The sequence below is a fragment of the Pogonomyrmex barbatus genome, unplaced genomic scaffold, assembly GCF_055798465.1.
Source record: "Pogonomyrmex barbatus isolate J1 unplaced genomic scaffold, ASM5579846v1 scaffold7, whole genome shotgun sequence".
Classification (NCBI taxonomy): domain Eukaryota; kingdom Metazoa; phylum Arthropoda; class Insecta; order Hymenoptera; family Formicidae; genus Pogonomyrmex; species Pogonomyrmex barbatus.
The window spans coordinates 1,689,783-1,761,871 of NW_028297171.1; the positions used below are offsets into that span (position 1 = coordinate 1,689,783).

Below are 72,089 nucleotides of genomic sequence, written 5' to 3' on the forward strand. Positions count from 1 at the left end.
GGGTGCTCGGTCTGGAAAAGTCGATAGCCACATAGGTTGAATTCCGTCGTTTTTGTCAAGGCGAACGTTGTATCTCCGGTGGTCACTGTATATACCACTGGGGCAGTTTGTTTGGGCTTCGGCGACAGTTTTATGGCCATACCCTCGTAAAGTATATCGTACTGGTTGAAGTGGCAGCTGTCGTCGGACGGTGTTTTCCAGAAGGTTTCCGTACCGTCGAAATCGGCGCAGCTCCCCAGTTGCACGGGGCAGCGCGTTCCAGATGGCAGATTTAATGAGTTCGCTGACCGTTTGAATGGTGCTTCAAACGTCCTCAATACCACCTTTAAGGATGCTTGTACTACCACGCTCTCCCATGCTCCGAATCCGTCCGTGTACTGCGTTCCGGAACAACGGCCGTCAGCGTGCGTTTGTCCAGCCATAGTGACGCTCCTATGATTCGTGGCGTTTACAATCAATCTATCCACGAAGGCGGTTCCCAGCGCGAGAGTTCCAGTCTCGTGGATTTTCTGGCAGGTTTGCCAGCCGATTTCTTTGATGTACACCTTTCGACCGTCGGATACAATTGATATGTGTGAGTGCATGCCGCAGTAGTATATGGTCCGGTCGATTTCAATTCGGCATTGAATTATTGGCAAGCTCTCGAAATCGGAACTCTGCATGAGTTGTACGTACGTCTCCGTGCTCGCTGGCTCCATATCCTCGACATTACAGGCGCCGACGTCCAGCAGCGACAAGGTTGTGATATTGAGTCCGCTGCCTCCGCAGTCATAGCCCGTCAAGCCAAAGCTGAGCGTCGGGAACAGTAAAAGCGTTAAGATTCGTTGTGGCTCCATGTTTCTTCAAGGGGTGACGTGTGTCGACTGCCGCTTGGTTGCTCGCTCGCCCCCGGCTCTGGTTGTGGTGGGGCACGGCGTGTGGTGGGGCTCCGATTCCCCGCCTTCTTCAGTTTGTCCATATGGATAGTACGCAATTTACCTGGCCTTATCTCTAATTTAACATTATTATTACTTAGCACGTCCGCTATTTTGTAGGGACCGGTGTATTGTGGACTTAGTTTATTTCTCACAGGTTCTTTAAGCATGTACACCTGGTCTCCCGCTTCAAAGTTGCATGCCTTAACCCTTTTATCATAGTATCGCTTTGATCTAACCTTCGCAGCATTCAGGTTACGACGCGCGGCTCTCTGGGATTCGCTTATTTTCGCATTTAGTTCGAGTAAGTAGCCAGCGTAGCTTTCGTCGCGCTCGTCCTCGGGGAAGGGATCGCTTTCGGGAGTACGCGCGACGCTCCCGTAGACCAATTCGTGAGGGGTGAACTTCGTTCCCTCATGTACGCTCGTGTTGTAAGAAAAACTAGCTAATTTTAGATATTCGTCCCAATCGTGGTGGTCATTGACAAATTGTTTCAAGTACTCCCAAAGTACATGGTGCGAGCGCTCCACGGAGCCATTGGACTGAGGGTGGTACGCAGTGGTCTTACACTGTTTAATTCTGAATTTGCGAGCTATGTTGCGCATTAAAGAATTTAGAAAATGAGACCCTTGGTCCGTTAGTACCGCTCGCGGGGCACCATGCACGCAAATGAATTCGTTTACGAAAGCGTCGGCCACGTCGATAGCCGAGATCCCCTTGAGGGGGATAGCTAGTGAATACTTCGTCAAGAGATCTTGTATAGTAAATATGTACGAGTGGTCCTTGCGAGTGGTGGGGAGCGGCCCCATGATATCCATAGATATCTTATCAAACGCTTTGTCGGGTGTATCCGTTAGAATCATGGGCTGTCGGGTCTTTACTCTAACCAATTTTTTTAACTGGCAGCCTTCGCAATTATTTATGAACCGCGTTACTTCTTCCTTCAGTCTAGGCCAATTGTACCGCGATTTGAGGCGCGCGCATGTTTTGTTTATGCCTTTATGGCCTCCTATTGCGGACGCGTGATATTCCTCGATCAAGCGGATTCTATCTTCGGGGGGTGGAACAGTGATTTTATTACCGCATATCGATATTTCTATATCTTGGTTCCAAAATGCGTCGCGAATAACCTTTTCTATTTTCCTCCACGGTACTCCACTCGCATCCCCCTTGCAGACAGATATGGACCGTATGTCGAGTTCGTTCGTGACGTCGAGTAGTGACACCACGGCCTCTCTAATACTTTCTAGCGTGGTTATCGCGGAGACATTTACTTCAATCGGCAATGCAATAATTCGCCGTTTGCCGCTTTGCGTGACGTTTGCCCTGTTCAGCATGACGTCCCGCAATTTAGGCAGTAGTCCCTGTTGGCTGAGCATCCGAGCCCCTAAATCGCAAGGTTCACCTTGGACGCTCACGAATACCACCAGGTTGTCGCTTCTACTCGTAAAGTTATCTACGATTTCCTTCACTTTCGCGTGATGGAATTGAAATGGAGCGTTATTCGCGTTAAATAGAGATTCTTCGCTGGTGTCGCTGTCGAGGTCCTCGTCGGAAGTGACGACGTGGGGGCGGATTTCGGTATCGTCGTCGGTTGACGAATCTTCCTCGGGCTCGCTATCGTTCCGTCTCGCGATATTCGATGTGCTCTCGAGGGGAAGGACGGGAAAAGCGGGGTTTCGTGACAGCGCGTCTGCGTTTACATTAGTTTTGCCGGCTCGATACATAACTTCGTATTCGTATTCGGCTAATTTTAATCGCCATCTGACTAATCGTGACGTGGGGTCCTTAACCGAATGCAACCATGTCAAGGGTTTGTGGTCGGTGACGAGCTGGAATCTTCTTCCGTATAAATATGGTCTAAAGTAATTTACGCAATAAACTATAGCGAGCAATTCCTTTTCGATCGTGGAGTAGTTCTGTTCCGGCGGGTTTAGTAATCGGGACGCGTATGCGATAGGGAGATCCTTGCCAAGCGGTCCCTGACTGAGGATTCCGCCGATCGCGAACTTGGAGGCGTCTGTAGTTACGACGAATTGTTGAGAAAAGTCGGGATATTGGAGAAGGGGTTCCGTGCATAGGGCGTCTTTAAGCTGCGCGAACGCGTTTTCCTGTGGATCGCCCCATCCGAACGGTACCTCCTTTTTTAATAAGTCCGTCAGAGGTTTAGCTGTTTTCGAGAAGTTCGGTATGAATCTCCGATAGTAACCCGCGAGTCCGAGAAATTGTTTAATGTTTTTCGCGGTATGGGGGCGCGGAAAATTTTCAACGGCGTGAATTTTTTTCGGGTCAGGCTTCACCCCGTCTTCTCCGATTACGTGGCCCAGATATGTGACCTCTTTCCGCAGAAATTCGCATTTGTCAGGCTGGAGGCGGAGCTTCGCGCCTCTCAATCTTTCGGCCAGCTTATTAAATTTTATTTCATGCTCTCGCAGTGAGCTAGCATATACCACAATATCGTCGAGGTACACGAATACCTCGGTTCCTTGGAGGCCGCTCAACACCTGATCCATAAGTCGCTGAAAGGTCGCCGGGGCGTTTTTTAACCCGAACGGCATGCGTTTAAATTCATAGTGCCCGAAAGGCGTGGAGAAAGCCGTTTTCGGCGCGTCCGACTTATGCATCGGTATTTGATGGAAACCCGACGCTAGATCGAAAATGCTAAAATATTTCGCGCTTCCCAGTTGATCTAGGATTTCGGTTATGTTGGGGAGGGGGTACGCGTCGCCTATTGTTTTCTCGTTGAGCGCTCTGTAATCTATGACCATGCGCCATCGTTTATTACCTTTCGAATCCGGTTTCTTAGGAACAATCCACAGAGGGGAATTGTACGGGGAATTGGAGGGACAGATTACGTCGTTTTTTAGTAGCTCGTTTACTTGCTTAGTAATTTCCTCTTTGTGTATAGGCGGGAATCGATACTGCTTTGTATTGACGGGTTGGTTATCCGTCGTCGTAATCGCGTGAGCAGTAGCGTCTGTGTACCCGAGGTGATCGGAAGGGAGCTGGAAAAGATCTGGGTTTTTTTCGATGAGCCTACCGACATGCTCTGTCTCCACCTGACTGAGGTGCTCTAAACGAAGGAGCGTTCGAATCGCTGAGATTCTTTCTGAATTCGATTCTACTTCCTGGATTCTACTTCCTATAACCCCGCAATTAAGAGAGGACTCTTCCCTAGGGAGGTCCCGTGAGATTGATTCGATCTCCTTGAGTTGGATAGTAGGAATGGCGATTTCTTTATCGGATTCGGTCGAGTTGATTATTTGCGAATATGCCCTTCCGTTGCGATTAGTCACGACCGCTTCGCCGAGGTATACCCCATCGCAGACTCTAAGTCGCGGGATATAACCGACTGCTATTTCTGGGTTCGCGACGTTCATACAAAACGTGGCGCGGCAGCGACCTGGTATTACGATAGTTTCCCGTCGGGCAAAAGGCAGGCGTATTCCTTGCCACTCTATCTGTTTTCGCCCGAAATCGATTTTGGCGTTATCGCGCAGGAATTCTGATCCTAGGATTCCTTCCTGGACGATGGGGAAATGGTCAGGTACCACGTGTAGGGTTATCTTGTGGCCCATAAATTCTATACGAGCCGACCCGAGAGTTTCCAGCCTGCCTTCGGTGATTCCAGTCAGGTATATTGTATCGCGCTTGAATACCGGAGTCTCGGGATGTAAGCAGCGCTCTTTTATTAGATTCGGTGCCGCTCCTGTGTCGACCATGAAATTAGTTTCCTTGATTAAGCCACGCGCGGACAATGTTATAGTGGGGGCGTGTGAATACTCTTGCGGATTTAAGATTGCGATCCTGACGCTTCTTCGGTCGTCTCCACGACGTTCACCGGACGCGTACTCCTTGGAGGATCCGCGCGCGCTGCGTCCGACCCACGGGGCGGATCCCGACCGTTTCCCGGTTCGTTGAGGCGACTGTTATTATATTGTCGTTTCCGACATTCCTCGATTTCATGGCCGCGATTTTTGCAATATCTGCACCATTTATCGTTAAGCTGCGATCCGTAATCGCGCGGCCCTCTGTCGCCTCCCCCCGATCTAGGCGATTCGCGTTTCTCGTAAAGCGGCGCAGTTCGTCTTACTTCGTCGCGGCGCTCAACCCACTCGGAGGGGTAGCGCGGTGCATAGTTCCGATCGCGATCTCTGTATGCGTCGAGTCGCGGCGGCGAGCGTCGTCGTTCCGGCGGTGCGGGCTGCCTGTAGCGCAGGCTAGGCCCCGCACCTGTTTCGGGGAAACGACGGTTTGCGCTGAGGGTTTGTTTGTTTGGGCTCAGCCCTTGACGGGGCAGCATTCCGTAACGCTGCCGTTCTATCTCATCACGCTTGGCTATAATCTTCGCGGCGGCAAATGCCTCGAACGGCTGGTAAAAATGTTCCGGTTTGAGTTGTAAACGTAGTGGGGTGGGCAGACCCTCACAGAAACATGAAGCGGTGAGTTCGTCTATCTCCCGGTTCGTCGCGGAATCTATCGTACCGTGGGCCCGACGTTCTCCGTCCCTTATGGAGGCTCGGAGTTCCTTGACGCGGTCGATATAATCTAGCATATGCTCTCCCGATTTGAGGTGCACAGCGGTCAATTCCCCGCGGTATTGCGCAACACTTTTTATCGAGCCGAAGGCACTATTTAATAAATCTGACAGTTGTGTCACTGTGTCGCACGGTTCGTCGGCGACGGCTGAGTGAGCGTGGCCGCGCAATTTCGCTACCAGTAAACGCGTGAGGGGTCTCTCGAAATGAGGCGGCAGGATGTCGCGCGCTTGCCTGCACGCTCCGAGGAATTTCGACAAAGGGATGTTATAACCATCAAAAATTGGAACGAACTCGGTCGCCTCGCGATAAGTTATCTTCGGCGCGGGAGGGAGTTCCGTGCCCGACTCATTCAGCTCGCCAAAAGGGGCGGGCGTTTCCGTGAACCGTTGCCCAGCGGGAAGGCTAGGGCTTCGCGGTGGTAGGTCGCGTCGTGTCTCGATTTCGTGGCGAATGTTATTCAATTCAGCGCGCATTGCAGCAAGCATATTATTCATCTCGCGCACGGCGGTTCGACTCTGTTCCGCTTCAGCGCGGTCTCTTCGAAGCGCTGCGCTCTCCGCCCGAATTTCTTCTCTTTCCCGTTGTAATGCGTCGGCGTCGGCTTGTAATTGTGCGGCGCGCTTGGCCATGTTGGCTTGCATGACATCGAATTCGCTGTCGGTATACTTAGTTTTAGGGGCACCCGGCCTGTCTACGGAGGTCATCTCTGCGTCGTCGCTCGCGAGCTTTCCCTTTTGAGCGCGCGTGGTCATGTCCGTTTCTTTCTCGCCCTTTACCGGTGTACGAAGCATAAGAAACAGCTACAGCGCGAATATGACGCGGGTCGGTAGGATGTGTCGAAATTTTTCGATTCCTCCGATTAACGTATCCCACCGCTGTCACCAGAAATATGTTACGTCGCAGGCGGTGGCGAGATTGCCAAAGCAAATCGCCACGTGGCACTGGACCAAGGCGGGAATACGCTCGTCTCTCGGCGACGCTGCCAGCGATCGAGCGGCAAATCGCCAACAGCGGTTCGGAAGAATTAAGGAATTAAGGAATTAAGGAGTACGAAACCCTGATTATACTGCTCAAATCCGCGGGAACCCCTCCGATAATGTCAGCGGCGAATTATTAAGTCCTCAGGAAATTTCAGTGAATTACACGGCTAACGTTGCGTTTAACCAGACGTTGGGCGATTATTAGACTGTAAGCGGATCAGTGCAACAGAGAAGTTGGTTAGCCGGCGCGATAGGATGCCGTCGGGAGCGGGATTGGTCGAGGTAGTATCGCCCGCAGATGTTCTCTATAGCGTTGCCTAATTCCCTGAGCACTTCTAGAGACACAGTAAAAACTTCGGTGCAGTCAGGGCAGAGCTCAATGTCGCGGACTATTACAAGACTAGCGCGGCAGCAATCGCAATGATCCCGGGCGGAAGTATACCCGAACTGGAACGCGTGGGCCAATTCAAGACGATACGTAAGAGTTCCCTCTGGTATTTCCTCCTTACATCGAAAGCAAAGATATTCGGCACTATTAGGGAGTAACTCGGCGATAGCGTCGTCCACGCGTCGATATCCGAACGTGGTAAGGCAACGCACCGTGCTCCTACGGTATCTGTATACGGCGGCCGGGTGAGTGCGCGAATCTCGTGGCTCGAGAAAGCAAGGCGGGCACATTACGTCAAATAACGGGAATTAATATTACGCGGCGAATATTCAATATTAAAATGATATTACGAAACTGGAATATTTCCGTGCGTAGCGATAAACCGGCTCAAAACCCTACATGCCTTAGGAGAAAGTGGCAAGGGCGGCAAAAAAGGGTCGGTCGTAAAACCCTTCCGGTCGGGCGATGCAACTATGCGACGGTCGGTCGACGCGAACAAAACGAGTGACGCAACCCGAAAGAATCTTGAACGCGAGTACTCTTATATTCATTCACGTCTAATTCCTTTATACTCTATATTTTACTGAAACGTATGCAAGATGGGAACGCGAAAGCAACCGGGAATAAAACTTGGTGTATGATTTTCACCTACCTTTCGGTGTCCGCTCTGCGCAGATACTCCTCGAGGGAGATGCGTGGTCCGAAACTGCTTCCCTGGTAAGCTGCTACGGGGGTGGACGGGGCCGGTAAGGCGCTCCAGAGGCGGTCGTGCACGAGAAGTTCGTACTCGCCGTCGTAACTCACTTCCTCGCCGATGATCGCGTTATGATCGTAAATCGCGGCCACGTGGAGGTCGTATTCAAGCCGCCGAAGTGCGTTGTTACGACCCGCGCGATTCCTCCGTGCTTTAGGCATTCGGCAGAGGCTCCAGGCGTATATTGTATTTAATTAAAAGATTAGAATTACCGCGTGCTCGAAGTCCAATGTTTCCTTCGTGGTAAGTGCGGATAACGCACAACACCTTGCCCCCGGAAACGATTGGAATTCTCGCTTTAACTGCTAATTATTCGGTAAAATAAGGTTTGAGTTGTTAATGCCCGTTGCCTCTTTAGCCTCGCGAACACTTCCGATTTCTCGCGGCGATAGGAAGGATGATGCAATGAATGACACGTGGCGAATACACTGTACTTACTATATTCAAATATTCATGAATCGAATTACACTCGCGTAACACTTGGTTAAATTTAGAGCAATACAAAATTTAGAATACAAATGATCACTTAATTAACTTAACTAGATTGAGACGAAATAGAATTGACTTAAAATTAGAATTGGAATTGGGATTGGATTTGGATTGACACTCGCACGATGTGTACTACTCGACGGCGCGTACAAGAGTGAACGAGCATGGCCGCGCGTTGTAACGCGTGCCTGCGGCGGCGCTGTTGCGCAACGTGGCGGTAGCGTGGGTACGCCAACGCACGTGGCGCAAGATGGCGGATGGCGTGGGCACGCCAAAGCACGCGGCGCAAGATGGCGGATGGCGTGGGTACGCCAAAGCACGTGGCGCTCGCGACGGTCATAGCCTATAAAGCTAGACCAGACGCACATATCTATAATGGTCGTTGGTCGGCCAATCAGCGCGCGGCTGACTGGAGATGATGCGCAACAGCAACGCGAGCCTTATTGTAGTATTAATAATTTTACAATTATTTAGGTTCATTGTTAGCGTGATTTATTTATTATTATTATTTAATTTTATTACTTATATTTATTACAGTGTATATTCACTGGCGGTAAGGCGCAACGCGCGATATGTCAACGGCAGGAGAGCCGGTTGTTGCCAACTTTGGCTTGAATAGTGGCGCTTCTGCGCAGGTGGGAAAAGGGGAAGGAAAAGAAATTTTTACGTTGGCTCTCCTGATGTTACAAGTGAAAGAGCGAAAAAACTTGTCGATAGTATAATAGATGTAACGGCGTCGAAAAAATAATTTAGATCACAGATATTCGAAATTTGTAAGATATTCGAATATCTGTCAGATATTCGAAATTTGTAAAAGTATCTCCTGGTTGTTATTGATCTCCATCGAATCTTTCTTCTTCAAAAGACAAGAATTAAATACAAAAAAATGTTGGTTTTTAGTCATAAATAGAATTGACAATAAAATACAACACTTAATAAAAGTGTCAGAGAGAATAAGATCAAGTAAAATTAACGATGTAACTAGTTCGCAAAAAAGTCAAGTGCTAACGTCAATTCCTCTTCTCCCTCTGATCCCTACTCTACAAATTTCCTCTAAACTTTTTTCCCTTCTTCTTCTAATAGTTCACAAAATATTAATATGTTCTAGAAATTTCAACTTCTGGTTTCAATAAAACTCATAACAAGTAGTTTTTCAATTTTAGTAATACACAGATTCCAGACGATGTCTCTTTACTTTTACAACTAGGACACGGTTTTAATCTACCTGTTACTGATGCAGAAAAAAAAGAAACCACGATTGAGTTCATTAAAAACATTGAAAAGAACATATACAATCTACCTGATGAAATGTACAGTGCCCATGGCTACAGTCCTTCCAGAGACAAGATCCAAGCTTGATCCTTGACTTGCCCAAACCTCGCCAAAACCACAATTTCCGATTTTCGGCGGTTCTTAGGCATGCTCAATTATTACCGCCTATATTACTGCATTCCTCGAGTCGCTTGTCTGCAGATCCCTCTCTGCGTCTTCCTGCAAAATGCAAAGAAAAAAAATAAGTGAGAAGTTCGCCGGAAGCGAAAGAGGCCTTCTCCGCTTGCAAAGAAACCCTTTCGCAGGCTACAAGGTTAATCTACCTCTTAGTCGACGCTTCTCTCTCCCTCTCCACTGACGCATCGAATTCGGCAATCGGCGCTTCACTTGACCAGCTGATCGATAATATCTGAAGACTTCTCGGGTTCTTTTTCCAAAAACTCAAGCCTGCGGAAACAAAATATAGTGTTTACGACCGAGAACTTCTAGCGGTGTTTGCAGCCTTAAAGTTCTTTAAGCATATCTTTGAGGGTCGTGAGTTTGTTATTCGCACTGACTACAAGCCACTTATTTTTACTTTTTCGCGGAAGGCAAACAAGGCATCGGCTCGTCAGGAGAGACAACTCTACTTCATCTCTCAATTCAATGCTTCGATCATTCATCTCAGTGGAGAGGAAAATGTGGTAGCCAACACTCTATCGCGTGTCAATGCAGTAAATACCATCACCATGTCGGCTGTCTTGGATGCTGTCTCCATCTGTGAAGCGCGGGAACAGGATGACGAGCTCGACCGGCTGTCTTCGTCCTCGCTCTCCTTGCAGCGCTTGGTCATTGACGGACATCGCATCCTGTGCAATCTCCTGCGGCTGCATCAGGCTCTACATCCCTGCAACTCTTTGCAGATAGGCTTTCGAAGTGGTATATGGCCTCTCCCATCCAAGCGGTCGCGCCATGTCGAAATTGCTCTGCCGAAAATACATCTGGCCTGGCATCCGCAGGGACGCACTTAAGTGGGCAAGAGAATGCAATGCCAGCGGCCAAAATCTCCAGGCATATTCAGTCGGCGCCCAAGGCTATCGACGTCCCAGATAGTCGCTTCAATTATATCCACTTGGATATCATCGTCCTGCCCCGGGCAAATAACTCCATTATCGTTATTGCCTAACAATGATAGACCGTTTCTCTAGGTGGCCGGTTACAGTTCCTCTTACGGATATACAGGCAGATACCATAGCAGCCCTGTTCGACAATTGGATTGCTCAATTTGGCACATCGTTAACAATCACAACTGATAGGGGGACTCACTTCGAGTCTGCCTTATTCGCCTCCTTGTCTAACCTCATCGGTGCCAATAGGATTAGGACAACGCCTTACCATTGGCGCAATTGGGCTCGTCGAGAGATGTTATCGCACCTTGAAGGCCGCCCTTGTGTGCAAGCCACACATTCTATGGCCGACCCTCCTTTCATCAGTTTTATTTAGTCTCCGAACAGCATTCAGAGAGGATCTGAGTGCTTCCTCCGCAGAACTTCTCTTTGACACTACCCTTCGGTTGCCTGGGCAGTTTTTCACGTCGAGTGATGTCTCCCCTGATTCACACTCCTTGGAAAATCCATAACCACTTCCGTCTCCTGCAACCAATGCCTACGTCCAACCATTCGAAACCTCGAATATTTGTTTACAAGGATAATTCGTGTACTCCCGTTTTCAGAAGACTTGATCAGACGACCACTGGAACCCCCTTACTCGGAACCGCACGAAATGATAAGACGTCTCTCTGACAGAGTCTTCGTGATTAATGTCCACGGAGAACACAAGATTAATCAACTTAAATCAGCATTCCTGGCGGAAGACAATTTGTCGCAGAGTTCTCCGCAGCATTCAATCACCGAGCACGACAACGCGACTCAGTTAATGGCTCTACAGTCTCTAAATACATATGTCGTCGACGGCACCTTCAGTAGCTTTACTGCCTTCGATCACGCAACGAGTAAGGAGAATCAAGCTCCTTCTCGCTCCCTTCGCCCACGGTCATTGGGAAGGGAGTCCCTGTAGCGGCGCTGCCTATCCCGCCTTCACGACAGCACAAGCAGCAAATAGTTCCGAGGCTGGACCCGGACAAGGTCGCCTCGATCGCGCCTGCATGCCGATGCATTGCGGAACGCTCTCTCTCCGTTCAGAGCCGGCGACTAGAAAGGACCTTCTTCCGACAAGTTTCTCTTTTTCTCTGTGATATTTTAATAAGGTTAAAAGAGTGGTATTCATTAATAGTAGTGTGAGTAACTGTGTTGTGATTTCTCCAGCGATTTTTCTTGCCCGAATTCCCCGTTACTCCACACACTATTTTCACCAAAAAAATTCACCAAAAAATTCATCAAAAATAATCCTAATGTATTTGTCACGAGAGCTAACAAGGGAAATGTTACAATTATACTCGAAATGAATATATAGGAAAAGTAAAAGAAATGCTCTCTGACACGAACACTTATCAAAAAATTAATACTAATCCGATTAAAAAATTGAATAATGAGATTCGGACTTTGTTAATACATTGGATCAGGAAGGAGTATGTGAACGTCGACACATACAGGAGATTACTTGCAACAGATGGGATTTTGCCCAGAGCTTACCACCGAAGATTCACAAACGGGGATATCTATTCAGGATAATTGTATCCTGTATAAACAACCCTCTGTATCCTTTAACTGCATTTTTACATGGTGCCATTGAGAGTGCTATTCCAAAAAATTTTAATTATATTGGCAACAGCTTCCATTTAGTCAACAACAAGCTTGATGGAGTGTTACTGAATGCTGAGCACAAAGTGATTTCATTGTGGTTTCTTTCTTTATGAACGTCCCCACAGACTTATCGTTAAGGAGCATCATTAAACGATGGAGCCACATCTCAAACAACATCTTAATTCTACAAGATGAATTTCTGAACAATAAAATTAGTTTTAAATTCAACATACTTTACTTCCAATGGCAAAGTTTATAAGCAGATCTTTGAAACATCTATGGGATCACTGTTATCATAATAGCAGATATTGTTTTGCAAGATATCAAGGAGACTGCCGTCGATCCGAATATTCTGCTGTTTTCCCCTTTTACTTTAGATATGTGGATGACATTCTTTTGGCAACTTTTGGCAGCTAGGATGTTAAATGATATCTTAGTAACCTTCAATTCGTTTCATGAAAGATTGAAATTCACTATGGAGGCGTGGACAATCGGATTGGCTTTCTGGATATTACACTAACTAATGATCGGGGATGCGTTATGTTTGATCTTTACAAAAAACTCACTTTTTCAGGCAGATATCTGAATTTCTATTCGAACTATCCTTTGCAGCACAAAAAAAGCGTTATTTTGGACATTATTGATAGGATTTTATTTCTGTCTAACAGTCATGAAAAAAATATAAATGATGCTATTAATATATTATTAAATAATAACTATCCATTAGAATTTAATCTATCGACCATAAAAAACCGTATTAAAAATATATCTCATAGTGCTGTCAGAAATGAATCGGATGAAAGTTTAGATTCACAACACTTATTAGGTGTACAAAAAAGTTCTGAGCTTTAGATTTCATATAATCGAAATAACAATTTAAATTTTATATACCTTCCCGCCCTTTTGCGGTTTTAAAGCGTTGACATTTGGCCTTCTAAAATGCTATACGGTTTGGCGTTTGATGCACATAACCTCAAAAATCAGTAGTATTCACGATGGCAATAACAAAAGAGCATATTCGATTTTCCATCCACTTCGCGTTTCATCTGAAGAAAAATGCCGCTGAAGCCACTGCAATGATTTGTGCTGCATATGGAGAGAATGCTGTAAGTTATACTACATGTAAAAGATAGTATCAAAAATTTCGCCAAAGAGATTTCAGTTTTGAAGATAAACCGCGTGCTGGACGCCCTCAAAAGATTGAAACGGACGAATTGCAAGCACTGCTGAATATAAACTTTGCGCAAACTGAAAAGGAGCTTGCAGAACAGCTTGGCGTTACGCAGCAAACCATTTCCGTACGTTTACATACAATGGGACAGGTTCAGAAGGAAGGCAGATGAGTTGTCCGAAGACAACAAAAATCGTCGGCGTGACACCACTCACTTTGCTTTCAAAGTTCCGGAAAAAAGATTTTCTGCACAAAATCATTACAGGCGATGAAAGTGGATTCTTTATGATAATCCTAAACAAAAATCATGGATTGACCCTAGTCAACCTTCGACATCGACGCCAAAGCCCAATATCCACGCCAAGAAGGTTTTGCTCTGTATTTGGTGGGATTGGCAAGGTGTGTTGTATTACGAGTTGTTACAACCGGGTGAAAGAATCACGACAGACCGCTATCAACAACAATTGACCAATTTGAGCGATGCATTAGAAGAAAAGAGGCCATTTACTGGCCAAGGACGTCGTAAAGTGATCTTGCTTCATGACAATGCTCGACCACATGTTGCGAAAGCGACTCAGGACCATATCTTTGCGTTAGGCTGGGAACTTCTCCCGCACGCGGCGTATAGCCCAGACATCGCGCCTTCCGATTACTACCTATTCCGGTCGCTGCAGCATTATTTGGCTGATACACATTTTGTGAGATTTGAAGAGATACGAAAATGCATTGATGACTTTATCGCTTCGAAGCCGGTGAGTTTCTATCGTCAAGAAAGTCGCAAGTTATACGAAAGATGGCAAAAGGTGTTACGTCGCAGGCGGTGGCGAGATTGCCAAAGCAAATCGCCACGTGGCACTGGACCAAGGCGGGAATACGCTCGCCTCTCGGCGACGCTGCCAGCGATCGAGCGGCAAATCGCCAACAGCGGTTCGGAAGAATTAAGGAATTAAGGAATTAAGGAGTGCGAAACCCTGATTATACTGCTCAAATCCGCGGGAACCCCTCCGATAATGTCAGCGGCGAATTATTAAGTTCTCAGGAAATTTCAGTGAATTACACGGCTAACGTTGCGTTTAACCAGACGTTGGGCGATTATTAGACTGTAAGCGGATCAGTGCAACAGAGAAGTTGGTTAGCCGGCGCGATAGGATGCCGTCGGGAGCGGGATTGGTCTCGTCGAGGTAGTATCGCCCGCAGATGTTCTCTATAGCGTTGCCTAATTCCCTGAGCACTTCTAGAGACACAGTAAAAACTTCGGTGCAGTCAGGGCAGAGCTCAATGTCGCGGACTATTACAAGACTAGCGCGGCAGCAATCGCAATGATCCCGGGCGGAAGTATACCCGAACTGGAACGCGTGGGCCAATTCAAGACGATACGTAAGAGTTCCCTCTGGTATTTCCTCCTTACATCGAAAGCAAAGATATTCGGCACTATTAGGGAGTAACTCGGCGATAGCGTCGTCCACGCGTCGATATCCGAACGTGGTAAGGCAACGCACCGTGCTCCTACGGTATCTGTATACGGCGGCCGGGTGAGTGCGCGAATCTCGTGGCTCGAGAAAGCAAGGCGGGCACATTACGTCAAATAACGGGAATTAATATTACGCGGCGAATATTCAATATTAAAATGATATTACGAAACTGGAATATTTCCGTGCGTAGCGATAAACCGGCTCAAAACCCTACATGCCTTAGGAGAAAGTGGCAAGGGCGGCAAAAAAGGGTCGGTCGTAAAACCCTTCCGGTCGGGCGATGCAACTATGCGACGGTCGGTCGACGCGAACAAAACGAGTGACGCAACCCGAAAGAATCTTGAACGCGAGTACTCTTATATTCATTCACGTCTAATTCCTTTATACTCTATATTTTACTGAAACGTATGCAAGATGGGAACGCGAAAGCAACCGGGAATAAAACTTGATGTATGATTTTCACCTACCTTTCGGTGTCCGCTCTGCGCAGATACTCCTCGAGGGAGATGCGTGGTCCGAAACTGCTTCCCTGGTAAGCTGCTACGGGGATGGACGGGGCCGGTAAGGCGCTCCAGAGGCGGTCGTGCACGAGAAGTTCGTACTCGCCGTCGTAACTCACTTCCTCGCCGATGATCGCGTTATGATCGTAAATCGCGGCCACGTGGAGGTCGTATTCAAGCCGCCGAAGTGCGTTGTTACGACCCGCGCGATTCCTCCGTGCTTTAGGCATTCGGCAGAGGCTCCAGGCGTATATTGTATTTAATTAAAAGATTAGAATTACCGCGTGCTCGAAGTCCAATGTTTCCTTCGTGGTAAGTGCGGATAACGCACAACACCTTGCCCCCGGAAACGATTGGAATTCTCGCTTTAACTGCTAATTATTCGGTAAAATAAGGTTTGAGTTGTTAATGCCCGTTGCCTCTTTAGCCTCGCGAACACTTCCGATTTCTTGCGGCGATAGGAAGGATGATGCAATGAATGACACGTGGCGAATACACTGTACTTACTATATTCAAATATTCATGAATCGAATTACACTCGCGTAACACTTGGTTAAATTTAGAGCAATACAAAATTTAGAATACAAATGATCACTTAATTAACTTAACTAGATTGAGACGAAATAGAATTGACTTAAAATTAGAATTGGAATTGGGATTGGATTTGGATTGACACTCGCACGATGTGTACTACTCGACGGCGCGTACAAGAGTGAACGAGCATGGCCGCGCGTTGTAACGCGTGCCTGCGGCGGCGCTGTTGCGCAACGTGGCGGTAGCGTGGGTACGCCAACGCACGTGGCGCAAGATGGCGGATGGAGTGGGCACGCCAAAGCACGCGGCGCAAGATGGCGGATGGCGTGGGTACGCCAAAGCACGTGGCGCAAGATGGCGGATGGCGTGGGTACGCCAAAGCACGTGGCGCTCGCGACGGTCATAGCCTATAAAGCTAGACCAGACGCACATATCTATAATGGTCGTTGGTCGGCCAATCAGCGCGCGGCTGACTGGAGATGATGCGCAACAGCAACGCGAGCCTTATTGTAGTATTAATAATTTTACAATTATTTAGGTTCATTGTTAGCGTGATTTATTTATTATTATTATTTAATTTTATTACTTATATTTATTACAGTGTATATTCACTGGCGGTAAGGCGCAACGCGCGATATGTCAACGGCAGGAGAGCCGGTTGTTGCCAACTTTGGCTTGAATAGTGGCGCTTCTGCGCAGGTGGGAAAAGGGGAAGAAAAGAAATTTTTACGTTGGCTCTCCTGACGTTACACCTCCCCCCCTAAGAAGAAATGCAGGGCCAGGTGCCGTGCATTTCCCCTGCTCTACTAGAGGTTGAGTTGCAGAAGGTTTGAGCTACAATTATTTTACTTATGTTTATTCGTCTTATATTCTAACGCTTGTAATTAGTTATCGCACTTATTTGTCTCTATACTACGTCCTCGCGTAAGTATTTTTGGAGTTCACTGTATGACCGCACATGCTCACTAAACTTTTCCTTTTCAGCACTAGGGGCGATTTCGGGCGCCGTCGGTGTGTCTTCTGTCGAGCTCTGAGCTATTGGCATGAGGCGTTCCCTGCTAGGCGAGTCGGTTTTTGTTGCTGGGTTACCCATATGCAGCAAAAGGTTAGTGACCGAGGACCATACTGCTCCCAATATATGAAGGCTCCATCCGTATATTCTGTGCAACGCGTATCCGTGGATGATTGTATCGATCACCAACTTGATAAGTCTGGCTATCACGAATAACGCCAAGACTCCTGCGCTGGCCGAGCCAAACGTAATAAATCCTTGCCATAATCGCTTCCCTGTGCTTTCAGCGATCCGATCTAAAGACTTTTCGTCGAGAAGATTCATCAAGGAAATACTCCCGCTCGGGACGTCCTGTCCTAAGGCCCCTCGCGCTATTGTATTCAGCATAGACGGCTTTTCGACTGGGAACATTATGTGGTCTCGCAGTCGGTTCAGATCGTCCGCGGAGTAGATTCCACTGGTGGCGAGTGCGTCCGGACTGACGTATTTCCACGTGGGGGTAGAAAGCGGCTGGATCGTCGGCGGAGGAAGCGACTCGATCGGCTTCAGGCCTACTCGGTACCAACTGCCGTGTAGTTTGTACATGCCAGGAAGCAACTCGTTGCAGTCTTTGTGTGTTCCTGTCCTGGTCAGAATTCTGGTGCGTGGCAATAAAAAGTGTGACGAATTGCGGTAGGTAACTGGCAACTCGTTGTAACACTCTTCGGTATGTCGCAGCTTGCATTCTACTGGGACGCATTGGACAATATGGATGACTTCTCCGGCTGTGACCGCCGTGTATCCAGGGGCTTTCATTATCCGGAAGGCCATTTCGTCTGGGGCTATAGTTGCCAATGAGAGCGCATTCTGGAGGATCTGACGCTCTAATGCACATTTCTGCTCCATAATGTCGTGGTAAAGCCTGGTAAGTTGCGTTTTCACGTGTTTCTCCACGTAAACGAATTTCGAATTCACATAGGAGAATATATCTAAGTTGTTAACTGAGATCTGTGACTTAGATTTGAACGTGCGTCCTCGCTGTGTTTCCAATATAACAAGCTTTGGGTGCTCGGTCTGGAAAAGTCGATAGCCACATAGGTTGAATTCCGTCGTTTTTGTCAAGGCGAACGTTGTATCTCCGGTGGTCACTGTATATACCACTGGGGCAGTTTGTTTGGGCTTCGGCGACAGTTTTATGGCCATACCCTCGTAAAGTATATCGTACTGGTTGAAGTGGCAGCTGTCGTCGGACGGTGTTTTCCAGAAGGTTTCCGTACCGTCGAAATCGGCGCAGCTCCCCAGTTGCACGGGGCAGCGCGTTCCAGATGGCAGATTTAATGAGTTCGCTGACCGTTTGAATGGTGCTTCAAACGTCCTCAATACCACCTTTAAGGATGCTTGTACTACCACGCTCTCCCATGTTCCGAATCCGTCCGTGTACTGCGTTCCGGAACAACGGCCGTCAGCGTGCGTTTGTCCAGCCATAGTGACGCTCCTATGATTCGTGGCGTTTACAATCAATCTATCCACGAAGGCGGTACCCAGCGCGAGAGTTCCAGTCTCGTGGATTTTCTGGCAGGTTTGCCAGCCGATCTCTTTGATGTACACCTTTCGACCGTCGGATACAATTGATATGTGTGAGTGCATGCCGCAGTAGTATATGGTCCGGTCGATTTCAATTCGGCATTGAATTATTGGCAAGCTCTCGAAATCGGAACTCTGCATGAGTTGTACGTACGTCTCCGTGCTCGCTGGCTCCATATCCTCGACATTACAGGCGCCGACGTCCAGCAGCGACAAGGTTGTGATATTGAGTCCGCTGCCTCCGCAGTCATAGCCCGTCAAGCCAAAGCTGAGCGTCGGGAACAGTAAAAGCGTTAAGATTCGTTGTGGCTCCATGTTTCTTCAAGGGGTGACGTGTGTCGACTGCCGCTTGGTTGCTCGCTCGCCCCCGGCTCTGGTTGTGGTGGGGCACGGCGTGTGGTGGGGCTCCGATTCCCCGCCTTCTTCAGTTTGTCCATATGGATAGTACGCAATTTACCTGGCCTTATCTCTAATTTAACATTATTATTACTTAGCACGTCCGCTATTTTGTAGGGACCGGTGTATTGTGGACTTAGTTTATTTCTCACAGGTTCTTTAAGCATGTACACCTGGTCTCCCGCTTCAAAGTTGCATGCCTTAACCCTTTTATCATAGTATCGCTTTGATCTAACCTTCGCAGCATTCAGGTTACGACGCGCGGCTCTCTGGGATTCGCTTATTTTCGCATTTAGTTCGAGTAAGTAGCCAGCGTAGCTTTCGTCGCGCTCGTCCTCGGGGAAGGGATCGCTTTCGGGAGTACGCGCGACGCTCCCGTAGACCAATTCGTGAGGGGTGAACTTCGTTCCCTCATGTACGCTCGTGTTGTAAGAAAAACTAGCTAATTTTAGATATTCGTCCCAATCGTGGTGGTCATTGACAAATTGTTTCAAGTACTCCCAAAGTACATGGTGCGAGCGCTCCACGGAGCCATTGGACTGAGGGTGGTACGCAGTGGTCTTACACTGTTTAATTCTGAATTTGCGAGCTATGTTGCGCATTAAAGAATTTAGAAAATGAGACCCTTGGTCCGTTAGTACCGCTCGCGGGGCACCATGCACGCAAATGAATTCGTTTACGAAAGCGTCGGCCACGTCGATAGCCGAGATCCCCTTGAGGGGGATAGCTAGTGAATACTTCGTCAAGAGATCTTGTATAGTAAATATGTACGAGTGGTCCTTGCGAGTGGTGGGGAGCGGCCCCATGATATCCATAGATATCTTATCAAACGCTTTGTCGGGTGTATCCGTTAGAATCATGGGCTGTCGGGTCTTTACTCTAACCAATTTTTTTAACTGGCAGCCTTCGCAATTATTTATGAACCGCGTTACTTCTTCCTTCAGTCTAGGCCAATTGTACCGCGATTTGAGGCGCGCGCATGTTTTGTTTATGCCTTTATGGCCTCCTATTGCGGACGCGTGATATTCCTCGATCAAGCGGATTCTATCTTCGGGGGGTGGAACAGTGATTTTATTACCGCATATCGATATTTCTATATCTTGGTTCCAAAATGCGTCGCGAATAACCTTTTCTATTTTCCTCCACGGTACTCCACTCGCATCCCCCTTGCAGACAGATATGGACCGTATGTCGAGTTCGTTCGTGACGTCGAGTAGTGACACCACGGCCTCTCTAATACTTTCTAGCGTGGTTATCGCGGAGACATTTACTTCAATCGGCAATGCAATAATTCGCCGTTTGCCGCTTTGCGTGACGTTTGCCCTGTTCAGCATGACGTCCCGCAATTTAGGCAGTAGTCCCTGTTGGCTGAGCATCCGAGCCCCTAAATCGCAAGGTTCACCTTGGACGCTCACGAATACCACCAGGTTGTCGCTTCTACTCGTAAAGTTATCTACGATTTCCTTCACTTTCGCGTGATGGAATTGAAACGGAGCGTTATTCGCGTTAAATAGAGATTCTTCGCTGGTGTCACTGTCGAGGTCCTCGTCGGAAGTGACGACGTGGGGGCGGATTTCGGTATCGTCGTCGGTTGACGAATCTTCCTCGGGCTCGCTATCGTTCCGTCTCGCGATATTCGATGTGCTCTCGAGGGGAAGGACGGGAAAAGCGGGGTTTCGTGACAGCGCGTCTGCGTTTACATTAGTTTTGCCGGCTCGATACATAACTTCGTATTCGTATTCGGCTAATTTTAATCGCCATCTGACTAATCGTGACGTGGGGTCCTTAACCGAATGCAACCATGTCAAGGGTTTGTGGTCGGTGACGAGCTGGAATCTTCTTCCGTATAAATATGGTCTAAAGTAATTTACGCAATAAACTATAGCGAGCAATTCCTTTTCGATCGTGGAGTAGTTCTGTTCCGGCGGGTTTAGTAATCGGGACGCGTATGCGATAGGGAGATCCTTGCCAAGCGGTCCCTGACTGAGGATTCCGCCGATCGCGAACTTGGAGGCGTCTGTAGTTACGACGAATTGTTGAGAAAAGTCGGGATATTGGAGAAGGGGTTCCGTGCATAGGGCGTCTTTAAGCTGCGCGAACGCGTTTTCCTGTGGATCGCCCCATCCGAACGGTACCTCCTTTTTTAATAAGTCCGTCAGAGGTTTAGCTGTTTTCGAGAAGTTCGGTATGAATCTCCGATAGTAACCCGCGAGTCCGAGAAATTGTTTAATGTTTTTCGCGGTATGGGGGCGCGGAAAATTTTCAACGGCGTGAATTTTTTTCGGGTCAGGCTTCACCCCGTCTTCTCCGATTACGTGGCCCAGATATGTGACCTCTTTCCGCAGAAATTCGCATTTGTCAGGCTGGAGGCGGAGCTTCGCGCCTCTCAATCTTTCGGCCAGCTTATTAAATTTTATTTCATGCTCTCGCAGTGAGCTAGCATATACCACAATATCGTCGAGGTACACGAATACCTCGGTTCCTTGGAGGCCGCTCAACACCTGATCCATAAGTCGCTGAAAGGTCGCCGGGGCGTTTTTTAACCCGAACGGCATGCGTTTAAATTCATAGTGCCCGAAAGGCGTGGAGAAAGCCGTTTTCGGCGCGTCCGACTTATGCATCGGTATTTGATGGAAACCCGACGCTAGATCGAAAATGCTAAAATATTTCGCGCTTCCCAGTTGATCTAGGATTTCGGTTATGTTGGGGAGGGGGTACGCGTCGCCTATTGTTTTCTCGTTGAGCGCTCTGTAATCTATGACCATGCGCCATCGTTTATTACCTTTCGAATCCGGTTTCTTAGGAACAATCCACAGAGGGGAATTGTACGGGGAATTGGAGGGACAGATTACGTCGTTTTTTAGTAGCTCGTTTACTTGCTTAGTAATTTCCTCTTTGTGTATAGGCGGGAATCGATACTGCTTTGTATTGACGGGTTGGTTATCCGTCGTCGTAATCGCGTGAGCAGTAGCGTCTGTGTACCCGAGGTGATCGGAAGGGAGCTGGAAAAGATCTGGGTTTTTTTCGATGAGCCTACCGACATGCTCTGTCTCCACCTGACTGAGGTGCTCTAAACGAAGGAGCGTTCGAATCGCTGAGATTCTTTCTGAATTCGATTCTACTTCCTGGATTCTACTTCCTATAACCCCGCAATTAAGAGAGGACTCTTCCCTAGGGAGGTCCCGTGAGATTGATTCGATCTCCTTGAGTTGGATAGTAGGAATGGCGATTTCTTTATCGGATTCGGTCGAGTTGATTATTTGCGAATATGCCCTTCCGTTGCGATTAGTCACGACCGCTTCGCCGAGGTATACCCCATCGCAGACTCTAAGTCGCGGGATATAACCGACTGCTATTTCTGGGTTCGCGACGTTCATACAAAACGTGGCGCGGCAGCGACCTGGTATTACGATAGTTTCCCGTCGGGCAAAAGGCAGGCGTATTCCTTGCCACTCTATCTGTTTTCGCCCGAAATCGATTTTGGCGTTATCGCGCAGGAATTCTGATCCTAGGATTCCTTCCTGGACGATGGGGAAATGGTCAGGTACCACGTGTAGGGTTATCTTGTGGCCCATAAATTCTATACGAGCCGACCCGAGAGTTTCCAGCCTGCCTTCGGTGATTCCAGTCAGGTATATTGTATCGCGCTTGAATACCGGAGTCTCGGGATGTAAGCAGCGCTCTTTTATTAGATTCGGTGCCGCTCCTGTGTCGACCATGAAATTAGTTTCCTTGATTAAGCCACGCGCGGACAATGTTATAGTGGGGGCGTGTGAATACTCTTGCGGATTTAAGATTGCGATCCTGACGCTTCTTCGGTCGTCTCCACGACGTTCACCGGACGCGTACTCCTTGGAGGATCCGCGCGCGCTGCGTCCGACCCACGGGGCGGATCCCGACCGTTTCCCGGTTCGTTGAGGCGACTGTTATTATATTGTCGTTTCCGACATTCCTCGATTTCATGGCCGCGATTTTTGCAATATCTGCACCATTTATCGTTAAGCTGCGATCCGTAATCGCGCGGCTCTCTGTCGCCTCCCCCCGATCTAGGCGATTCGCGTTTCTCGTAAAGCGGCGCAGTTCGTCTTACTTCGTCGCGGCGCTCAACCCACTCGGAGGGGTAGCGCGGTGCATAGTTCCGATCGCGATCTCTGTATGCGTCGAGTCGCGGCGGCGAGCGTCGTCGTTCCGGCGGTGCGGGCTGCCTGTAGCGCAGGCTAGGCCCCGCACCTGTTTCGGGGAAACGACGGTTTGCGCTGAGGGTTTGTTTGTTTGGGCTCAGCCCTTGACGGGGCGGCATTCCGTAACGCTGCCGTTCTATCTCATCACGCTTGGCTATAATCTTCGCGGCGGCAAATGCCTCGAACGGCTGGTAAAAATGTTCCGGTTTGAGTTGTAAACGTAGTGGGGTGGGCAGACCCTCACAGAAACATGAAGCGGTGAGTTCGTCTATCTCCCGGTTCGTCGCGGAATCTATCGTACCGTGGGCCCGACGTTCTCCGTCCCTTATGGAGGCTCGGAGTTCCTTGACGCGGTCGATGTAATCTAGCATATGCTCTCCCGATTTGAGGTGCACAGCGGTCAATTCCCCGCGGTATTGCGCAACACTTTTTATCGAGCCGAAGGCACTATTTAATAAATCTGACAGTTGTGTCACTGTGTCGCACGGTTCGTCGGCGACGGCTGAGTGAGCGTGGCCGCGCAATTTCGCTACCAGTAAACGCGTGAGGGGTCTCTCGAAATGAGGCGGCAGGATGTCGCGCGCTTGCCTGCACGCTCCGAGGAATTTCGACAAAGGGATGTTATAACCATCAAAAATTGGAACGAACTCGGTCGCCTCGCGATAAGTTATCTTCGGCGCGGGAGGGAGTTCCGTGCCCGACTCATTCAGCTCGCCAAAAGGGGCGGGCGTTTCCGTGAACCGTTGCCCAGCGGGAAGACTAGGGCTTCGCGGTGGTAGGTCGCGTCGTGTCTCGATTTCGTGGCGAATGTTATTCAATTCAGCGCGCATTGCAGCAAGCATATTATTCATCTCGCGCACGGCGGTTCGACTCTGTTCCGCTTCAGCGCGGTCTCTTCGAAGCGCTGCGCTCTCCGCCCGAATTTCTTCTCTTTCCCGTTGTAATGCGTCGGCGTCGGCTTGTAATTGTGCGGCGCGCTTGGCCATGTTGGCTTGCATGACATCGAATTCGCTGTCGGTATACTTAGTTTTAGGGGCACCCGGCCTGTCTACGGAGGTCATCTCTGCGTCGTCGCTCGCGAGCTTTCCCTTTTGAGCGCGCGTGGTCATGTCCGTTTCTTTCTCGCCCTTTACCGGTGTACGAAGCATAAGAAACAGCTACAGCGCGAATATGACGCGGGTCGGTAGGATGTGTCGAAATTTTTCGATTCCTCCGATTAACGTATCCCACCGCTGTCACCAGAAATATGTTACGTCGCAGGCGGTGGCGAGATTGCCAAAGCAAATCGCCACGTGGCACTGGACCAAGGCGGGAATACGCTCGTCTCTCGGCGACGCTGCCAGCGATCGAGCGGCAAATCGCCAACAGCGGTTCGGAAGAATTAAGGAATTAAGGAATTAAGGAGTACGAAACCCTGATTATACTGCTCAAATCCGCGGGAACCCCTCCGATAATGTCAGCGGCGAATTATTAAGTCCTCAGGAAATTTCAGTGAATTACACGGCTAACGTTGCGTTTAACCAGACGTTGGGCGATTATTAGACTGTAAGCGGATCAGTGCAACAGAGAAGTTGGTTAGCCGGCGCGATAGGATGCCGTCGGGAGCGGGATTGGTCTCGTCGAGGTAGTATCGCCCGCAGATGTTCTCTATAGCGTTGCCTAATTCCCTGAGCACTTCTAGAGACACAGTAAAAACTTCGGTGCAGTCAGGGCAGAGCTCAATGTCGCGGACTATTACAAGACTAGCGCGGCAGCAATCGCAATGATCCCGGGCGGAAGTATACCCGAACTGGAACGCGTGGGCCAATTCAAGACGATACGTAAGAGTTCCCTCTGGTATTTCCTCCTTACATCGAAAGCAAAGATATTCGGCACTATTAGGGAGTAACTCGGCGATAGCGTCGTCCACGCGTCGATATCCGAACGTGGTAAGGCAACGCACCGTGCTCCTACGGTATCTGTATACGGCGGCCGGGTGAGTGCGCGAATCTCGTGGCTCTAGAAAGCAAGGCGGGCACATTACGTCAAATAACGGGAATTAATATTACGCGGCGAATATTCAATATTAAAATGATATTACGAAACTGGAATATTTCCGTGCGTAGCGATAAACCGGCTCAAAACCCTACATGCCTTAGGAGAAAGTGGCAAGGGCGGCAAAAAAGGGTCGGTCGTAAAACCCTTCCGGTCGGGCGATGCAACTATGCGACGGTCGGTCGACGCGAACAAAACGAGTGACGCAACCCGAAAGAATCTTGAACGCGAGTACTCTTATATTCATTCACGTCTAATTCCTTTATACTCTATATTTTACTGAAACGTATGCAAGATGGGAACGCGAAAGCAACCGGGAATAAAACTTGGTGTATGATTTTCACCTACCTTTCGGTGTCCGCTCTGCGCAGATACTCCTCGAGGGAGATGCGTGGTCCGAAACTGCTTCCCTGGTAAGCTGCTACGGGGGTGGACGGGGCCGGTAAGGCGCTCCAGAGGCGGTCGTGCACGAGAAGTTCGTACTCGCCGTCGTAACTCACTTCCTCGCCGATGATCGCGTTATGATCGTAAATCGCGGCCACGTGGAGGTCGTATTCAAGCCGCCGAAGTGCGTTGTTACGACCCGCGCGATTCCTCCGTGCTTTAGGCATTCGGCAGAGGCTCCAGGCGTATATTGTATTTAATTAAAAGATTAGAATTACCGCGTGCTCGAAGTCCAATGTTTCCTTCGTGGTAAGTGCGGATAACGCACAACACCTTGCCCCCGGAAACGATTGGAATTCTCGCTTTAACTGCTAATTATTCGGTAAAATAAGGTTTGAGTTGTTAATGCCCGTTGCCTCTTTAGCCTCGCGAACACTTCCGATTTCTCGCGGCGATAGGAAGGATGATGCAATGAATGACACGTGGCGAATACACTGTACTTACTATATTCAAATATTCATGAATCGAATTACACTCGCGTAACACTTGGTTAAATTTAGAGCAATACAAAATTTAGAATACAAATGATCACTTAATTAACTTAACTAGATTGAGACGAAATAGAATTGACTTAAAATTAGAATTGGAATTGGGATTGGATTTGGATTGACACTCGCACGATGTGTACTACTCGACGGCGCGTACAAGAGTGAACGAGCATGGCCGCGCGTTGTAACGCGTGCCTGCGGCGGCGCTGTTGCGCAACGTGGCGGTAGCGTGGGTACGCCAACGCACGTGGCGCAAGATGGCGGATGGCGTGGGCACGCCAAAGCACGCGGCGCAAGATGGCGGATGGCGTGGGTACGCCAAAGCACGTGGCGCAAGATGGCGGATGACGTGGGTACGCCAAAGCACGTGGCGCAAGATGGCGGATGGCGTGGGTACGCCAAAGCACGTGGCGTTCGCGACGGTCATAGCCTATAAAGCTAGACCAGACGCACATATCTATAATGGTCGTTGGTCGGCCAATCAGCGCGCGGCTGACTGGAGATGATGCGCAACAGCAACGCGAGCCTTATTGTAGTATTAATAATTTTACAATTATTTAGGTTCATTGTTAGCGTGATTTATTTATTATTATTATTTAATTTTATTACTTATATTTATTACAGTGTATATTCACTGGCGGTAAGGCGCAACGCGCGATATGTCAACGGCAGGAGAGCCGGTTGTTGCCAACTTTGGCTTGAATAGTGGCGCTTCTGCGCAGGTGGGAAAAGGGGAAGGAAAAGAAATTTTTACGTTGGCTCTCCTGACGTTACACAGTTAGTCGCGATATGACCACTTAAATTGCAGTTGAAACAACCCAATCCGTCACGGGTAATCGTAGACGATCTCTCACGCAATGATTTTCCGCCTCTCACTGATATCTTCTTTCCTGTTTTTGCTTGGGTCCGCGTTCTTAATGACAAAGTTATATCGCCAAATGCCTTAAGCAAATCGTCCGCAGTCTTAAAACGTTGCATTCTAGCTTGATTCCATAATTGCGCATCAAGTACACCATCGATAATCGACAAGCTCGTCGCCTTCGATTGAGACTTGTCCAGTCATTATCTTTTCGTGATAATAATCGGCGAAAATTTCATTGCCCTTCCACGTTCGCTTTTCAAAGTCTCTTCGTAATTCTAATCTGCTAGATCGATGATCGAATATCTGCTTCATTCGATCAAGAAGTTCCATTATGCTTATTTCAAGGTGTTCTGCTCACTATCGGCCCACTATTACTAGCTGATTGTATACCTTCATCTTCCTCGTCAGCCTGCCCTGCATACTTATATTCTCTTCTCCTCTCGCTCTCTGAAATTCGTCTATTCGCCAGTAGAATCGTGTTCGTTCAACAGATTTATCAGTTCCGCTTTGACACCCATGGTCGGCAACTTCCACGATCGAAGTATTTCTCTCAGCTCAACGACCAACAACTCATTTAATTCTCTCATCATCGACGTATCGATTCCAGCAATATTGCACGATTTCAATATACACAGGGTCACATCAATTGTCGTCGTTTGTTCGAATGTTCGCTAGCTCGTTCAAATATTTTACTTTATTTATTATTTATTTATTTCAAAGAATGTTTCTACAATTTCGCGTTACTCGTATCATGTCATCGGGCAGATTGCTGGCCGATTCTCATATCTTTTCTAACGCTTTCGAAGATCACGCATCTCATTAGTGAGAATCACGTATACGTAGTGTTTATATTTATGATATCTATTTATTCGCTAATAAACTTTTTAATTTGAGTAATCAATCATTATCTTTCAACATTCGATTTCGATTTCCATAAAGACATACGTTATATATCTAAAAATAATGTTATTAAGATTTTATTAAAGAAAAAGAATTGTGTCACAATCTACAAAAAATAGAATCTGCCTGAATAATATTCGAACCGATATATGTTTCGTAAGTTTTTCTAAAGTTATGTATGTTCCATCATTTCATATGCTTGCGCTGAAGCTACTCTCTTAAATTAGAGAAAAAATGGCGGACCAATCAAAATCGAGTTTCTGATGACTAGACTCTTATTAAAAAGTCTTTGCTCTTAGCTAATCGGATCATTTAGTAAGGGATCGGACAGTCCGTCGGACACCGCTATTTAAGGGTCTCAATCAATCACCGCGCGATATTTTAAATTGTGCTATATTAAAGAGATATTTAAATATTTAACCTTACATATTCTTACAAAAATCTTATATTCGAAAATAACATAAATGATTGTAATATTATTAATATTAATGTATCATTTATGTAAATATAATATTTTAACATTAAAATAATGACATAACAATATAATACAATAATATAATAATATAACATTATAATAATATCTTTTATATTTAAATAATAAATATTAAACAATAAAAAGGCGGAAAGGCCGACATACGAGCGAGAAATTAAATGTACAAACAGAATATTTATTATCGTCAAAATATTTAAATTTTATTATTTATATGAGACAACGAAAGTCAACAAGAAAAATAAACTAAATTTAAAGTTGAACGTTTCAGCTTCACAGAGCCTTCTTCAGCAACCATTTAAAACACAGATCAGAAAAGCAATAGAAAATTATTAAAGAGTACAGTATTACAAGACGAAAGCAACTTTGACTGTGTTACATGAAACAGCGCGTCTAGTCATAATGAATTACGAATGAATTTATACCGGAATTAAAAAAACAATGCGATACATAATTACTACATCCAAATTTTCTTATATAAACGTCGCGTGTAAACAAAATATATGCAAGACAGAGAGAGAAATGTTGTATGAAGTAGGAAACCTTTGATTCCGTCCTATCACGCTGATGTAGTTCAATCTTATGTTTTCGTAAAGGTGTAAAAATTATGAACTTCGCCAAAGTTCATCAGAGTTGATAGGCGCAAATATTTCCGAGTCAAAAAGTTAAAAATAGGCGTTGATAGTTGTCAACAGAATTAATAGTCCTTATTTAAAATGTGTAAATCTCTCAAATATAACGAATAAAAAAACAATTTAATCATTATACAAATCTATACGATTGAACCAATAAAAGTCGAGTGTTATCCGAGTATGACTTACGTGCAACTGACTTACGTGAAACTGGAAAAAACGTGAGATGTGATGAGCGGAATATTGTATGTAATAATAAATGATAGCTTAATCCTCAGAAATTCCTTTAGATAAATCTCAACTATCAGACAGTAGAAAGTGGCGACTCGCCAACGAATTCTGAGATTGTAGTCCAGACGAAAAGGCGTGTAGAATATATTGTGAGAAGCTGGTAGCGGAAGAAGTGGGGGGGGAGGTTAGAAAGAATAATGTTGTCAACAATTTTTAAGAATGTCAAAGTATACATCGCTAAGTAGCTCCGTATCTTTGTGGGAATGAATGCCCTCCTCCTGTTCCTTTATAAATATCATTTCAGAAATCAGCCTCTTATGATTAGTTCGCGGTCTAAAATTGTATATTGTTCCAATCAAATTCATGATTAAAAGAAAAGATATGTTCAGAAATCACAGTATGCTTGGACGAATCCGATTGATCATATGTTCTTTCATTCTCAAAAATCTTTTCATTTGGCCGACATAAGAAGCGCAACAGTCTTTATATTGCATTTTATTTTGCAGACTACATTATTATTAAGCAATTTTTTTATCTCTATCTTTGTGAACCTGTATTAATTTATTGAACTTATTGATGACTATAAAGCTTAAAGTAGTATACGAATTGTTAACTGCCCGGGCTACCTTCTCAGAGATTCCCTTCACAAAAGGGACGACTAAAAAAATTTTTTTAACATTATTATCCGAAGGAACAAAACATTGTTGGCATGGTTGTCGCGAAAATTCAGTTCATCATTGAGGAGAGTTTTTAACCTACGGTTAATATTATTGAAAATAAAATCAATGGGATATGCATTATCCATCAATACTCGGATACAGATTTCATATTTTTTTGAAAGAATTGGGGGTGTGATGGAAGTAAAGCTCTCCAAAAGATTGAACACAGATTCTCTTTTATGACTGATGGGATGGTTCGAGAAATATGAGAGAATTCTGCCCAAGAAAATATCTTTGTGGTGCCAATCAATAAGAATCTCATCGTCTTTGATCATTAATAAAAGATCTAAAAAACTTAAGCTGCGGTTATTCTCTCTCTCTCTCTCAACAATGAACCTGAATCGGGTGTGATAATTATTAAAAACTTCTAAAACTAGAAATGTCTGATACCAACAACAAAATATCGTCCACATAGCGGTAATAAAATGGTAGAAAAACCGAAATTTTTCGCAAACACGTTGTCTCTAAATCTTGCATCACGATATCAGCAATGACAGGCGATAATGGTGAACTCATGGGAATGCCAAAAGTCTATTTATAAATTCTATTGTTAAATGTAAAGTAGGTGGAACTGAGAAATAAAACGTAACGCGAAGATAAATTCGTCCTTGGAAATGCTAATACAAGGTACAATAAAAGATCACTTATCATTAATGCCATCGATCGCGACATCCAGGGGCACATTGTTAAAAGCGAGACAACATCGATTAGAAGGTGGTTTTTCGGAATCTTTATATTTGAGAGTGCTCCGAATAATTCCAAGATGTTATTAACATGACTCTCAGGAGGGAGTAGACTGACTGAGATGATACTGTGGAGGAAGGATGTCAAGGAATAAAGAGTTGACAAAGGAAACGATAATTCTGAGTGGGCAGTGGATTTTGAGTAATTCATAGGCTTTGGGGAGAGGAGAGTCAGAAGAACGGAGGCAAAGAAGATCAGTTTTTGAAATATATTTTTTGAGATGCCATTTTCTAACTAAGTTGTTCAACTTCTTTTCAAGGCTGGCCATTATTTTGTTTGTATCCACACCTTTTATAATGGGTGATACAAAGGACCTCCTTTTTTCTTTTCTCTTTTTTGTTGAACATAAGTATCTTTCAAGCGGCAATAGTTATAGCTAATATATTGAAGAAAACAATTCCTCGCGCACCTAGCAACGATGATCGCCGGGCGGGAATATCTTACTGCGCACTTGCCGGTGAGCCGGACTAATACGCTAATTTTTAATAATTAATAATTCGATAATTCGCGAAAATTGCAAAATGATACAGGACTTTTCTACTTAATTTTACTAGCTCTACCTGCACATGAGAGGTGATATGACTAATGCCAGACACCTTGTATAAATTAAATAAGAGTGGACTCATTACCCTCCCTGTCTTATTTCTTTTCTTGTAAAAAAATCCTCTCTGTTAGTCCTTACTTTGTCCCAATCGTCACCTTTGTTTCTTCATATATCTTCTCCGCTCTTTTCTATCATTTGATCCCTAATTCCTTTCCTCTTTATCACACTCCATAGTATATCTCTATCGACGTTATCAAAAGCTACTTTTAGGTCCGCAAACAAGGCATATACTTTTCCATCCTTTTCTCCCTCTCTTTTTCTTTCTTTCCCTCTTTCCCTTTGTATTACATGGTATAATATAAAAATGTTATCCACAGCCGGTCTTCCCTTTCTAAATCCTGCCTGACTGAGATTATTTCCTTTTCTTCTATTTCCTCTTCTATTTTATTTCTTAGGATTTTAGCATATATTCCATACGCCGTACACAATAATGAAATACCTCTGTAGTTTCCCAACCTTTTCTTGATCTCTCCTCTTATGTAGAGTTACTATTATGCTCCTTCTCCAGTCCTTAGATAATGTGCCTTTCTTCCATATCATTTTCATCAATTCTACCAACCTCATTCTTAACGTCTCCTCTATATATTTCCATGCTTCCATTGATATTCCGTCTATTCTCGTTGCCTTCTTATTCTTTATTTTTTTTTATCGCCTTCCATGTATCCTCTTTTTTTAGTTCTACTTCTGCCTCAATACATTCGACTTCCTTCTCCTTTTCATTTTCTTCTCTTCTTTTCTCCGATCCAAGAGTCCTGAAAAATAATCCATTCTTTTTTTTCTATATTTTTCTTCTTATGAGATCTTCTTCCTCTCATTCTATTTATATATTTCCATTTCTACTTCTGCTTCTCTCTTCAACTTTTTTCAATTTCTCCTCTTCTTTATCTCTTTTTTCTTTTTGACATCTTTCCACTAATTCTCTCATCTTTCTTTTCTCCTCCATGTATCTTTCTCTATTCAGCTTTCTTCTTCATTTCTTATATATCCTCTTTACTTGTCTCTTCTTCCTACAGTTTTTATTCCACCAGTCTTTATATCCTAACTCCTCTTCCTTTCTCTTTATTCTCTTTTTCACCATCACTCCTTATATAATCCTTTTAATTTTTTCCCATTTTCTATCGTCTCTTCTTCTGTTCCTCCTTTGCTTCCTTCATACTTAATCTTTCTGACATCTCCCTAAATTTTTGTATCCCTAAATATTTGTATCTTCATTCCATTGAACAATCTCCAACTCCTCTTCTTTCTTCTTTATTGTCTTGTCTTCTTTCCAATCTCTTCCTTGTTCTTCTTTTACTTCCATTCCTAAGGGCATGTGGTCCGAGTCCATCCTTTCTCCTACTTTAAATTTAACAACTCTATCACACATTTTTTCATTTACAATTATATAGTCTATAATCATGTTACCTCTCGCCCCTATATATGTAAATTCTCCTTCCCAATCATCATCCGTCGTTCCGTTTAGAATATCTTTTCTCCTATATTCATTCTACTAAATTCCTGCCTCCGTTATCTATTATTTTATCTTTACTATTTCTTTCTATTTCTTTTCCGTCTATTTCTATATTTCCCATACCTCCTATTCTTATATTAAAATCACCGCTTATTATAATTTCGTCCCTCCTTTTCTCCTTATCTAATATAATTTCTATCCTCTTCCTCAGATATTTATCTCCTTGTGAATCATATATCGATATTATATCTATTCTTCTGTTATCTATTTCTGACAAAATTAATCTTTTCTCTTCTTTCACTATTAACTTACTATCTTGTGTTCTCCATCCTCTTTTTATCAACCCCCTTCCCCTATTGCCCTACCCCTATTTTTCTTCCTTACTGCGACTTTATATGCCCACTGCGATTTCGGTAACCTATTTCTTAAATTTTCCCATCCCTTTTCATCCATCCATGTTTCACATAGACTAATCGAATTATTCTATATATTTCCAAAATTCCAATTATCCTTATTGTACAATCCCACTACGTTCCAAAATAAAAGCTTCTTTCTCTTTTTAATTATTCCTTTCCTCTTGTTTTTGTTTTTCACATAATCTTTTCCCTTTTTATTTTTATTTCTCTCCCCTCTTACCCTCCTATTTACTCTAACTACCCTCCTATTCCTTACCCTCCTATTTTCTTCCCCGCTATCTCCTTCTTGGCTTATGCAAAATTCTCCTCCTGTAGGCTCCCTTCCTCTCCCTCACCGTCTTCGATTTCCTCTCCATCCTTTTTTCGTCTTCTTTTCTTTCTACGTCTGCCCACACTCTCCATATACCTTCTATTTTAATTCTACCCATTCCTACTTTTATTATCCTTCCTTTACTTTTGTATTTTTTCACCCATCTATTAATTCTTTCCTGTATTTTGCGCTCCCAACTCAGATTATTTTCTATGAAAATCGAACCACTCTTTAATCTATTTTTATTTCTCATTACCCTCCCTCTTACTTTCTTCATTTTCCAATCTCACAATCGTCACTGGTCCGTTATTCCAACTCCGTTACTCCAAATCACATTGCACTCTACCCTAATTTTATCCTTAATAAAACGCTGTGCCCATTTAATACATTCCTTCCTATCTTTTTCTTTTTTCTTTGGTAACATCGTTCCTTTTATTATTATATTATATTTCCTTTCTTGTTTATTCTTGTCCGCGACCCATCTTTTTAATTTACCTACCTCTCTATTATTCAATCTCTCTTCGTTCATAACCGACCTTGATTCTGCACAATTACTGTTTTTAATACTACTATTTGATTATATTCGTTTTCCTCTTTTTTACTTTCTCTATCTCCTCTATTTTTTCTTTCACCCATCTTTCTAACGCTATCATACTCTCATTGATCTTAGAAATCTTATTCTTCCACAATTTCTCCATTACCCTCCACTCTTCTATAAATCTATTGCATATTTTTCTATCTTTTTTTAACTTTTCTATCTCTTTTCTTATTTAATTTCTTAACTCCTCTTTAATTTCCTCTTCTCCTTGTTATCCTTACTTGGCTTGAACGTTACCTTTTCATCTACTCCTTTACCTTCCGTAACCAACTTTCTCTGCCTACTATCTTTTAATTTTCCTACCTTATCTACTCTAATGATCTCTACCTCATCATTCCCTTTTCATAGTTCTTCTGCTGCCAACCTTTTATCGTCTTCTTAAAACTCCTTCCCTTAGCCTTCATTTCTATACCTTCTCCTCACCTACCTTTGTCTTCTCTCTCTATATTCTTAGACTGCACGCTTTTCTTATTCTATCTTATTTGCTATCTAAATATTTTCACTCGATCACTACACATCCGCTCACGCCATCTAATCAAGTCAAACGATATTAGTAAATATTGTTGAAATAATGGATATTGAAATTATACGGATATGTCATATTTGCGTGTGTGTGTTTGCGTGTGCGTGTGCGTGCGCACGCGCGTGTATATGTTAAAAGACTGATATTTCGCGACTAATCCGACTAAACGAATAGAATACATATTTCTTCCTCTTCATTATCTTAGTGAATAAAATCATAAAGAGAAATTTTATATTATCTTTTTTTCCAGTAAAAAAGAAGCATAAATTTATATAATTTACGTTAATTTTTATTTTTACAGAAATCCAGAAGCAACTACGAAAATATCTTATTCCGCTATGAGAAACCTTCTTTTCTATAGAGAACAACTACATCAAAAATCGGAAACAAATGATTATCGAACTTGATGTGATATTGATGAATTATCAACATTCACAACCAGTTCAACATATCTTTAAGAGAACGGTATTATCAGATGAGGGTTATAGAACAATTATATTTACTAGTAATGCTCTATTAGATGCTTTGGTAATAACTACAGAGATTTATATGGATGGTACATTTTCGGCAAGCAATATTTAAGACTTAGTATTATTTAATATAATCGCTAGCAATGAAAGAAAGCTAAAGTTAAGAGAGATAAGACGAAACGATGTCAAAATAATATTTTTCAAAAAATTTATATTTTTTTGTGTGCAAGTGATTCCCAGAGTGCCATCCTTCGCACAATTATACACCATCCATATACGGTTTATGGATACATAAGTTGTATGTGAAGAATATATAAATTTAACAGTTCTCAGTTTAACAGCAATCAATTTAACAGCTCCTCACATGTCAATAAAATGTTTGTGCGTTATCCTTGAGACATATATAATACTTTACACAAATGTGATTATGACAATTTAATTTTGCCTAATACTTTATGAAAAATTTATAAATATTCTTCTCACAGCTGTAGCATGAAATGATTTCAGATGAAATGTGGATTCTTAAGCATCCTTTCCGTCACAGATTTTATTTGATATATTTATTTCAGGGTATAGCTGCCTTCTTTGCATTGTGCGAAAAGCGTACGATGGGTATATATATATATAACGCAATTTGGCAGAAAATCAAGGAACCGCGTCCAAATGCAGTGAAAAATGTGCAATCAGTCATGAATGCGCAGCAATGACAATTGCAAGGGAAATTTTCCCAAACTCGCGATTAATCGGCTGCTGGTTTCATTTCAATCAGGTACATATAGGATATCTGCAATAGTCAGGTTGAAATATTTAATAATCTTGGAAGTTTGTCTACACACACTCAAACACACACACACGCGCGCGCACTTGATTTATAATTTATATTTATTTTTACTTTCTTTATATAGGCCGTGTTAAGATGTTGAAAAACTTTAGGATTAACTACGCCAAGAAGAATTCTTGGTCTTACCATGGCTTTACCATTAGCTTCGGTTAATATGTTCGAGCAAAGATTGTAGATAGTTCAAGAAGAAGCCGATACAATATCGGCGGAGTATTCCATGGTGTTGCAGTTTATTGTTTATTTGAGACGCACTTGGCTTCCTTTTAGGCTTAAAGGATAAAGTCTCCGTTTTTGCTACATCCATACGGACAAATCATTTAGAGAGTTTTCTTTTCGTAATTTTTCATAAACTTGATAGTATTCATCCCAATATTTGGAATTTTCTCGGTGTGTATTATTTATTATTGCTACGCCTTTTGTACAATGTCGTAAATATATTTTTATATATTAATAAAGTGATTTTCGGTATTAAATATGATATGGTAAATGAGCAAATGAGAATCAGCGCTGTTTACGGTGCGCAATTGACATTCTTTATTATAACTTAAATATATAGAACAAACGTTTCGTTTGAGTCATCTTCAATGTACATAATGATAAAGATAAGATCATGCGTTCATCCGATGCGCTCACCGATGTTAAAATTGTTAATTAAAATTATTATGCCCTTATTACATATATGTCATCCTTAAAGGAACAAGAAGTTTTTAAAGGGTTGTCAATTAGATGAACACAGTTTACTGTTACGTCAAAACCGCGGGGACCCCTCCGATAATCTCAGTGGCAAATTATTGAAAACGCTCTCGAGGAATTTCGGCAAATTACACGGCTGACCTTGCATTTAACCAGATGTCGAGTGATTATTTGACTGTGAGCGGATCAGTGAAACGGAGAAATTGGTTAGCCGGCGCGATAGAATGCCGTTGGGAGTGGGATTCGTCTCGTCGAGGTAATATCATCCGCAGATGTTCTCTATGGCATTACCTAATTCCCTGAGCACTTCTAAAGATACGATAAAAACCTCGGTGCAGTCAGGGTAAAGCTCAATGTCGCGGACTATTACAAGACTGGTACGGCAGCAATCGCAATGATCCCGGGCGGAAGTATACCCAAACTGGAACGCGTGGGCCAATTCAAGACGATACCTAAGAGTCCCCTCTGGTATTTCTTCCTTGCATCGGAAGCAAAGATATTCGGCACGGTTAGGGAACGACTCGGCGATAGCGTTGTCTACGCGTCGATATCCAAACGTGATAAGGCAACGCACCGTACTCCTACGATATCTGTATACGGCGCTTGGGTGAGTGCGCGAATCTCGTGGCTCGAGAAAACAAGGCGGGCACATCACGTCAAATAATATTACGCGGCGAATATTCAACGTTAAAATGGTATTTCGAGACTGAAATATTTCCATGCGCAACGATAAAGCGGCTCAAAACTCTACATGCCTTAGGGGAAAGTGGCAAGGAAGGCAAAAAAAAAGGTCGATCGTAAAACCCTTCCGGTCGAGTGATGCAACTATGCGGCAATCGCTCGACGCGAACAAAGCGAATGATGCAACCCGAAAGAATCCTGCACGCGACGAGTACAATTATATTCGTTTACATCTAATTTCTTTATACTTTATATTTCACTGGTGTAAACGTATGCCCGGCGGGAAAACGCGAAAGCAACCGGGAATAAAACTCGATGTATGATTCTCACTTACCTTTCGGTGTTTGCTCTGCGCAGATATTCTTCGAGGGAGATGCGTGGTAGAAAACTGCTTCCTTGGTAGGCTGCTACGGGCGCGGATGAGGCTGGTAAGGCGCTCCAGAGGCGATCGTGCACGAGGAGTTCGTACTCGCCGTCGTAACTCACTTCCTCGCCGATGATCGCGTTATGGTCGTAAATCGCGGCCACGTGAAGGTCGTATTCAAGTCGCCGAAGTGTGTTGTTATGACCCGCGCGATTCTTCCATGCCTTGGGCATTCGGCAGAGGCTCTAGGCGTATATTGTATTTAATTAAAAGGTTAGGATTAGGATATTGCATTCGGCTGCGAGCCAATTACGCATTATGGTTCGGCGTCGCGTTGGAATGCATGAGCTACTGCGTGCTCGAAGTCCGATGTTTCCTTTGTGGTAAGTGCGGACGCACAACACCTTGCCCCCAGAAACGATCGGAATTCTTGCTTTAGCTGTTAATTATTCGGTATAAGAAGACTTGAATTATGATGAACGCCCGTTGTCTCTTTAGCCTCGCGAACACATCCGTTATTATCGGAATCTCGGAGACAAGGGATGAGATAGTAAAGAACACGTGGCGTTAAATATAAATCGTTATATTTAGATATTCACTGAATTTACACTCACGGAATATTAACACTATATATATCGAACTAGAATTTGAACTATTAATAGGATTTGAACTAAAACTAGAGATTGAAACAATTTGAACTAAGTCTAGAGGTTGAAACACGCTTATACTTGAACGAGACGACGCTCGCGCGGTGTTCACTAGTCGACGACGCGCACAAGAGTGAACGAGCATGGCCGCGCGTTGTAACGCGTGCCTGCGGCGGCGCTGCTGCGCAACATGGCGGTAGCGTGAGTACGCCAACGCACGTGGCGCAAGATAGCGGATGGCGTGGGTACGCCAACGCACGTGGCGCTCGTAGCGGTCATAGACTATAGAACTAGACTAGATGTACATATCTATAATGATCGTTGGTCGGCCAATCAGCGCGCGGCTAACTGGAGATGATGCGCGCAACAGCAACGCAAGGCTTATTATAGAAATAGTTTTACAATTAATTAGATTTATTGTTAGCATGATTTGTTATTGTTATTTATCATTTTATTTATTATTATTATTTAATTTTATTACTTATTTTTACTATAGTGTATATTTATGTAGTATATAGTGTATATTTGGCGGTAAGGCGCATCGCATGGTATGTCGACGGCAGGAGAGCCGGTTGTTACCAACTTTGGCGGCTAGAATAGTGGCGCTTCTGCGCAGGTGGGATAAAAGGAGAAGGAAAAATTTTACCCGTTGGCTCTCCTGACGTCACATTACATTAAACCGGAGAAAGCACGCGCAGGAGTGCGGCACGAATCGCAGAATCGGTAGAAGGGTACAATGTAAAAAGATTACAGATTCGTATACAATACGATTCGCGATAAACGTATTGCAGAAGCACAATCTTTATCGAAGACCTCAAAAAGGTAATTTATATTTTATTTTATTTAAAGTAATTACAGTTATACTTTTATAATTTTATAATCTTTTTTCAGTTCATGTATTTTAAATTATTGTATAATTTTTTATTTTATGAACATATATCTTCTATATATTTGTTGTAGATATTCGCTGAAGAAATTTATTTTGACGCTGAACAACATAATACGGTTACCCGAAGAGAATATTGGTTTGTTTTGAAATATATATTAATCGTATTTTAAGTTTTTAGTATTTTAAGTATTATATATTAATAATAATTAAATTATGTTGCAATACACAAATATCTTTCGTGAATTGCACATAATGAAAAAAGTATATTTTTACATTTAGATTTAAAAGACGATATAGGGAGAAATAACCAAGAAATGGCAGATGGCAATTTATTTGACGCACAGGTATCGCATATTTTAATATTTTAACTTTAAAGATTTTCTTCAAAACATTAAAATTTCTCCATCACTGTATTGTAAAGAATAAAAAAATTTTTTGTATAAAAGACCTTGTAACGTCTGAAGAGCCGCCATATACTTTTTTTCCTACCGCGCAATATCGTCTTAACGTGGCTCACCGCCGGGCTGACGACCGAGAACAGCTATTGGCTCTCCTGCCGGCACACCCCGCCATATTTATTTCTCTTAGGTGTAATATACTATAATCATCTTCCTCAATAATCATAGATATTTAGCAAATATGCATCTCTATTACTTTCCCTTATTAATTATAAACAATAATACTTAATAAAAATATACGAAATATCTCATAACAATGTTTAAATATATACATATACATATCTAGATCATAATAATAAACATTCCTTAAATATATTTAAATATATTGTTGCGACCGTGCGGTATTCCGTTCGGCGCTGCTAAAAGATAATCAATATCAATCGATAAAAGTTTGAATAGAGGATCGGCCCTTGGCAACGCGTCGTTCTCCGACTGTTTTACAGATTTGGCCAGATTCCGTGGTGGCTGGACGCGTTTCTGTACCGTTGGTTTAATAAAGAGCGAGTTTTTCTTTAAACAGTGTTCTTCCTTTCCGAAAGCGCTCCGCCGAATATCGCGATCTCGGGAAGTAACGCCGCGAACGCGACAATTTTGGGGGCTCGTCCGGGATCGAATTTTTCGTGTGTGTGTGTGTGTGTGTGTGTGTGTGTGTGAGAGATAATGGCGGAGCGACAAACAGAAGAGACGGGGACTGGACAGGAAAAGGCGAAAAGTCGGAGAATGATCTCTGCGAGAAAAAGGGCCTATATTCGAGCGGAAGGGCCGGAGGCGTCTCCGAACTTGGAGAAGATTCTTCGCTTAACGCTGGAGGAGCTTCGCTCTCTGAGGGAGGAGCGCGCTCGTCGAGAGACGGAAACATTTTCAATGCCCGGTCCGCAGGAAGAGATTTCGCAACGTCCGATATCAGGCCAGTCATTTCCTTTTTCAAATTTTAATTCCAACTTGAAACTTAAGCCCGATATTTACGACGGTAGTGTTCCGTTGCGCGAATATCTTACGCAGTTTAATTTAATTGCGCGGGCGAATAATTTGGGAAACGCGGAGAAGGCTGTCGTATTAGCGTCATGTTTCCGAGGAAAAGCGCGTGCGATTTTGGAAGGGGGCATGGATTTTGAGAACTCTCAATTTGAAAATTTGGTCGCGCGTTTAGAGCTACGTTTTGGAGAAAATTTATCCTCGCAAAATTATTATTATCAATTTACGAATCGAAAACAGAGATTCGGAGAAGATTTAGCTGCATTAGGCTCGGATATCGAGCGTTTATCTCGATTAGCTTATCCTGAATGTTCTCCCGGAGTTCGTGACAAAATTGCTTGTTTTCAATTTGTAGTTGCATTGTCTGATGTGAATGTTAAACAGACATTGCAGCTAAAAGGGTTAACATCTTTGAGGGCCGCGGTAGAAAGAGCTTTGGCTATTAAAATTATTAGGGAGAATTGTTTAAAAGAGCGGAGAAATTTTCATTTTAAGGAGGTTAAAGATTGCTCGAATTATAAGAGCAATCCTGATTTAAACGGGTTCAAAGTAGAATCTCGTGGAACGAGGGGATTAAATTTTAAGAACAAGAAAAATTTTAAAATTCAAGAGAAAAAGGAATGTTGGCAGTGCGGAAAACAAGGGCACTTCCGTTCCGAGTGTCTATCACTTTCTGTTTCACAGCAGGGAAAATAGGTTTTGTCGAACTTACAGGGGAGGGCTCGACAAATGGAAGAAATGCCCCAGGTGTTTGTAGGCGTTTTGAGAGAGGGTATGAAAAATCAGGAAATTTTGTTTTTCAAGGCTCTCTTAATGGGAAAGATTGTTTTTTTAAATTGGATACGGGCTCCGATGTGACCTTGGTGAGTAGTAAATTTATAGGGAGAAAAGGGAAGCGTTTTTCAGCAAAGGAAGAAAATTTGAGATATCCGGGGGAAAGAGTCCCGATCAGTTTTAAAATGTTTGCTAAGATAAAGTTAGGGAGATTTGATTTAGAGTTACCGATTTTCGTTGCCGATATTGGAGAGGATTGTATTTTGGGCGCGGATTTCTTTTCACGAATAGGGATGCAAACTGTAATAGAATCTTTTCTCCGTGGAGGTCATAGGGAAGGTTTTTGTCGTCGGATTAAGCAAGAGGACGAAGCTGTGCCAGCGGAGTTGGAAGAATTCTTTAATAATAATTCCCGAGAGTTGAAGGAAGATCAGAGAATAGTTTTCGCTACATTGTTGCGAGAATTTCGTGACGTGTTTTCGGAGCAAGCTGTTGCAGGAAAGTGTGAAGTTCTTCAACATAAAATTGAGTTAATGGATTCTTGTCCTATCAAACAGGCTCCTAGGAGAATTCCAATTCATATGAGTTCAGAAGTTGAAAAAATTATGGAGGACATGAAAGAACAAGGGGTAATTGAAGAATCTTCAAGCCCTTGGGTTTCTTCAGCAGTTTTGGTAAAGAAGAAAGATGGATCTCTTAGATTTTGCATTGATTTTCGGAAATTGAATGCGGTTACGAAAAAAGATTCTTATCCGCTACCAAGGGTTGACAATCTTCTTGATCAGTTATCGGGAAATGCCTGGTTTTCTACTCTAGATTTGAAGAGTGGTTATTGGCAACTGAAAATTCGTCCCGAAGATAGGGAAAAGACTGCTTTTTCTGTGGGGAATGGACTTTGGCAATTTGTTGCAATGCCTTTTGGTCTGTGTAATGCCCCGGCTATCTTTGAACGTCTTATGGAACGGGTGCTTCGGGGTTTACTTTCGAAAATTTGCCTGGTTTATTTAGATGATGTGATAGTATTTGGCAAAACCTTTGAGAAAATGAAAGAGAATTTAAGAGAGGTTCTTCTGAGATTTCGTGCTGCGAAACTTAGTGTTAACCCAAAGAAATGTGATTTATTTAGGAGACAAGTAAAATATTTGGGTCATGTTGTTTCTTCTGCCGGGATCGCTACGGATCCTGAGAAGACTGAAGCGGTCACTGAGTGGCCAGTTCCTCAGAATAAGAAACAAGTCCGAAGTTTTCTTGGATTTTGCTCTTATTATTGGAAGTTTGTTAAAGGATTTTTTTCAATTGCAAAACCTCTATTTAAGTTAACTGAGAATTTGACTAAATTTGAATGGACTGAGCAATGTCAAGAAGCATTTTTGAGGTTAAAACAGGCATTAACGTCCGCACCTCTTCTTTCCTTTCCGAAGGGGGAATGATTTTGGATACGGATGCTTCAGGTTTTGGAATAGGGGCGGTACTTTCACAAGTTTAGGACGGCTATGAGAGGGTCATTGCTTATTATAGTCGGGTTTTGAACAAACCTGAGCGGAATTATTGCACAACAAGAAGAGAGTTATTAGCTTTGGTAGATTCGATGAAACATTTTCATCATTATTTGTACGGAAAGAGTTTCTCTATTCGAACTGATCATGCTTCTTTGAGATGGTTGATGTCCTTCAAAGACTTGGAGGGACAATTGGCTCGCTGGATAGAAAGGTTACAACAATACGATTTTGATGTTGCTCATCGAAAGGGGATTATACACGGTAATGCCGATGGTCTTTCGAGACGCCCTTGTGTAGAAGAAAAATGTAGATTCTAAAGTGGAAGTTCAGAGAGGTTTTTTTGAGGATAAAGTAGTTGTTCGTATTGTTTTGCGTGAGAATTCTTCTGAGGATTGGCGAAGGGCTCAAATAGAGGATCAGGAACTGGGTTTTTACTTGCCAAAGAAAATGATTTGCGACCTTCTTGGGAGGAAGTTTCTTCGAAAGGATTGTCAGCCAAGATCTATTGGCATCAATGGCATGCCTTGGAAGTCCAAAATGGGATTTTGCATAAGAGATGGGAGGCTCCTAATTTGAAAAACAGTTTTCTTCAGTTGATGGTCCCGCGAAGCAAAGTGAAGCAGATTTTAGAAGAAGCTCATGATACTCCTTCTGGAGGGCATTTCGGGATCAATAAAACACTGGAAAAGATCCGGAAGCGTTTTTATTGGGCAACTTGTAAGAAGGATGTTGAGGAATGGTGCAGAACCTGTAAGATTTGTATTGCGAAGAGGAGAGCTGCAGATAAGGGGAAATCTCCTTTGCAGATCTTTAATTCGGGAGCTCCTTTTGAGAGGATTCAGATGGATATTAGGCCCGTTACCTGTTTCTTCTTCAGGTAATAAGTATCTCCTAGTTGTTGTTGATTGTTTTACTAAATGAGTAGAAGCTTTTCCTTTGAAAAATATGAGAGCTACTACGGTAGCAGAAATTTTTAGGTTAGGTTAGGTTAGGTTAGGTTAGGTTAGGTTAGGTTAGGTTAGGTCAGGTTAATCAGGTTGTTTCTAGATATGGGGTCCCGTTGGAACTTCATACTGATCAAGGAAGGAATTTTGAATCACAGCTCTTTCAAGAATTGATGAGAATTTTGGGAATTAGGAAAACGAGGACGACCGCTCTTCATCCTCAGTCTGATGGTCAAGTTGAAAAACAACATCAGACAATTCTACAGTATTTATCAAAGTTTGTTGAAGAGAATCAAAAGGATTGGGATCGTTGGATGTTTCTTCTTGCCTATAGGACCTCTAAACATGAGGCTACAGGCGTAATTCCTTCAGAATTGTTTTGCGGAAGAGATCTTACCTTGCCGATGGATTTGCTGAGAGGTACTCCTCCCAGTTATGGTTTTTCCGAGTCAGCGGAGGAGTACGTTCGAAATTTGCGGCAGAAGCTGGATGAAATTCATCAGAGAGTAAGAGAGAGATTAGAATCAAGGTCTTTGAAGATCAAGTGCCGCTATGATCGAAAGGCTAGGCATCCCGTTTTTGAGGAAGGACAGAAGGTTTGGTTATTTAATCCTCATCGTAAGAAGGGTAGGTCTCCCAAACTACAGAACGATTGGGAGGGACCTTTTGAGATAATTAAGAAAATTAGTGATGTAGTTTTCTATATTTCTCGTTCAGGTGGTCGGAAAAGCAAGGTTGTGCATGCCAACAGGTTAGCTCCGTATAGAGAAAGGGAAGAATTCTAAGAAGAGGTTTTCGGAGCCCGGTTTTCCAATTTCGACATTACTTTTATTTCTTGTTAATTGTTTTGAGTTACTGTGTTCTGTTTTATCTTTCTTTAAGCTTCCTTCCGTCGTAAGAAGCGTCATGGGGAGATCCTCAAGCCTGAGCACCAAGCAAGATCTTTAAGCTCGTGCTTCAAACTGAAAAGAAGTCTGCCTCGCCCCCGGTTTTCCGAGTCGTGGTTTTTCCGGGGGACGATGGGCGAATGCCGAGGCAGGGGCTTAGTGTGTCTTTTAGAAAGACGTAAGGGTCTACGACGATAACCCCCCACTTTGCTCGAAAAATAGAAGAGAGAAGTGCGCAAAGCTCAAGGGTGAAACGCGCGAGAATTTCAAGAATAAGATTCTTCTGAAGAGTAGAGAAGACTGGGATTGGAAGTAGCGGCGCCCGGTAACCTGAGGCAGCAGGGTAGGGCAGGAAGTCGCCAGGAGCCCAGAAGTCTTTTCCAAGAGAAAGTTCTTAAAAGAGGAAGAATTGTCGGGACGACAATTTTATGAAGAGGGGGGCAGTGTTGCGACCGTGCGGTATTCCGTTCGGCGCTGCTAAAAGATAATCAATATCAATCGATAAGAATTTGAATAGAGGATCGGCCCTTGGCAACGCGTCGTTCTCCGACTGTTTTACAGATTTGACGGCCAGATTCCGCGGTGGCCGGACGCGTTTCTGTACCGTTAGTTTAATAAAGAGCGAGTTTTTCCTTAAACAGTGTTCTTCCTTTCCGAAAGCGCTCCGCCGAATATCGCGATCTCGGGAAGTAACGCCGCGAACGTGACAATATCAATATTAATATTAAGCTCATATTAGCGACACAGACGATCAATTAATTATAAGAAAATATTACTATAACAAAACTCTCAACACTGTTACAGCGCATTACTCCCGGTCAGCCGCGTTCTGATTGGCTAACCAATGCACGCCATAGATATATACTTCTAGCTTAGCTACATAACCCGCGCCACGCCAGCGCCACGTGCGTTGGCGTACCCATGCCATCCGCCATCTTGCGCCGCCGCAGTAGAGCACTGCAGTGCCTGCCGAAACTCCGACACTTCAGTGCGCGCCGCGAAACCGTCAACACGTGCCACTCTCGTGCGCGTCGTCAAACGTCTTATTTCCACATCTAGTATATAGTTCAACTTCTAGTACGTAATTCGACTTCTAGCGTATAGTTTCATTTCTAATTCTAAATAAATAGTCTCAATTATTCATTTTTGTGTTATTGAACGATATCCCATGAATGTAATCTTGAATCGAATATCTAAATAAATTAGTATTATAATTGAACTTCCACGTGTCTATTCTTTCGCGCGTACCGTCACCGCATCGATTAGTGAAAATGTTCGCGAGGTAGGTTTCACGCGTTATTAAACAATTCTCAAAATTGATTTATCATCCATTATAGCAAGAAATGCCGAAGTTCTCCCGGAGCAAGTGTTGTGCGTTCATCTGCACTTACCACGACGGAGACTCGAAATTCTTGTCTGCGATAGATTCAATCGTTCATACACGAGGTCGAAACGCAACGCGAATTGGCTCGCCGCTGAACGACAACCCTTTGAAAACCTTCGTTTAACAATTGAACAATCGAAGCCTCACGCAAATGCCGAAAGGCAGGAAGAATCGCGCTGGTCGGAAGACCTCGATTCGTCATTTGGAGTATGATCTTCACGTGGCATCCATCTTCGACCATAATGAGGCCATCGGCGAGATGGCCAGGTTCGGAGAGTACGAGCTCCTGGTGCACGACAGGCTCTGGACGACCGGTCCCGTCAGGGCGCCTGCCGCTTCGACGAGCAAACTCCAATTCCGGCCTCGGATCTCCCTCGAGGAGTACCTGCGTAGAGCATCTTAAGCCGCGAATTGATTGATTCAACAAACGAAATATAAGCTTCCCGCGCGTGGGAATCCTCGCGTCATCTCGTTGATTTAAATGTAAGGGCTTCGCCGCGTGTATTGCAATTATCTCATTAAACAATATATGAAAATTACGCGCCACGTGTATATTTCGGAATGACGCTTACATCGTAAAAGAATTTCGTTGCGTCAATGTAAACGTGACCGTCTATCGCACAAAAAATAAAGAAAGCGACTCGGCCGGAAGGGTTTTACGACCGACCCTTTGTTTTTTTTTGGGTACAGTTTTTTGCTCCGTGCGTCGATTTGTTCGTTTCAGATTTCTCAATCCAAAATATTCCAAAATATTCCAAAATATTCTGAAATATTATCTAGCAACATGCACGAACGCGCCTCGCATTTATCGAAATTACTAATTAATCGCCGTGATGTGCCTTCCTCGATTTAATACCGCAGGCAACTCGCGCACTCATCCGGGTGCGGTCTTCAGACATCGCGTCAGTTTAGTACGCTGCATTACTGCTTTCGATTATCGTCGCGTGAACAACTCAGCCGCCAGTAGTTTTCCTAACAGCGCGGAAGTTTTTTGTTATCAGTGCAAGGAATTGATACCCGAGGGCATGCTCACTTATCGTCTCACCCTGTCGCATTCATTTAAATTCGGATATACCGAACCCCTAGATTTCTGCGAGTGCTGTCGCGCTCCTCTTTCAATTATATCCGTGAGATAGAGCATTGCGACGAATGCTCTGAGATATACATAGCCGCCCAGCACGTGCTCGAGGAAGAGGGAGAACCTATCGAAAACGTCGAGGGATGTTTTTACATCGACGAGTCAAATCCTGCATCTGACGTCATCATTTCGCGACGTTTATTAAATTTTTCTCTCTCGCTGTTTCAACGCTAAGAATAAAAAGCAATCAGGAGTACGTGATACTTTCGCAGTTCGACCGATTCGTCGCTAGCGATTTGCCGCTCGATCGCTGGCAGCGTTGCCAACCGGCAGACGTGATCCCTCTTGTTCGGTGCCGCTCGGCATCCCTCTCCGTGGATTGTCGCGGCCCGTAACGTAACAACCCATTGCTTTAATAGCTGTATCTTCCAATAGTAGTAGTAGTAGTAGTAGTAGTAGTAGTAGTAGTAGTAGTAGTAGTAGTAGTAGTAGTAGTGATAGTGGTAGTGGTAGTGATAGTGGTAGTGGTAGTGGTAGTGGTAGTGATAGTGGTAGTGTTAGTGTTAGTGGTAGTAGTAGTGGTAGTGGTAGTGGTACTGGTAATGGTAGTAGTAGTAGTAATATCTACCCCCTTGGGTTTAGAATTCTCCTGTTACATGTTTATGTCTAATCTTATAACTAAATTTACACTAACTTATACTAATTTAACCTAGATCGCATCTCCCGCTTAATTCGTTCGGCATCGTCCGTGGTGAGGGACCTTTGGCATCCTGTCCCCCACGCCGATCCCCGAACGACTCCATACAAACACACACACACACACCGCTATGTTGGACTTCCGTTTCCTCTCGCTTGCTTATCATGTCTTTGACCGAGAATGTGCCGCCCTCAAATTCCTCCCCCTCCTCTCTCTCTCTCTCTCTCTCTTTTTCTCTTTCTCTCTATCCCTCTTCCTTCTATCTTCACCTTCTCAAATTCTCTCATCTACTATTCTCCCTTTCCTTCATCACCCAGTACCCATCAGACACTCTGTTACGTCAAGACCGTGGGGACCCCTCCGATAAGCTCGGCGGCAAATTATTGAAAACGCTCCCGAGGAATTTCAGCAAATTACGCGGCTGACCTTGCGATTAAACCGACGTCAAGTAATTATTTGACCGTGAGCGGATCAATGAAACGGAGAAATTGGTTAGCCGGCGCGATAAAATGCCGTTGGGAGCGGGATTCGTCTCGTCAAGGTAATATCGTCCGCAGATGTTTTCTATGGTGTTACCTAATTCCCTGAGTACTTCCAGAGATACGATAAAAACCTCGGTGCATTCGGGGCAAAGCCGATGTCGCGGATTATCACGAGACTGGTACGGCAGCTATCACAATGATCCCGGGCGGAAGTGTACCCAAACTGGAACGCGTGGGCCAGTTCCAGACGATACGTAAGCGTTCCTTCTGGTATTTCTTCCTTGCATCGAAAGCACAGATATGCGGCACTGTTAGGGAACGATTCGGCGGTAGTGTCGTCTACGCGTCGATATCCAAATGTGGTAAGGCAACGCACCGTACTCATACGATATTTGTATACGGCGGCTGGGTGAGTGCGTGAGTCTCGTGGCTCGAGGAAACAAGGCGGGCACATTACGTCAAATAACGTGTGTTAACATTACGCGGCGAATACTCAACGTTAAATAATATTTCGAAACTAGAATATTTCTATACGCAACGGTAAAGCGGCTCAAAACCCTGCATGCCTTAAGGGAAAGTAGCAAGGGAGGCAAAAAAAAGGGTCGATCGTAAAATCTTTCCGGTCGAGTGATGCGACTATGCGGCGGTCGCTCGACGCGAACAAAGCGAATGATGTAACCGAAAGAATCCGGAGCACGACGAGTATACTTATATTCGTTTACATCTAATTTTCTTATACGTATACCCTATATTTCACCGGTGTAAACGTATGCCCGGTGGGAAAACGCGAAAGCAACCGGAAATAAAACTCAATGCATAATTCTCACTTACCTTTCGGTGTTTGCTCTATGCAGATACTCTTCGAGGGAGACACGTGGTCGAAAACTGCTTCCTTGGTAAGCTGCTACGGGCACGGATGGGGCTGGCAGGGCGCTTCAGAGGCGATCATGCACGAGGAGTTCGTACTCGCCGTCGTAAGTCACTCCTTCGCCGATGATTGCATTGTGGTCGTAAATCGCGGCGGTCGTATTCGAGTCGCCGAAGTGCATTGTTACGACCCGCGCGATTTTTCCGTGGCTTAGACATTCGACAGAGGCTTTAGGCGTATATTATATTTAATGAAAAGGTTAGGATATTACATTCGGTTGGGATATTACATTCGGCTGCGAGCCAATTACGCATTGGTTCGGCGTCGCGTTGGAATGCAGGAGCTACTGCGTGCTCGAAGTCCGATGTTTCCTTCGTGGTAAGTGCGGATGACGCACAATACCTTGCCCCCAGAAACGATCGAAATTCTTGCTTTAGCCGTTAATTATTCGATAAAAGAAGACTTGAGTTATTATGAACGCTCGTTATCTCTTTAGCCTCGCGAACACATCCGTTATTATCGGAATCTCGGAGACAAGGGATGAGATAATGAAGGACACGTGGCGTTAAGTAAAAATCGATATATTTAAATATTCACTGAATTTACTTACACTCACGAACAAGATAGTACGGAATACTAATAATATATATATTAAACTAGAAATTGAAATATTAATAGTTAGGATTTGAACTAAATCTAGAGATTTAAATACACTTAGATTTGAACGAGACAAGGATTTAGGAACGCGCGGTGTTCACTGGTCGACGACGCGCACAAGAGTGAACGAGTATGGCCGCGCGCTGCAACGCGTGCCTGCGGCGGCGCTGTTGCGCAACATGGCGGTAGCGTGGGTACGCCAACGCACGTGGCGTTGGCGGCAGCATAGACTATAGAGCTAAGCTAGATATACATATTTATAGTGGTCATTGGTCGGCCAATCAGCGCGCGGCTGACTGGAGATGATGCGCGCAACAGTAACGCGAGCTTTGTTGTAGTAATAATCTTGCAATTAATTAGATTTATTGTTAACATGATTTTGTTATTGATGTAAGTGTTATATTTGATATACTAATTATTAATCTGACTATTGTCATTAAATTTATTATTAATTATTAAGTATTAACCTATTAGTATTATTATTATTTAACGGTGTAAATTAGCGGCGGTGATTATGCTATGAGTAAGGAAAGTGGTAATTGTTATTACTATTTATTATTTTATTTATTATTATTTAATTTTATTACTTATTTTAGGAAAAATGCTTACTATTATCGGTTATTTAATAATTTGCAACCTATGAGGTTGCCTATATAATACTTATGTTTACTATGGTGTATGTGTACTGGCGGTGAGGCGCATCACGTGGTACGTCGACGGCAGGAGAGCCGGTTGTTGCCAACTTCGGCGGTTAGAATAATGGTGCTTCTGCGCAAGTGGGATAAAAAGGAGAAGGAAAAATTTTACCAATTGGCTCTCCTGACGTCACAACTCTCTTGTCATCCCCCTCTCTCCTCTTCCCTTTGACTGCAGCTTTTTCATATATGCTCCCATATATGCTCCCATATATGCTCCCAAGTTTCCTTCTCCTTTTCACAAATCCTACATTTTAGTTTTTCCTCTTCTTCCCAAAATCTGCTTTCTCTTATCTCGCTTCCCAGCCTGAGCCTTGCTGAACTCTTCCCTCCCATCCGTTTTTCAAGTATCCTGGTATTTCTTCACCCTTTATCTCTCTGTACCATTTATTATAATTCGATCTCTTATCTTTTCCCATCTTTCCACTCTTTGTTTTTATTTGTGATTCTTTTTCTTTCCTTATTATCTCTTCACCACTTATCTCCCCCTCTTCTGTCCTTCTCTCTACTTCTTCCAGCCCTCTTTATCGTCCCAGAATTCTTTCTTGTCCTTTTTCCACCCTGAGGATCCTTTCTCTTCCCTGCCTCTGTCTCTCACTTCTTCCTAACACCTCCTCGCTAACTCTCTTCCTCTCCCTTCGCCTAGCCTTTTTTCATAGCCCCACACCCTCATTTCCGCCCTACTTTTTAATTTATCCTTCTATAGTTCCTCCCTAACTAAGTACCCCGGCGTTTTCTCGTTCATTCCCAGCACTCACTTCATATATCTCTCTTCCAACCTTTTTATTGCCTCCCTCTCCCTCCACTCCCAAATTTCCACTCTGTATCCCATTATTGTCCATATCAGCCTGTCAAATAACCACAGCCTCCTGCTCCACTCTCCTCTGAATCTTTTCTTTCCAATACTCCATACCTGTCCCATTATAGCGGCCGCTTTCCTAACCCTTTCCTTTATATGTGCTTCCTGCCTTCCGTTTCTTTGCAACGTGTATCCCAAGTATCTAAACTCTTTCACTTCCTCCTCACTATCCTTCCTTTCCATTGCTATCTTTCCTCCCTCCTTCCTAAATCTCATAATTTTTGTTTTGTCTGCGTTTAATTCCATTCTTTTTTTATCTAGATATCTTTCCAGTCTCTCCATCATATTCCTCATGTCATCCTCCTCCTTTGTCAACAGCACTATATTGTTCGCATATGCCAGGGTGTACACTCTTTCCCCTTCCAGTTTTGCCCTTCCCCATTTCTTCCTTTAAATGGCATTAGTGTGATCCCTATGTACTCCTCCATCTTTTCTCCTCCTTCTTTCTTCAATATTGGTACAATCACGCCTTCCTCCCAGCTTCGTAGCCAATTCTCTTCCCTCCAAACCCTGTTGCAAAACTCCCATACCCAGTCCCGTATATCCCCTCCCCTCCAAATCTTCATACTTCTCCCGGAATTCCATCTATTCTTGCTGCTTTCTCCTCTTTTAATCCATCTATCACTCTCCTAATCTTCACCTTACTTATTTCTATTTCATCATCTCCCTCCCCTACTTTCCTTTTTCCATCTTCCTTTTTCCCTATCTCCCCCCTATCATCTTATTCTCTACCCCCCCCCAACAGCTTTCGCGAAATGCTCCTTCAATTCTTCCATTTCAATTCCCTCGTTAATTCTCCTTTTTTTCTTTCTCTCCCTGTTTACTATTGCCCAGACATCGCCTTCCCTTTTCGCCTCTTTCGCCATTCTCTCTCATCTCTCATTTTTTTCCTTCTTCTTCCTTTCGCACATCTCTTTATACTCTCATTTTTTCCTCCTGTACTCCTCTTCCTTCTTGTCAGTCCTTCTTCATCCTCTTAACTTTTTCTTCATCTCTCGCTTTTTTTCTTCACATTCTTTGTCCCACCATCCTTCCCTCCTTCCCCTCACCTTCAGTTTCCTTCAGCGCTTCCTTTAACCTACCTACCCTCTATCCTTTCCTATTCTTTTCCCCCCCATTCATTTCCTCCCAGCCCAAATAAGAAGGGAGGGTGTGCGTCACGGCGGGACCCGACCACGAACTAGTCGTGAAAACTCGTAATTATTTTGCGAAAAAATGCCACCTCAGCCAGGAATCGAACCTGGATCTCCTGCTTACCAGGCAGACATCTTATCCCTTCGACTACCGAGGCATGTGATATTTATCGCAAATAACGTATTTAGAATAACACGTCAATATCCCCATGACCGATACTCCAGAGAGGTGATGATCCTATTCTCTCGATCGGACTGCAACGGTGACACCCTACAACGCCATTGGCAAATATACAAATAATCCTCCTGGAGCACGACAGGAGAGATTGCATCAAGCATGGTTCGAGTCCCCTCTCCTAATTTTTCCTTAAACACTTTTCTTCTTTCCTTATTCCAGATTCCTCTTCACATTTTTCTTCTTTCTCCTTTTTTTCTTCCTCCTTTTCCTCTTATCCAGATTTCCACGGGGTGATCCAAGTTCACTTTGTCACCAATCCTCATGTATTTTCACTTCTCCTATGCTTCCTTGTCTCCTACCACATAATCGATTATCGTGTTTTCCTTTCTATCTGTGAACATGTACTCGCTCTCCTCATCCCCTCTTGTGTCTTCATTAAAGATGCTCCATCCCTTTCTCTCTAAAAACTCGATCAGCTTCCTACTTTTTCTGTTAGTTCCGTCTTTGGACATTTCCCCCCTTCCAACACCCCATCCTGTGAACTCATCCTCTTTTTCTACTTCACCTCCTTCCCTCCCTGTTCTCGCGTTAAAATCGCCCCTACTATTGTCTTTATCTCTGCTTCTCTTTTTTGTCTGTCCACTGCTCCGTCTTTTGCAGCTTTCTCTCTTTGTCGTCCTTTACATATATTCCTACCACTCTCTATTTCTTCTTTTCACATCTAATTTTTTCAATTATTATTCCTTCTTCTTCTCCTTCTATTTTCGTCCCCTTTTCCATCTTCTCCCTTCTTATCCCCCGATTATCCCGCCGATTGCCCTCCTTCTTTTCCTCTTTCTTCTTTCATACTGAATCCCCTACTCGTATCCTTTCGGTAGCTTTTCTTTTAATCTTAACCAGCTTCTCCACCTATATTTCTACCAGCACTCCATTACATCCCACTCCCCAAACATTTTTATCTTTATTCCCCAATCCCGCCACGTTTCAAAATGCCATCCTCCATCTCTATCTTCATTCTCCTCCCTATCTTCCTCATCATTTTTCGCCACTCCTATGCCCTCCCCGCCACCCCGTTTTTTATATTTTCCTGTTCTCCCTGCTCCGTTCTTCATTTATTTCCCTTCCAATCTTTCAAAACCTCTTCTTTCTCGTCCCATTTCCATCACATCTCATTTATTTTTATCTTTCCATAACCTATCCATACTGATTTCCCCTTTTTCTTTTCTGCCCTCGCAATCTCCTCTAACCTCCATCTCATTCTCCTCTCCCTCCACATCCAATCTCTTCCAAAACTTTCTCCCTCCTGCCCTTCAATCATTTTTTCCCCTCCCATACCTTTCTTCTCTGTTCCTCGTCCCCCAGTCTTACCCATAACGTCTCTCCTTCCTTCTCCCCTTATTTTCCTAACCTCTTTTATATCCACTTCTATCCCTATCCCCTTAAATAACTCCTCTACCGCCTCCTTCCTCTTTCCATCTTTTATCTTCGCTCCTTTTATAATTAGATTCTTCCTCCTTTGCGCTCTCTCTTTCTCTTCTATAATATTTCTCCAGCTGCTCCATTCTTTTCTCTAAATGTCTCGTTCCTTCCCCTTTCCTCGTCTTCCCTCCCCCCCCAAGTCCCACCTCTCTCCTTAATCTCTTTTATCTCCTGCTCTAACCTCCTTATCTGCCTTCTCATCTCTTTCCTTTCTCTCTCCCAGTTCTCCTGCATCCTCATCGCTCTCCTTATCTTGTCCATCTCTTCCTTTAGCATCACCTTCTGTTCCTGTATCTCTTCCTTCATCTCTTCCTTCATCTCCTTTATCTCCTCCATCCATCCCTTGAATACTTTCATCTCCTTAATCATCTCCATTCCTCCATTTCCATTTTCCACCTCCCTATTATCCCTCTAAGTTTCTCGTCCCTACTCTCCGCCTCCCCTTTTTCCTGTTCGCCTCCTATCAACTTCAATTCCGGAGATCTCATTGTCACCTTGCTTTTCTTAAAGATCTCCTCCTCTTTCGCTTCTTCTCCCTCCCACACGATTCCTTTTCACGTAGTCCTCAATATTTCCCACGCTCCCGCTTTTCTCTTTTACATCTACCTTTTCTCCTCTTAAATTCCCCTTAACGTTTACCGTGTCGCGCTCTCTACCTTCACTCATCACTCGACTTTGCCTATCGCCTTCCCTTCTTTACTACACTCTTTACTTTCTGTGGCGCTTGCCTAACTGAGTCTTCCTGATCCTATAAGTCCTTTTTCGCTTCCCTTATCCTCACCCATGCCTTAGATCTCTTCTCGCTCTCACGCCCCGTACACACTTCTTCTTTCTCTCTCACTCACTCCACCGCTTTCACTCTCAAACATACACCTTCCTACCACAAATGCTTTAGCCAAAATCCACGTATCCACACTATTTGCGCCGGAAGCGGAAGTTTTTTGTCTTTAAATATTTGCTTGAATAATTTGCATTTCATAGATGAAAAAGAAATGGTTATAAATAATTTTTGTATTTCAGCTGCTGAAACAATTGCAATCTCCAGAATTCAAGTTGTATCCATTAATGTTAGAGATATGTACTTCATAATTGAGAAAAAAATATGCTTTTTGCAAAGTCTGGCTTGTTTAGTTTGTGCATTGTTTGATCCTTCCTCACTAAAAAAAGTCTATAAATTCATTTTGTTCATTTCTCTTAACCTTACAATCATTTTGCAAATAATTTTTTTTTCAATCGCTTGTAATTCGGAGATATTTTCAATGAGGAAATGTTGATTCCAAATTATAACGAAGCATATATTTGCGCCCCGTTCCTAACAACTTTACGCTCTCGCACCGCTCGAAACACCGCGCCACGAAACATTCTGTCTTTTTCTCCCATTCCGAATCCTAATCCATCACTCCCGTAGGATCCGTTCTGATCCTACTCCCACGCCGAATCCTGATTATCTACTATCAATTTTTCGTCGATATTTTTTCCATTTCTGTAGAGAAAGATCCTTATCTAAGATCTCTAATCCGCCGCTAGTTCGCTCTATCTTGTTATCAAAATATCGAAGCCGATTTCAGATGAGTTTCACGGAGAGGCTCCTTTCCATTCTATCTATCCCATCCGAATTATCCTTTCCGACTTATAGCCGCGCGGGAAAAGCGAGACCGTTTTAAAATTAATAAGACAAATCGTGAGTTGCGGTACACTTTGTATAAACAAACATATACAGATGCGTAAATGAATTTTATAAAATGATAATGTTCATTTGAGGCAAAGAAAATCCATTGCTATCGTGATATTTGTCACAATAATTGTATGTATCTATGTATATGTGTATATGTTTACTTATTTATATCCAATCACCATTTATAACCATCTATTAATTATTTTAATAACTGTGTCTGAAGACACAAGTCACTCGCCTAATACTGAATTTGCAGTTAGAAGGAGAAAGATCCGCGATAGACCTTTCAGCCGTCGCGAACGCCGCGATAGACTTGCAACATCAAATCCAATTCCAGAAGTGAGAAGTGAGAAATAACATACTTTTAACATTTATTTCAGGTGCACCTTTTTTTTAAATATATTATTAAGTTAATATGTCATATAATAATATTTTTATTAGTCAACAAACTTATCTGGTTTTCCCTTAAGCTTACTATGACTTTAAGAACAATTCTTTTTTTTTAAATTGCTCATAGTTTGGATATTAGTAATATCTGCGTAAAGAAAGTGTTTTCTAGTAGCATAATGCATTGGCTCAACGTTGGTGATACATTGGTTATGTTGGGAGTACATTGGTCGTTATTTCCCAATGGAAAGTCAATATTGGTTATGGAATGAATGCAAATATATTATTAATGTTATATTATTAATGTTACAATGCCCAACAATTACACAGCATTGCATTTACATTAGAAGTACATTGGCCAAGATCCTCCAATCTTATGTGAATATTGATTACAGAAGAAATAGTAATGTGCTGCCAATATTACATGCCAATAATTACACAATATTACGTTTACATTGGAAGTGCATTAGCCAAGGTTTCTCAGTCTTGTGTGAATAGTAATGTGCTGCCAATATATGTATTGCGTTTGCCTACTGGATAAACGTAATGTAAATAATTATTACATATCAACTTAAGATTTTCTTTTTTTTAACATAAAATGCAATACTTTTACTTAAAAAATAAAAGAAATCTTTATATTTATATAAAGATTTATATAAGTAATATTTATATTTGTAATGGAGCATTTTCAAATGCTTCGTTACTAGCGCGCACTATGTGGCTCACATCATCCGAAATCACCCGAACATCCCCGACCGTAACCGCGATACACGCGCGCTTCTGATCTGTCACGCGTCGGCGGCATGACTGATCAGCTGTTTTGGCTTGATAGCTCTTAATAAATTACGCGTTGACACGTAACACAAAAATGGATATACCTGGCGAATTTTTCGTAAAACATTCAGACCTGTTTGATTATCCGACCCGTCCGCTTCAAAAACCGCTTCAAAAACCGATCCGACCTGAACAGCGCGAGAAGATTCTCGCGACGAATATCGAGCGTTCTCAGTATTTCCGTTTTTTCCTTCCCGAAAAATCGGAATGTTCTCAGATTTTTCTCACACGAATACCGAGCGTTCTCAGTATTCTCGTTTCTTTCTTATCCAAAAAGTCGGAATGCTCTTGGACTTTCTACGAAATATCGAAAGCTCGCGATATTCTCATTTCCGTCTCGTCCAACAAGTCGGAGTGCTCTCGGACTTTCCGGCGATATACGCAAAGCACCGTGTCACCGCGAGCGTCCACCATTGCTTAGCAACCCGTGCGTCTCAACGCTCGACACAACGTGGGCCCGATTGCCTAGCAACGCATTGTGTATACGACCTACGCACGCTCTAGCGACACCCATCGCATTCACGATTCAACTGCGCTACGAATATCACAAAGCGACAAACGAAACCCATACACGAACGGCTACGCGGAAACCAATTATTTCGAGCAATTAAAATCAGGCGACTGCAATTCTTTCCCGAACCCGGCATTCGACGAGCATCTCCGAGCTGACGTCCCTGCATTCGTAGCGTAGATTGTCCGACCGCGCAGGGACGTACCATGGCGTTCGAATAGGGACCGTTTTAAGGAAAAAAAAGGGGATCACAGATGCCAGTCTGGGTACAAAACCTTTCAAAGCAAAACGCCCTTCGTGTACCATCATCACTCGACACAATCGCGACTCTCGAAGATCTCCGCCGCCGCTTACGAACGTACGCTAACGCTCATCCACATCATGCCTACCGTAAAAGTCGGAACATCCACAGACACTGAACCATCCACGATCGCCACACCTCTTCCCGTCTTACCTCCTGCCGAACCAGGTTATGCAAAGATAATGAATCAAATCCGAAAATGGGGGTGCTACTTCGACAATCGCGACTCTCTCTCATTCCTGGAGAAACTTACTGAATTACAGAGACAATACCGGTATTCCAACGAGATAATGTTGGAAGGGCTGCCCGAATTACTTAAAGGCAACGCCCTGTCGTGGTATCGAAACAACGAGAATGAATGATCAGGCTAGGAATGATCATCTTTCTTAGCCGATTTTCGCCGTTACTTTTCATTCCGCGTCGTTACCAAATAAAACTAGCGCAAGAAATTCGCGATCGGAGGCAACGCCCTGACGAAACATTCTCACAGTATGTCACTCATATGCTCACATTAATGCGCCGTGCGGGAAATCACTCAATACCAGAAAAGATCGACTCTACGAAAACATGAGAGCTGAGTATAAAATATTTGTCCGGATTAACGAAAAGACGAAAAGACTACGTTGCATGATCTTACAACCAAGCGGCTGAATACGAAGAAATCCAAAAAGTCCGCGAAATAGAGAATAAAGAAGTATGTCGTGAATGTCGACGATGTGTGAATACAGCTGCAACCCCCCCCCCCCTCCGTCGCAATCAATTCCATACGATCACCAGAATACATGCTGGAGTTGCAAATAACGGTCATGATCGGTTCTCGTGCAAACGACCCCCCCTCCAGAAATTTTGTTCACAATGTGACAAGGACGGAGTACTTACAAAAGATTGCCACCCCCATCTAGGAAACGCCGCGACGGCCGGAATCGCCGCTAATACACCCCGGCCGGGAAACTCGCCGTCGTAGAATATACACCCCGCCCACACATCCGCGTCAAAATCGGCATTCGCGAATTCTTCGCCTTTCTGGATACGAGGTCCGAAATCTCAAATAAATTCCGAGATCGCACGCTACGCCCAAGAAATTGGGTACGAAGTCACCCCCGCCGAAAGCCAGATTCATCTAGCCGATGGGGCACTCGCCAATACTAGCGGGAAAATCTCGCTACTCCTAACTACACACCAAAGAAACACACTTCAAACACACTTACCAGATCCTACCAACTCTAGATAGTACGATCCTAATAGACATAGATTTATGGGCCCACCTCCTGACACTGCTCCCTCCACCGAACGTGGCATCACCCCTCCTACGCCGTCACAGCCGGATTAATGCGCCGCACGCCCCGAGAAGACCGCGAATTAATAATCTTTCTTAATAGCGAATTAAAAAAATTCGAGAGCGTGAAAGAGTCAACCAACCGTATTACACACGTCATCCGAGTAAACAACCTGTGCCAATCAAACAGCGGTATCAATCACGAAACCCCGCGATGCAAAAGATCATCGAAGAAGTGCAACAGATGGAGAACGAGAGCATCATCGAGCCCTCCTCCAGTGCGTGGAGTTCCCCCGTCATGATCGTCCGAAAGAGAGACGGCAAACATCGGTTTTGATGCATAGATTTCCGTAAGATAAACAACGTGACCGAATGAGATGTGTACCTGCTGTCTCACACATCACCGCTACTCTGGACAAACTCCGCGGCGCGCGCTATTTATCTACCCTCGATCTGAAGCAGGAATATTGGTAGATATCCCTCGCCCCCGAAAGCCGACCGGTAACCGCGTTTATAGTACCCGGACGAGAACTGATGCAATTCAAGGTCATGCCATTCGGACTACATTTCGCACCGGCCACGTTTCAATGTCTCCTCGATAGCATACTCGGCCCCGAACTTGAACACCGAACATGTTCGTGTATCTGGACGACATCGTTATTGTCAGCCCTTTTGAATTACATCTAACACATCTCACGGAAGTTTTCCGTCGACTGCGCGACGTCCGCCTCCAATTAAACTCCGAAAAGTGCAATTTTTGTCTTACCGAACTTAAGTACCTCGGCTATATAATTAATCGTGGCATCCAGTCCTAACAAAGTTAAAACCATCGCCCGCACCCATAAGTGTCAAACAAGTTCGACAATTTGTGGGTGTGGCCTCGTGGTATAGAAGGTTTATATCGAATTTTTCCACAACCGTCGCATCACTGACCAAGACAAAAAAGGGCATCAAGTGCCAGCCCTGACCGCTATGCACATACGCGCGCTCATTTGTCACTTTTAATCTGATCCACTGTAAAAACTATTCATCGCACGCAATTTTGCTAAAGGAAAAAATTGTTTCTTTTAGCATAAAGAATCACGTAGTGTACTCCAAATGCGGGAGTTTTGGGACACCCTGTATGTATGTATATATATATATATATATATATATATATATATATATATATATATATATATAGTTGTAACCAGACCTATTAATAATAAAAGTAGTCCGCATGGCAACAAAAGTAGTCCGAATGAATCTCGGAAAGTCTTTCGAAAGACGACACAAATGTGTGATCACCGAAGTTGCGATCACACAGTCTTTTGAAAGACCGCAGAAATGCATCGCGCGAGAATATTGCGAAAAGCCTATCAGCAAATTCCTAAATTTGACGATCGAACCGAGCGTGATATTGATCAATCAATATCACGCAATCGATCGACGCAACCGATCGGAATGCTGATCGGGCATCAATCAGCCTATATAATCGGTTATACAAAGCGGAATGAGAGAGAGTCAAAATTATAAGTCATGCGGAATCATTATTATAAAAGTCGCTCAAGATACTACGAAATCCCGTCGTGAAGTTCACGCAAGCCGTATTATCAGCAGGTGTCACACTTGATCGTCGGCCGTCCGAGTAACGCGAGACGCGCCGAGCCGCCCGACGACGCGTAAACATGTGTAAAATATAATCGTTATAATATCAAGTATTTGTGCACTTATAAAAATAAATCAATTAAATTAAAGAAAGTGTGTGTCAGTGATTTCACGAGGACCTCTATATTCCTTTGATCCTGTTCGGAGTTCCAAAGCTCCTTAGACTTGGCGAACCCGACTATCCCGAATATTAACGTCGTAGCCCATCCAGAGTACAACAATATATATAAAATACACACACACACACACACACACACACACACACACACATATATATATATATATAATTTTTTTTTAATTGAGACTATTTATACGACAATATAGTAACATTCATTAATCAGATCTATCATATTTTATGCTAAAATTCTATATTCACTTATATCATCATTTCAGTAGCAGAGTTTATAAAATAATATAAAAGTTATTAATATAAAAGTTAAGCAGCAAGATCCCAAGTAGGATAAGTGGCCGTTTTAGAAACATATGGTGATACAAGATAAAAGATGTTTTATCACTTTTTCTCATTTTTTTTCATTTTTTTCATTTGTTGTTTAAAAAGTGTCACTGAAGATGACTTGACACAGGTCGAAACGTTTGATTCGATTTCACAATAAACAACAACGTAGTAAGAAGATCCAGCTCGGTTTTTATGTCTCTTGTTTTTATATTATCATTTTTTTCACTTATATAAATAGGAGACATGTATTATGTAATAATTGTTCCACATTAGGATACAATTTATGTCTAATATGAAAAATTGGATAAATATTATGGCTTAATATTGGTTCAATGTTATTGAACTAATATTGTTGCTTTGACATGTTGGCTAAATAAGAGCAGACGTCCACCTTGGAATGTTGAACCAATGTTGAAGATTAATTCACATCCAATATATAATATTGGATTTATATTACTTCCCAATATTGCGCCAATACATTGTGCTACTAGGGTTAATTCTAAATGATTAATAAAAGAAATCACAAGTCGCGGTATATCTTGTACAACATGCACAATCGCGTTCGTAAGTTTTGTAAAATGATAGTATTCAAGCATAGAAAACTGCCACGATATTGGAAATAATGATTTTATGTGTGCATATACACGCATATTCATTTATTTATGTATTTATTATTTTATTTATTATTTTAATAGCTGTATCTGAAGAGACAAGTCGCTCGCTTAATACTGGATTCGCAGTTAGAGGAAGGAGGATTCACGATAGGTTAGAAAAGTTGATTTATTTTGAAATCCCTGAATTTCGCGCGTTAATAGCCTTATGTATAATCGTTAGATTGGTACTAAAATATATATGTAAGTGTGTTTAAGTCACACGGTGAGGTGGCGAGAAAAAATATGGTTTTTCAGTGCAATAAACAATAATACGTATTTTTCATTATATACAGTCCACTTTCCCTAAACATAACTGATCTTTCGATTGCCGGATATGGCAAGTGATTTCGCATAAGTGCAATATTCGCATCCTTCGTGTCAAAATACACGCACGCATAACGGTGACGGTATAGAAGAAGTTGCTTACAAGCTTCGTATCATCACAAAAACAAGACCTTATTCCACGAGCAACACATTGTATCGCAGCATAATTAGACCAATTTCGATGTAGTTTGGTTTGATTCGCAAGTAAAAAGTGCAATAGCACGCAGTTAACATAACTCCAATCGCGGTAATAGAACGAAATAACCTATTAGTACACAACAAACGTTCGCAAAATAGCAAACGTAAGGCAAGCAACGACGCAAAGATTGATATGATCAGCATCAATATCGTCACGAGATAAGTATCATATTTTTTTTCGTCCTTATTTGCACAGACGCGTAATCGTATATCATGAACAACGAGAACGAAAAGCTAAAGGTTCTTAGGCGCCAGTGAGGCAATGAAAGCAAAACTCACTTCATTTTGTATCTTTATAGAAGAATGATGCCACTGGCGACATGATAGCAATAGAAAAACAAGATATCATAAACTTAGAACAACGACTGGAAAGAATCAAAGAGCTAATCAGCAATTTTGAGACATACCAAACAGAAATTGAGCAATTAACAGAAGACGATGCAATCGGAGAGTGCTACACGCAGAAAAGAGATTTTGAGATCGATTTCTATGCAACTACAACAAAGGCACAAAAGTTTCTCAAAGATCTAAAGTTAGAAAGTGTTGTCGTAAATCAAAATGCCAGAACAGAATTGAGTGTCACTTCACAAAATATATTTCCCTTGCCTCACAAGTTAAGTTACCATAATTGAAATTACCGCAATTCGATTCGGATTGTACAATAAGTGGCTGATATTTTACGATATGTTCAATTCAATTATTCATTCGGATAACAGGATTGATACGATCGCGAAATTCCAATACTTACAAAATTCGTTAATGCGAAGCATTGAGCGTTCTTGACAGACTCGAAATTTCGTGTGTTAATTATAAAGCAGCTTGGAACCTTCTCATTAAGCGTTATCAAAACAAAAATATGATGATATACAAGCACATCAGAAGGATTATTGACCATCTGAAACTAGCAAAGGAGTCATGAATTTTTACGGAAATTGGTAGACACTACTCGGGGTCATGTGCGCGCTTTAAAGGCAACCTATTAAAGTAACTGTAGATACATGGGACAGTTTGCTAATTTAATTTCAGATAAAATGGCGCTTGGATGGCGCTCGATAGCGAAGAAGAAGTGAGAAAAGGAAGTCGTTGACCATGAAGACTTACCAAGCATGAAGAGCTTTTTGGATTTTCTCGAGAAACGTTGTCAATTACTTGAAAAAATAAGCAAGCATACGAAAGTAGTCAGTGAGGCACATACGGTGCGGCCAACTAACAAACACAAAAATCAATCAGCACTCTTGCACGCGTCTGTAACAAAAGGAAACTCCTGTTATTTATGTAAGGAAGAACACGCACTGTTCGCTTGCAAATTTTTCCTTGATTTGCCAATAGCAGCACGGACTGAGCAGGTTAAGAAAGGAAAAGTTTATTTAAATTGTTTAAGAGCGAGGCACATCACGGTGAATTGTACGTCACAAGAATATCGGAAATATCACAAAGTTGTAACGGCAGGGCCGTTACTACTATTGTATATGCCTGTATATAGCCATAGAAATATATATATGTATATATACCTGGCTCACTTGCTTATCCTGCGCTACCTATCCGCTTGCACGCACACTGTTCGCGCTATCTCATTAGCTATCTCACGCTCGTACATCGCACGCGCCGTCTCGCTCACGCCATAAACGCTATCTCTCTCACGGCTGCCCCCACGCGATATCGATTCTCACCGTCGGACCGACGACGCACAGTGGGGAACGTCGGCCGGGTATATAAGCTGAGACATGAGGGGCAGATCCCATCCTGCGATCCGATTCTTGACACCGACCTGACTCGTATCTGTTATCTCTCGGGGCCAAGATTTCGCTTGGCTGTGCTGGGTTTCGCCGGCTTTCTCTACATTCGGGCTGAAGTTTCGCTCAGCCCTATCGGGTTTCGCCGACTCTTGTCACCACTTCTCGGGCTAAGGTTTCGCTTAGTCCTGTCGAGTTTGTCGCCGGCTCCTAACCCCAACTCGGGCTGAGGTTTCGCTCAGCTCTACCGGATTTTGCCAGTTTCAATTGCTAAGACAGGACTCGACGTGACACTCGGCCCTGCCCACAATATCTAGCCATCTAACCTGACATTAGCTCGTAAATGCATGTAAATACCGCGCTATAGATATTCGCCGCATGATAGAGATAAGCTCATTATAACCGCGCCGGAGAACTAAGCCTGTTGGAATAAGTTAATACTAAGTCCACTAGTTATCACCACGCCATAGTATTAAGCCCGTTAGTTATAAGCCTGTTAGCCCTAAGTTCGCTAGTTGTAACCGCGCCGTAGTCGCGTAAAGCCGTTGACGACTGCATGCCGCACCTGTCTTGCGCTTCTCACCGTTTTGCGCCAACTCCAACCGCTGCGTCTCTGCTTTGCGTCCCGCACCCTGCTACCAGTGACCGCGTAACGCACGACATCTCCCGGCCCGGCACTCTATATCTAATATCTTTCTCTAAATAAACTATTATTTCTCTTCAATCTGTGTTCTCGTAAGCTTGAGTCTCCCCTCCTCTCGAATCTGGACACCGATGAGCCGATCGAGCGAGGTGATCGCGTTACAAAGTTCACGATACGCTCCTGCATTTGGAGAGAAATGAGCACGTTCAGAATAAGGATATCGATAAAGAGCAAAAAACGACGTGTCCAAAGACGTTAGCAACGAAATAGGCGCAATCGTAACAGCACACCATAATGAAGAACAGTGTGTCATTTATTACCTACAGCGGCCGTGAGAATCGTTGGAAACAACGGACAAATACATAGACTTCTGTATCATATGCTTTTTGATTCGGGATCGCAATCTAATTTTATGACGACTAGTCTATGCAATAAATTAGGTCTTCGCACTACCAAGGTAAATATCGCAATCGCTAGCATAAATCAAATTGAAACAAAAATTTTTGAAACCGCGAAAGCAACTATTAGATCAATACATGACTTCAAGGAAGAACTTACATTCTTGGTCTTGCCGAAAGTTACTTCTCATTTACCAAGCGAAGCAGTTGACATTAAGAAGATAAGCATTCCAGCTAATGTGAATCTTGCAGATCCTGATTTCCACAAGCTGAAAAAAATAGATTTACTCATTGAAATTGATCTTTTCTAAGATTTGATGTGCTATGAATCTTCAAGACACCCTTACTTATATAAGATAAAATTACAAGGATACATCGTCTCAGGAAGATTGTCTCAACGACAAGGCACAGGCTCAACTGTGTAACACAGCAATCAACACAATAAATATCTCGCATCAAATAGAATGATTTTAGGAAACTAAAGAGCTTCCATCAAATCATCTATTGTTACCGGAAGAAACAGCATGTGAATCGCATTTTCTTGAAACTACCAAGCGAGACAATAGCGGCCGATTCATAGTAAGCATTCCATTCAAAACATCAACAAGCAAATTGGGCGAATCTAGAGAATTAGCAGAGTGACATTTAATAGAGCGAAAATTGCAAAGAGATGACAAGATGTATACAGAATATATATATCATTCATAAGAAAATATCAAGAATTCGATCACATGACAAGGATTGCTGACAACAATCCCGCAGCACCAGCATATTACCTACCACACCGTGGGATACTGAAAGAGAGCAGCCTTACAACCAAGTTAAGAGTCGTCTTTAATGCCTCCACATCAACAGTTTTATTGATCAACGATCTAAAGATGGTTGGCCTTACCATACAGCAGGATCTTCTATCAATTATTTTGAGATTCAGACAACACGTTGTGGGAGCAGACATCATCATAATGTATCGTCAAATATTAATCGAACCATTAACGAGTATTTCAACACGTACTTTGGCGAGAGAATCCGACTGACAACATTGGTACCTAAACATGGTAACCTATGAAAATTGAAACTAAACACGGTAACCTATGAAATGGCATCAAGTGCATTCGTAGCTATTAGATGTTTATTTAGTTTAGCTGATGAATATTAAGAACTACATCCCAAAACAGCGAATGTTATACGCAATTCTATATATGTGGATGACGTTATTCGGAACCTCGTCGCGTGAAGAGGCAGCACAAATCGCAAAAGACGTATCGCATATCTTAACATCAGGATGTTTCGAACTACGTAAATGGATATCGAATGAACCGCAAATACTGGAGAACATGGAACGATCCGATGACGCATCAATTGATCAAGCTCGAAGCAGTCAAAAATTTTAAGACTAACACATCACAAAGACTTTAGGACTATTATGATCCTCTACAAACGATGAACTAATATATCAAGTCAATATAGATTCAATCACAGAGCCAGTCACAAAACGCTTTGTCTTGTCATTAATTGCTCGTATTTTCGATCCTTTAGGAGTCATCAGCCTTAGTATCATAATCACGAAGATAATGTTACAAAGATTGGGGAAGTTAAAGCTCTCATGAAATGATTCAATTCCGTCGGATATGCAGACAGAATGGACACTAATGAGCTCGCGTTAATCAACGATCTTCGTATTCCACAACAAGTTTGTTGTTTAGCACCGCGATCTATGGAGATTTATGGCTTTTCGGATGCAAGGAAAAGATTTATGGTTATTGCATTTACTTAAGGTCTACAGATAAAACAAATGCAACTTATGTTGAATTGCTATGCTCTAAGATAAGAGTCACTCTTTTGAAGCCTCTCACAGTACCTAAACTAGAGTTAGACGCAGCACATCTCCTAGTAAAACTAGTAACCAAAGTTAATCATCACTCGATGTGAATGTTACTTCCACTTATTACTGGAGTGAATCCACCATCATTATGAGTTGGATACGCTCGGAGCCTCATCTTCAAACTTTTGCTCGTAATCGTGTAGTTGATATACAAGCTCAATCTTCTCCATGCAATTAGAAACATATTCCATCCTTAGACAACCCAGTCGACTTGCTGTAGGAGGAGTGACACTGAAGGCGCTGCCCGGATTGCAACTATGATGGCATGGCCTCATTTGGTTGGCTGAACATGAAGATCAATGGCCTAAACAAGATGATTAAATACCAATCAATTTATCCGAGGTAACGGAAGCACCAAGCTCAAATGTTTTGTACAAATTTTATATATATATATATATATATATATATATATTGAATTATATAATTATGAATGATTATAATATATATTGAATAAACATCTCATCAGATTTGAGAATTATTCAAAGCTAGAAAGATACCTACAGAATAATAATTTTTTGCAGAAGATTTATAAGTATATGTGCGCGCAAGCTTACAGTCAAGGGTCCTTTCCACACAGAGGAAATTCAACAATCGATGCTCATTTTAATAAAATTGGCACAATCAGAAATGTTTCTCGAAGAAATTAGAGCGCTATTCATAGGTAAAGCTTTGTCTATACGAAGCAAAATACTCGGATTAAATCTTTTTTTTGCATAATGACGAAATGCTTCGTGTAGGAGGACGTTTAATACACTCCGATTTTGACTTCGACAAAAAACATCCGATAATACTCTCGTCCAAGCATCATTTGACTAAATTCATATTTGAGAGCGAGCATAACTTTTGCACGTAAGTCCTCAAGCCTTATTAGCTCATATCAGGAAAAATTATTGGCCCATTGCGGGGCAAAGTTTGGCTCGTCAAGTCGTGCATCAATGCGTTAGATGTTTTCGCAACAGGTCCAAGAATGTCATTTCACAAATGCTAATTTGTCGCGTGTCGCCTGCACTCGTCTTTAACAATGTTACCGATTACACCGGACCTTTTGTTATTAAGAAAGGACAGAGGATGCAAGATAAATCATATACTTGTTTGTTCATTTGCTTAGTTACAAAGGCTATTCATTTGGAATTGGTATCCGATCTTATTACTAAAACTTTTATTTTGGCCTTACGCAGATTTGTGTCTCGTCGTGAACGACCCACAAGAATATCATCAGACAATGGCACCAACTTTATCGAAGAAAATTCAGAATTGAAACGACTCGAAGAATTTCTTATGGACAACGAGAAGCAATATATATAAGACCATTTTATGCTCGAAAAAATTAACTGGAGTTTCATTCCGACTTACGCGCCTCACTTTGGAGATATTTGGGAATCAGGCATAAAATCAACAAAGCATTATTTGAAACGAGTAGTAGGAAACGCTCTGCTGATGTCCGAGGAATTATATAGCGTATTAGTGCAGATCGAAGCCATCTTAAACTCCAAGTCTCTTTCTTGTTCTCGTATCCATTTGATCTGCAACTATTCACACCAGCATACCACTCACACATTCATTTTCTAATCGGAAGAGCTTTGACGGCTATACCATGTCCTAATCTAACTAGTATCAACGAAACACATCTTTCTAGTTACCAGTGGATTCAGCAGATAGAGCAAAATTTTTAGCGCTGGTCCAAGGAGTTCATTTTCGAAACTCCAATGCTGTACCAAATGGAAAACAAATCGAGGATCACTTAAAATAGATGATTTGATTCTGATAAAGGACGACAATTTCCCTCCTTTAGTTTGGCAGCTTGGTCGAATCACTGAATTACATCCTGGGACTGACTCCATAGCTCGAGCAGCCAATTCGTATAGAGTTAATTCGTCGCGCAGCAATTAAGCTGTGTCCCTTGCCGATGGAAATGAATGCCACTAGTGTTGAAAGCGTCCAATCAAACGAAAGAAAGTACAGCTTGAGATCGACCAACCAATCCTAAGCAGATGGGTTTTCCATCAATTATTATCAAAGTTAATATTCAAATTTATGTCGAGTCATTTCAGATAATCATTATTATACATTCATTAGTTAGTTACTCATTTTTTTGTTAATTCTTGTTATCAAATGGATCACTACATCTTGAGCTTATTTTATGTTGAAAGATCTTTAGTCTTCCAAGGCGGGAAGTATGTTAGAGAAGTTGATTTATTTTGAAATCCCCGAATTTCGCGCGTTAATAGCCTTATGTATAATCGTTAGGTTGGTACTGTTACGTCCTGCGTACTCCACAATTCCTCCCTTTCGAACAATCGCGAAGAACTTCGAAATAACTCGAAAAATTCGTTTCTTGGCGAAATTTATATTGCTCACTAAATTCTTTTTTCTCTTCTTTGAACAAATAGTGCCAACAAGACGGGAAAATCCAATAAAAGAAATTTTCATTTAACGGGCCCATAAAACGGGGTAATAAACAGTTGAAATTCCATCACGTAACGGAAATTGTAAATCTTTTTTTTCCCCTTCCCAAAAATCGGGGGCGGGAATTCAACTTATTTCAACCTGGAAAAGCCGAGAAGTATTTTTCGAGATACGCACCTTAGTTGATAAGTTAGATTTAATACGCCGAAAGGCCGTTAAGGCCAGAAATCCAAAATTTCAATTAGATGTAAGGGACACGCCCTAGAACCTCCTGCGTATCTCGATCAAGATCCTACATAAGCCGCTATTCTGACCGCGGTTCGCTCTCTGTCTCTGTGCTCTGCAACCTCTCTGTGCACTGCAATCTCTTTGTGCTCTGCAACTTCTCTGTGCACTGCAACCATCCTGTGCTCTCCAACCTCTGCAACTGCAAGGTTTCTGTCATCCAAAATTCTCATTGTGCTCCTCGGAACCTTCCCAGCGAACAAGTTCTCGAACGTGTTTTTTTAAATCCGAGTGAGTGTGTTCCGGCGGGCCAGGATCTCCAGTACCAGGACTGTCACCACATCCAAAGTAAGTTGAATTATTTATTTCCTTCCGGTTTCCTTCCGCGTTTATCTTCGCAACCCAAATTTAACATCCGTAATTTATATTCACTTAATAGTAAACAACTCAAGAATTAATCAGAAGACGACTAGACGGCAACGGTGGGAAGTGAAATTCTGAGCGCGAACCTTCGCCTATCAGGCCTATCGGAAATTCCTTCAGTCAACCCGAGCGTTGGAGTTTCACCAACGTCCGAAGACAGATCTCACACACTACCGCGAATCTCAACATCTTACGCACCGTCCCCCGAATTTCCGCCGCGAAACTCAACGCCTCGTACTCCATCCTCCATTTTCCGCTAAACCTCTCCTTCACTCTCGCGAGTCTCAACGCCTTGCACTCCATCACCTGTCTCCTCTCCCTCACTTTTGCGGGCCTCGACATCTCGCGTTCCATCGTCACCTCGCCCACAAACTCCCCGTTCACCAGCGAGTTCCATGTCGAGCGTGGAATTCGTTGGCGAGGTTCCACCGGTACAGTCGGTACTTTTCGAGGAGGAACTTACGTTCCACGACATCCTCTCACAGTTCCTCTTCACCGAGACTCTTCCCCTGGGGATATTTACAATAGACCCCGAATCCATCAACTTAACCGCACTCCGGGAGCATGTAACACTCAATCAATCTAACATCATCGCGATATAGGAATTCTTTCGCATTCCTGGAGTTCTTTACTTCTATTTAGTCCTCGTCCAATACTTCTATAGAATGTTCCCACTCTCAATCATGAGAATACGCGAACTCAATTAATAATCCCACTGAATCTTCCTTTCATCTCCAACGCGCCCCCCCCCACACATACACAACTCGAACTATGTAAAAAAAAGTTAGTTTAGCGCACATTTTACAGGTCTCTGAATTACGAAACTATTATGTTTTTTAGAGGAAAAGATACTAAATTATAAGGTTGTACGTCGTAAGATACTTACTACACATTATTCCTCGCTTATAACGTTCTTAAAAGCGATACGATTGCGGTGAAATAATCGAGCATTAATTTACCTTTCTTAGAGGTGGATTGATTTTAAAGCTAAAATATTTTTGTCTTATATTTACATATACATGAAGAAACACCAATATTCTCATTATTTACCTTATATCTCAGATTGCTTCCTTCTCGTAAAGATAATAATGGTATAATAATGGCTTATATCTTGACAGTCAGCTTCACAGATAACTTTTTTTACATAACTATCTATAGCTAAATTCATCGAAATTGGTCCGAAGTTTATTTATCATTATAATAAAATATCTATTCTCTCTATCTATTTTAATTTTCCTATTTGTTTAAGACCATGATTTATTTAATAAATTATGTCTTCATCTTAAAATCTATTCTTCAGCATTTTGTATTAATTTGTGCCGATAAAAAAATGTATGATGACATGAAATAAATATTTTATTTTGACATATTTTGCAAGAGAAAGTTTAATACTTTGCTTCTGATTTCACGACTCATATGCTATATAACAAACAATATGTGTAATAGTGCTTTTCAGATAATTGCTGTGTAGACAATAATTTTTGTGTGCAAACGGGATTGTTGGCAAATGGAATGGACAAATGATACCATTAATGATTTGCGTGCAGTATTGCGTGATTTGTGTGCAAACGTGCATTCGTCTCTAAATTTTTTATTTGTACGTAAATGTACTTGTATCAACAATCGATTTGTAGACAATAATGGCATGGGCAATAATGCTGTGTGCAAAAGTGACTTATGTGCAAACGTGCAATTGACTAAAAAAATTTTCTTGTGCATAAGGGAGATTGTAGGCAATCGATCTGTGAACAATAATGCATGTGCGTAAATGGAATTGTCGACAAACGAGATGTGAACAAACGATGCTATGATCAAATAATTTGTAGGCAAACGAGACCCTTCCATTTAGATACATTTTTAAATATATTTTTTTTCAAATTTAATTTGATAAGCTTATTTTAAGATCATTTTAAGTACAGTTTTAAGATAACATTATTAGCTAAGACAGTATGGACATTTCAAATTCTTTAGATGCTTAAGATAATGAAAGAACGGATTATGAATCCGTTCCATCTATATATCCGTCATCTATAATCCGTCCATCTATAAATATGGAAATGATAATGTGTAACAATATTTTTATCTACGCATATGTTATTAGAATATATTTACCAATGAAAATTGAGAACAG

The 72,089-nt window shown here is 43.0% G+C and overlaps 2 protein-coding genes, 1 non-coding gene and 4 pseudogenes across 3 annotated transcripts in view; 1 reads left to right on the top strand and 6 right to left on the bottom strand.

Annotated features, from left to right (window-relative positions):
- The window catches only part of LOC148934868 (uncharacterized), a 3,648-nt gene extending 1,247 nt beyond the window's left edge, over positions 1 to 2,401 (bottom strand). The window contains exon 1 of the mRNA XM_089083217.1: positions 1 to 2,401. This exon is cut by the window's left edge and continues 1,247 nt beyond it. Coding sequence (XP_088939343.1) covers positions 1 to 836 — 836 coding nt within the window. The 5' untranslated portion in view covers positions 837 to 2,401.
- A 13,796-nt stretch (positions 2,402 to 16,197) lies between these two features.
- LOC148934869 (uncharacterized) lies at positions 16,198 to 18,779 on the bottom strand. The gene has a single exon (XM_089083152.1). It carries the CDS (start codon positions 18,644 to 18,646, stop codon positions 16,664 to 16,666), a length of 1,983 nt encoding a protein of 660 aa, XP_088939278.1. The 5' UTR covers positions 18,647 to 18,779; the 3' UTR covers positions 16,198 to 16,663.
- A 12,238-nt stretch (positions 18,780 to 31,017) lies between these two features.
- On the bottom strand, positions 31,018 to 33,350 carry LOC148934870 (uncharacterized; annotated as a pseudogene).
- Positions 33,351 to 34,625: 1,275 nt separating this feature from the next.
- Positions 34,626 to 44,373, top strand: LOC148934871 (uncharacterized; annotated as a pseudogene).
- Positions 44,374 to 50,334: 5,961 nt separating this feature from the next.
- Positions 50,335 to 51,585, bottom strand: LOC148934872 (uncharacterized; annotated as a pseudogene).
- Positions 51,586 to 52,414: 829 nt separating this feature from the next.
- TRNAT-GGU (transfer RNA threonine (anticodon GGU)) lies at positions 52,415 to 52,486 on the bottom strand. Its single transcript has one exon. It is a non-coding gene; the product is annotated as a tRNA-Thr (tRNA).
- A 1,116-nt stretch (positions 52,487 to 53,602) lies between these two features.
- LOC148934874 (uncharacterized) lies at positions 53,603 to 55,348 on the bottom strand (annotated as a pseudogene).
- Positions 55,349 to 72,089: the final 16,741 nt, after the last annotated feature.

Excerpts from the sequence above, each read along its gene's own strand:
- LOC148934869 (XM_089083152.1), bottom strand. The coding sequence starts at position 18,646 with ATGGAGCCACAACGAATCTTAACGCTTTTACTGTTCCCGACGCTCAGC.